This window comes from Nyctereutes procyonoides, unplaced genomic scaffold (genome assembly GCF_905146905.1).
Source record: "Nyctereutes procyonoides isolate TBG_1078 unplaced genomic scaffold, NYPRO_anot_genome, whole genome shotgun sequence".
Lineage (NCBI taxonomy): Eukaryota > Metazoa > Chordata > Mammalia > Carnivora > Canidae > Nyctereutes > Nyctereutes procyonoides.
Genome location: NW_026575135.1, coordinates 71950079 through 72008276, shown reverse-complemented (window position 1 = coordinate 72008276; position 58198 = coordinate 71950079). Strand labels below are relative to the sequence as shown.

At 42.9% G+C, this 58198-nt stretch overlaps 1 protein-coding gene across 7 annotated transcripts; it reads left to right on the top strand.

The window, feature by feature from the left end:
- The first annotated feature begins 813 nt into the window (after nt 1-813).
- MAPK9 (mitogen-activated protein kinase 9) lies at nt 814-51649 on the top strand. 7 transcript variants are annotated; one of them, XM_055301557.1, is made up of 13 exons: nt 820-845; nt 3282-3345; nt 15277-15448; nt 26650-26779; nt 29423-29481; nt 31712-31850; nt 38336-38501; nt 39402-39473; nt 43018-43200; nt 44617-44741; nt 45744-45807; nt 46827-46898; nt 48522-51649. In XM_055301557.1, the coding sequence occupies exons 3-13, from the start codon at nt 15327-15329 to the stop codon at nt 48662-48664; spliced, it is 1275 nt and encodes a 424-aa protein (XP_055157532.1). In that variant the 5' UTR covers nt 820-845; nt 3282-3345; nt 15277-15326; the 3' UTR covers nt 48665-51649. The 7 variants fall into 7 exon arrangements, with proteins under 7 accessions (XP_055157533.1, XP_055157532.1, XP_055157534.1 ...); XM_055301559.1 differs by lacking the exon at nt 39402-39473 and adding an exon at nt 39816-39887 and having other exon boundaries at nt 823-845; nt 48517-48661; XM_055301556.1 differs by lacking the exon at nt 39402-39473 and adding an exon at nt 39816-39887 and having other exon boundaries at nt 825-845.
- Nucleotides 51650-58198: the final 6549 nt, after the last annotated feature.

Below are 58198 nucleotides of genomic sequence, written 5' to 3'. Positions count from 1 at the left end.
TGCCCCCTCCTCCATTCTGTGAAGGACCCGCCGGGGACTGGTGCCCGCGGCCACCCGTACTCCTCGCACTGGGCTCCCCGAGTCCTGGGAGTTCACAGGAAGCCGCAGGGTGCAAGACCCCTGCCTCTCCTTCCCGCTCCCTCGCCGCCTGCGTCTCCACATCCTTCCGGGGCCACCCACACCGCCCCGATTCCTGGCCGCCCCACGCCAGGGCTCGGATCTCCCTGGCCCTGGGCTCCCCCTACAGGCCGCCTCTCCGCCGGCGCCGTGCACCTGCAGCGCGGAGGGCTCCACGTCCCGCCGCGGCGCCGCGGGCCCGGCCGGGGGATGGCAGACTCCGCACGCGTGCGGGGCACCCGCGTCCCCCCGCAGGCAGGCAGCGCTCCGCACCGGCGGGGGCAGCTGCGCGGCGGCGGGCGCCGAACCCCGCGGAACTGGGCTCCGAGTCCCCGGCTCCGCCCACCGCCCCTCCCGCGCCGCCCGTCACGACCCGCCCCCCGGCGCGATTGGCCGCGTCTCTCCGGCTTCCCGCGCGCTGATTGGCGAGAGCGCGAGTCCGTCAGGCCGGCGGCGGCGGCGGCGGCGGCGCGGCGGCGGCGGCGGCGGCGGCGGCGGCGGCGGCGGCGGCGGCGGCGGCGGCGGGGGAGGAGAAGGGAGCCGGACCGGAAGGGTCGGTAGCCCCGGCGCCCCTCACACCCACTGCGGCGGCGGCGGCGGCGGAGGCTGGGTGGAGCGGAGCGGGGCGGGGCGGCCGGCCGAGACCCCGGCAGCGGAGCCGCGAGGGCCGCAGCGCAGCGCCCGCCCGCCCGCCCGCCTCTCCCCCTGGCGCGGCGGCTGGAGGCGAGGTGAGCGGGGCTGGCGGGCGAGGCCTGGCGGGGGCTGCCGGAGCCGGGCCCCACCGGGGAGGGGCGGCAGGGGGCCGCGCGGCCAGGGGCTGCGGGGCGGGGGGCCGCCGGGCAGGGGGCTGCCGAGCGGGCCGGGCTCTGCGGGGGCGCAGGCGGCCCCGGCCGCCGCCCCTGCCCCCGAGGCTGCCGCAGTCCCCGCTCCCGCCGCTGTCCGCGTGCAGGGGCTGCGGGCCTGCTCCCGGGCCTGCTCCCGGGCCTCCCTCTGTGGGAGCCGCCCGTCCGATCGGAGGCGCGCACTTGCGTACCGCGGGGGATGCTCAGGATCCCGGTCTGGCTCCCGCGACCTTGGCTAAGGCACTGGCCCGCGCTCGTCCTCTGTTTCCCCCTGGGGAAGCGGGGAGCTGCCTACCCTTCTGGGCAGGGCTGTTGCCAGGCGGTATGAACGTGTGCGAAAGGATTATAGGTGGAAAATTGGGCGGGATCCTGCCCCTGGTGGCGTGAGTAGGGCAGGAACCCCCTCCCCGTCCGCCCAGAGACCCGGCCCCCGCGCCCTGCCAGTGCCTAGTCATTGCACATTCAAGTGCCTGGCGGTGCCCGAGCGGGCCCTGCCCACCTCCCCTACCGCGCCCACCGCCCAGAGTATGCTTTCCTGCCCCATCCATCGTCTCTCCTGCCTGGACCGTGCAGCCCCGTTTACCTCAGGACCTTTGCACTTTCGTTTCCAGTGCTTCGAGCTGTCTCTGGGATCATTGCACAACAGTCTCGTACTGGTCAGATGTCTCATTTTCCACGAGGCCTTCCTTGACCACTCTCTTTCTCCCCTTAGTCATTCTATCTCATTATTTTGTTTAATTTTCTTCCTAGCGTTCACTCTGCTTTGAAACTATTTGTTTATTTTGTTTCCCCTCCTAGGACGTAGCTTTATGAAAACAGGTAGTTGTTTCACTTGTCCACTGCGTTATTCCCAGTGCGTAGAAGGCACACAGTATTCAGTGATAGCAGTTCAGTGAACGAATGAATGACCCTGCCTGCTGTTGCTTTTGCTCTGTCCGCTTATTTAGTGACTTCTGACTAACTTGTGAAATATGTAAGCAGATGGAAGCCTGTTCTCATTTTGCAAAAACATTTTAACGTCCTTGACCCCTTTATTTGGTAACTGTCAGAACAAGCTGGGATATAAAATTTTACGTTTTTGTAGTATTTTAGCTCTAATTGCCTTCCACACATTCAGGAGGCGTTTACCAAATTCTGCTTTATCTAGGTCAGGCTTTCTGCTTGGCACTGGGGACACAAATGCAATAGCAACAGGGTCTCTTCCTCCAGAGAGCCCAGTAGAGGCAGCGGACATGTGGACAGGTTAGTGCCAGGACAGTGTGATGCTTGCTGTAGTGGGGGGTCCACGCTGTGGAAATATGGAGGAAGTAACAGGTGGTGCTAGAGTTGGGCCTTGAAGGGTGGTGAGAAGTTTGCCAGGCAGGGAAAGGCGAAGGAAGGACTGTAGGCCAGCGTGGAGTCAGGAATCAGCCTGCAGGGCCAAATGTAAAAGATCATGGACTGGTGGGGACCCTGGAAAACTAAACTTCAACTAGCAATTTTTAAAAGAAGTCAGAACTTTATGCTGTATTTCTATGCTCTTGTTTCTTAAATGTTGGCAATAGCGAATTTTTAAAAATTTTTAAATGCTCTGAGCCATGCAAAATTCACTTTGTGTGGTTGCAGGACTGTCAATCTCCAGGGCAGGTTATGTAGGAGGGAAGAACTGCAACGAGCTGGAAAGGTAGCCCAGGGCCAGGGGAGCTGGGCCCTGTTTGTCCAGGTACTCTCACTTAATTGTCCCTGGAGCCCTGTGTGCAGCAGTGAAACCCATTTCTGCAGAAGAGAACGTGATGGCTCACGTAGTTTCAACAGTCTGCTTCCTAGCAGGCAGCTTGGAAAGTGAAATTTGAACTGGGATCTCCCCCAGCTAACATCCTTTCCTGGGTGCCTCTGCTCTCACTGTTCTCTTTTGGCTTTTAATTTGTTCTGAAAGAACAACATCCAAGGTATTTTTCTTCATTAACCTTTTCTTTTTCTTTCAAAAGAATCCTGTAGAATTAAAAATAATCCTATTTTGGCATAGTCTTCTCTGAAGAGCTTTGATATTCCCGAGGATTTAATTTTTGGGATGCCAGGACAGATTAACATGTGTTTAAAATAAGTGTCAGAGGGCATATTCAATTTGTCTATTTAAAATAAAATGTTCTTAATTTTCTGGATAAAGAAAAGTGCCAGATGAAGGAATTAACAGTGAGTAAAGCAGTTGTTTTCGTGATGCATAAGGTAAAACAGAAACCACATTTTCTTAACATTTGATTTGGCAGTAGGGCAGCTATTTGTGGTTTAAATATGTAGCTATACTTTATCACTGATTAAGAAGATGACTTTTTTTTTTTACAGAATTTTCTTGAAGAATAATTAAATCTGTACTTCACCTTTTGTGATTGCATGAACTAGTTTCAAGGTCAGTCTTTATATTAACTGTTTATTATGAGAACTTTCAAACAGACAAAATTAAATTAGTATCCAGCTTCCAATGTTATCAACTTCTGCCCCATCTTATTTCACTCACAACTCATCTACTTATACCCTAACCCCCCTGTTCTTGTCAAGCAAAACTTAAATGTCATATGTCATGTCATTTCATTCATGAATATTTCAATCTCTAAGAGATAAGGACTCTTTTAAACTTAGAAATGCAGTAATTCCTTAATATAATAAAATAATCAGTCAACATTCAAATTTCCACTTGTCCCATAAATGTCATAGTTCTTTAACTGTTTGTTTATTTGAATCAGGATCTAGATCAGGTGCATATTGTGATTGGTTGATACATCTCTTAAGTTTCTTTTAATCTGTAGATTCCCCCTTTATTGCTTTTTGTTTGTTTTCCTTGTAGTTTATTTGTTGAATCAGTTGCTTGTTCTATACCATTTCCATGGTTGGTGTCTTACTGACTGCCTCTCTGCAATGTAATTTAACCTGTTTCTTTGTATTTCCTGAAAATTTATAGTTGAATCTAGATGTGGCTTGGTCAGATTCAGGATGCCCTAGGTGGGGTGCTCTCTTCCATCTAGAGGCAAGTAAGCTCACTCTGTGATGTTAGCAGGTATTGGTGCTCAGTGCTTAGACCCATTGATGCATTAGGGGTTGTATTATTTGGGAAGCAAGTTTATATATCTTTTGCACAACAGAAGCTCATTGTTTTGGATTTTATATTGCTTTTAAATTGCCAGTTAAAATGTTTTTAGTTGCTATCTCAAATCCTCTTTGGAAAACGTTAGGGTATAGATTAATAGGTATAAAAATGAGCAAAGAGTACTGTTTTAATATCAGACTTTCTTATTGCTAAAGAAGTTTACTAAACATTTGAAGGTAAAATTCAAGAAATTTGATTTTATTTCATGCATTTGGGTTTGTTTGTTGGGGTTTGGTTTGGTTTGGTCTGTAAAATATTCCACTCTTCCTCTCTGCCCCCAGCTAATTTTACTAATTTTTAGTATCTTTCTTAAGCAAAGACTACACACTCTAAAACCTTTCAGAAATAGTAAAATTGGACTCTAAGGATACATGGATAACAAATGAAATAATTACCTTTTTCTTAAAAAATGAGGCCTTAGTATTAACTACCTGTACATTAAATGGGTTCTTGCCTATTCTGAAGTTGTAATTTTTTTTGTTTTTTAAGATTCTGTTTGTTCATTCATGAGATACACATGGAGAGTGAGAGAGAGAGGCAGAGACAGAGGGAGAAACAGGCTCCCCACAAGGAGCCCAATGCAGGACTCGATCCCAGACTCCAGGATCAGGATGTGAGCCGAAGGCAGATGCTTAACCGCTGAGCCATCCAGGTGTCCCCTGAAGTTGTAATTTGAAGTATTTCTATAAGTGGATTTTGGGCTTTAGGAGAACAAACAGTGTGAACACCTTGTAGTGGTATGTTAAAAGTTTGTCTTTCCATAGGCCAGGATAGGAAAAACTTAGGGATTCGTTTAAAAAACAATTTGTCCTCCCGCCGCCACAACAATGCAAAGAATAATTGAGAAAGAATGACTGCTTTTTAAAAAACTTCCTTTAAAAACTATATATATGTATGTGTGTATATATGGATTTGTATAGATCTATGAGTGATTTAATGCGTTAGACTACTTAAGTGTTGTACATATCTCATCCAGTGCTGCTACTAGTTTGATTTTAGTGTATCAAGGGGTGAGGGTGCAGCCCAGGTAATGAATCCACCAGCTCTGATTCTGAAATCAAAATCTGTTTCACCGACTCTTAACTCTCCTCTCAGAAACATTGCACTTCTTATGAAGTAGATGTCTTCAACAAATGTCCTGAAATATCACCTGCTGGGCCCAGTCTAGAATGAAAAGTGAATTCTGTGCATTGCCTCCCGTGTGTTGTCTTTGTTTTTGTTTTGTTTTTAAAGATTTTGTTTATTCATGAAAGACAGAGAGAGAGAGAGAGAGAGGCAGAGACATAGGCAGACGAAGAAGCAGGCTCCATGTAGGAAGCCTGATGTGGGACTTGATGCCAGGACTCCAGGGTCACACCCTGAGCCAAAGGCAGATGCTCAATCACTGAGGCACTCAGGCATCCCCTGTCTGTTGTCTTTGACTGTGATGCTCGCCCAGTAATGGCCATGTCATCAGCTTTCCCTCTTACCTGATCTTAGTTCACATTTTCAGAATGCAATTGTTTGTTTGGGGGAGAAGTAAATAGAATGGGTATGGTAATATCTGTCCTAATGGCAGCTGACTTTGAGACCTTGCCCTCTGCGGGCACTGTGCTCACTGTCCCCTGAGTTTGATCCTGTGCTTTTTCTCTGTTATACTGATGATTGTGGTCCAAGATCATCTGGCTACGTGGCAGGCCCATTGCCCTCTGACCCCGGAGTCCTAATCTTTTTTTTTTATTTTTTAAAAGATTTTATTTATTTACTTGAGAGAGAGAAAGCACAAGCAGGGGAGGGCAATATTGTGTTTCCCTGATCAGCAAGGAGCCCGATGCGGAGCTTGATCCTAGGACCCTGGAATCGTGACCTGAGCTGAAGGCAGATGCTTAACCTACAGAGCTACCCAGACATCCCTAATCTGTTTTTTTTTTTTAAGTAGATATCTTTATTGTGCTATTATGTGTCACAAATATCTAAAGAGAAAATATAGAAATCCTAATTTAGACAGCTATTTTGATAATTCTTACAAGAAATACTCTAAATCTTAACTCTGTATACTGTATTCTAGAGGAGAGTAATACATGTTTTTTCTTTCTACTTTTTGGTCTCCTTCACCCATTTCTCCCACCCCCAACTGCACCCCTGGCAACCACCAATCTGTTCTCTGTATTTATAAGGTTGGTGGTTTTCATTTTGTTTTTTTAGATCTCACATATAAGAGAGATCATATAGTATTTGTCTTTTTTTTTTAGATTTTATTTATTTATTTATTTATTTATTTGAGAGAGTGTGAGCATGAGTGGGGGGAAGGGTAGAGGGAGAGGGACAAGCAGACTCCTCACTGAGCCTGATGATGTGGGGCCCAACGCAGGACTCAATCCCAGGACCCTGGGATCATGACCCAAGCCAAAGGCAGATGCTTCACCTACTGAGCCACCCAGATGCCCCAGATTGTCTAGGTTTTTGTTTTTTGTTTTTTGCCATTGAACTGTATGAGCTTCTTATGTATTTTGGATATTAGCACCTTATGAGAAATATGATTGACTGATATTTTTTCCCATTTTGTAGATTGCCTTTTATTTTGTTAATAGTTTCCTTTGCTGTGCAGAAGTTTCTAGTTTGTTGTAGTTCCATTTGTTTATTTTTGTTTTTTGTTGTTTTTGGTGCCAGATTAAAAAAATCATTATCAAGACCAGGAGCTTACCACGTATGTCTCCTTCTAGAAGTTTTATGATTTCAGGATTTATGCTCAAGTCTTTAATCCGTCTTAAGTTAATTTTTGTGTATAGTGAAAGAGTGGTTGAGTTTTATTTTCTTGCATTTTCCACCATTGTGTGGTGTCCCGTTTTCCCATGACCATTAATGGAAGAGACTGTCCTTTTCCTGTTATATATTATCAGCTCCTTTGTCATAAATTAATCAACTATATACATGTGGGTTTATTTCTGGGCTCTCTATTCTGTTCCACTGATCTGTGTGTCTGTTTCTTTGCCAGTACCATACTGTCTTAATTACTATAGCTTTGTAATACTTAATTACTATAGCTTTGAAATCAGGGAGCATGATGCCTCCAGCATTGTTCTTTCTTAAAATTGCTCTGGCTATTCAAAGTCTTCTATAGGATTATTCGTTCTATTTCTATGGAAAATGCCCCTGGAATTTTGATAGGAATTGTATTGAATCTTTAAATTGCCTCAGGTAGTATGGACATTTTAACAATATTGATTTTTTCCAATCCATGAACACAGAGTATCTTTTCCATTTATTTGTGTCTTTAATTTCTTTCATTAATGTCTTCTGGTTTGTTTTAAGTTATTCCTGGGTATTGTATTCTTTTTGATGCAGTTATGAAAGCATCATTTACTTTCTCTTTCTGATGGTTCACCAACATAGATAAACATGAAAGATTTTTGTGCATTGAAAATGTATCCTGCATCTTTATAGGATTCATTTATTCTACCAGTCTTTTGATAGAGTCTGCCCAGGAGCTTGCCCTCTGACTCCAGCGTCCTAATGCTAACCATGGCACCCCACCGCCCTACCACATTTATTCTCCTGCTTAGTTTTGCCTTTAACAGACATTTACTGGGCACCCACTATGTAATTAGTAAAGGATTAGAAGTGAATCAGACACATTTTTTGCTCTTAAGGAGCTCACAGAGTGAAGTGGAGATAGACTCGCCATGCAGTATAAAATGAATATAAGTTGTGCTGCCAAACACAGGGCCAGGGCCCCCACAGTGGGAAGGGAGAGGCTGTAGAAGAAACCTTGCAAGAGAAGCGGGTGCATGCACTAGATTTTGAAGGAGGATGAAGCTGGTCAGGAGAACAAAATGGGGAGGGAAGTCACTTCAGGCAGAGGGAAGAACTCAGGAAGAGGACCAAAGGTGGCCAGGAGCTGTGATGTCAGCCTGGGTCTCTGGTGATTTCATATTGCCTGAGAGTGGGCCAGAGGTCCTGCTATGTTAAAGGGTTAGAGCTTTACTCTCCAGGCAGTTGGTCACCATCAAAGGAATTTAAGCAAGAGAGTGGTATGATCCCTGTGCATGTTCAACAAATCTTTTAAAATTTCTTATTTTGAAAAAATTCTAGGTTCATAAGAAATTGTAAAAGTCGTACAGAGAGGTCCCATGCATCCTTCACCCAGTTTCCCCCATTGGTTGTATATTTACATAACTGCAGTATAATACCAAAGCCAGGAAAGTGTGTGCATACAGTTCTATGGCGTTTTATCACCTGCAGAGGTCGGCATAAACACCACCACCAAAGTCAAGATTCACAACTGTTTCATCATCCCAGAGATCTCCATTCATTGAATCTCCACCATTCATAACCCCTGGCAACCACTAATCTGATCCACAGCTCTATAATTTTGTCATTTCAAGAATGCTGTGTAAATGAAATTCTACTTTGCAGATGGGCTTTTTCACTTAAGGATAATGCCCTTAAAATCTACCAAGTTGTTTAGTGTAAGAGTCGTTGGTTTATTTCTGTTGCTGACTGGTAATGGTACGGATGTACAGCACTTTGCTTAACCATTCACCCACTGAAGGACACCTGAATTGTTTCCAGTTTTGAGCTGTTAAAAATGTAGCTGCTGTGAGCATCCGTGCATAGTTTTGTTTTATTTTTAAGATTTTATATATTTCTTTAAGAGAGAGAGAGAGAGAGAGAGAGAGAGATAGCATGGGGGACAGAGGGAGGGAGAGAAGCAAGCTTCCCACTGAGCAGGGAGCCCCAAGTGGGGCTTGATCCCAGGACCCTGGGATCATGACCTAAGCCTAAGGCAGGCACTTAACTAACTGAGCCACCCAGGCAGGTGCCCCATCCCACCCCACTCCTGTCATGTGCAGTGTTTTATGCGGGCAGATCTCCCTTTCTAAATGGCATGTGTACAGTGGTTTGGAGGTAGCAGGAATGGAGGCCTGGAGAGCACTTGGGCAGTTGCCATATCGAGGGAGCTATGAGAAAGCCATAACCAGAGCAGGGGAAGGCAGGGCTGAGGAGGGGAAATGGACAGGCCCAGCTATTTGCAAGGGACCTGTAGGGAGGAGTCCTCAATGGATCCTTCCTTTCCAGTCCAATCGTGGGGACTGTGATCACCAAACACTAGTGGTTGTCCTTTATCATAGTTTGTAATGTAGTTTAAGAACTGACATCCGGAAGGATGTCTCTGAGATGCTGTAAGTCTTTTGATGATCAAAAACAGAGTAAGTTGTTATGCTGTGCCATTTTTGATAACAAAGTAGAAAAAAATAAGCAATTGGATTAAAAACTTGAGCAGCAAGTACTGACATTAAGAAGGCAGTTGTGAAAACCTGCTTTTAATGGCAGTAGTCAGGTAATGTAGATATTGCATGTCCTGGGTATTCTGAACCATTCGTGTGGTTGAAGGTTGGCCTGAGTCTGTAGATGACTGACTCATCATCATCAAAGAAAAACAGTCTTGGTGGAGTGAAGCCAGCAGGATGAGATGTAAAGGCCTGTGTTTTTTCCTGGCCTGGTCCTGACCAGCCCTTGGACATATCTAAATACAGTGAGAGAGATGATTAGAATGGTCTATTGGGAAAGACATGAATATTGTCGTCAGACACACCTAAATTAAGACCCCAGGCCATGCCACTCTCCAGCTGAGGATTTGGGCAGCTCCCTCCTGTCTTCCGGCTCTTGTCTTCATCTGTAGAGTGGGAGCAGTCCTGCTCACCTGCCGGACTGTGTGGAGGGCATTTATAACCATGTAGCTTAGAGCCTGGCCCACTCCTGCCTCCAGTCCCAGCTGTACCAAACCTACCCTACATTTAGGTCTCAGCTCTTCATTTAAAAAGATTTAATTTGTTTGTTTGTTTTTTTAATGTGAAATATGTGCATGACTAAGAAAAAAGCAACAGAAAGTTATAGTGGGAAGAGTGAAAGTCTCATTTTCCACTGTGTCTCAGCACTTGCTAGCATAGTGTGTGTATGCACAGGTGTGTTTGTGCATGCACGCGTGCATGTGTGTGTGTGTGTGTGTGTGTGACCTTTCCCATAGATTGACATTTACTACGTGGACTCTTTAACTTGCTTTATTTCCTTTATATATCTTAGATATCCCTTTTCAGGACACAAACCCCTACATTATTTTTAATGGCTTTATTATGCTTTTTATGCCATAGTTTATTCACTCATTCCAAGTGTACATTTTAGGTTATTTCTCATTTTTTTGCCAGTTACAAGAAGTGCCATGAAACATTCTTGCACAAATATCTTTGAGTATTTGTACATATATGTTTATCAGATACATTTGAGGAATTGTACTTTCCAGGTTAGGAGTCACATGCATCTAAAATTTTCATTAGATATTACATATTCTCCTCCCCAAAAATGTTGTGCCAATTTACGGTGCTTACCAGCATGTATGAGAATGCCTGTTCTGTCACACCTGGGTTGATACTGTGAACAGACTTGTACTCAGGTCTTGACCCCTCTGGGAAACCTTCCTTTATATCCATTCTCACTCACATACTCCTGCTCATTCACTGGCTCCCCACCCCCACCACTCTGCTGGGTTCCTGCTCTTAGGCCCATATCTACCCCCAAGCCACTTCCTAGGTGGTGTGATAATTATGCTTTTGGCTGTTCATGGGAAGGGTCTATCTGGTTAGTGCTCTTTCAACAACCTTTGCCTTGTGCTTGGTGCACAAGATGCCCTCATGAAATGTTGGGAGGTCCCAGCAGATGATACCTGATGTCCCCGCAGGACTTGGACATTAACATTGTATTTATAGTAGTTGAATTGCTTATATTTAGAATGTCAGAGTTCGAGAATTTTTTAATTTTTTAAATTTTTTTGAGAATTTTTTTTTAAAGAAACATTTCTTATTCTAGGCTCTAAACAAGTAGGAATGTTCCTCCTACCCACTGCTTGTCTGTAGAGTGGGTAGATTTTACTCCAGAAGCCTGGAGAGGATTCTACAAGTCTTTAGTCTTTGACAAATAGGGATTTTAGATCAGAGTGCTTCATTCAACAAGAGTTCATTGAAGCAGCATGGTAAAGAGGGAAGGGTGTGGATGTGAGCCAGATGCCTTTAGCAAGGGCTGTGCTCACTCTGTCCCCAGAGGGGTTCGCCCACCATACTCAAGTCTGAAGAACCCAGGGAGCAGAGCGTGGCCCCCAGGGAGCTTCTTCAGTGGCTGATTGGTAGACATTGGACATTTCCTTACATTTCTCGATGGATGAGAGGGAAGACAGACCCTCCCTGCTTGTGAGGTGCTCCCGGCCTGGGGGAAGGAGACACAGGTTTATGGAAACTGACAGTCCAGAAGCAACTTGGGATGGGCAGGGACTGGGTCTCACTGCAGGGATCCCAGGGGAGGAACTAGTGCCCTGTACTGAGGGAAGTGAATGCACTGACTGCACCTTCAGTGTGGTGATAGTACAAAAATTCATACTCTTCCCGATTTGTAAACTGTCTTCTAAAACCTAGTTGACGTCCATTTTGTTGAAATATAATCTCAGCAGAGTTGATTTCATTATTGGCTAGATTACTGGCTTCCTTGGGTTGCCCTGAGGTGCTCACGAAGCCCAAGTTGGGCAGAGAAAGTGGCTTTGACAACTTCTCTCTTAGGTGAGTTTGGTTGGTTGATTGGTTGGTTGGTTGGGTTTTTGTTTTTTGTTTTGTTTTGTTTTGTTTTGTTTTGTTTTTTTGTTTGGTTGGTTTTTTTTGGCAACTAAGGGCAACATGCTTTAATTTAAAAATTATTTAAATCCTGAGATGAAAATACATCAATTCTCAAACCTAATGACATTATGTTCTCCCCATATTCACAAAAGCTAACCTATTGGTGTACCAGTGAGAATCTAGGCTACAGCAGCTGTGGCAGAGAGAGTTGCAGGGCTGCTCAACAAGGCTGACTTAGCTTGTCCCAGCTTCAGTGTGGGCAGGTGGACCAGAACAGGGGGCGGCTCTGTGCCACAAGATCATTCAGGACTCTGGCTGGTGGGTGGCTCTGCTGTCTTCAGCATGTGACTTCCAACTCTGGGATCTATGACAGCTATTCCCCCAGCCAGCAGCAAGGAAGAAAGGTAAGGTGGATGGCAAGCAGCTTTCTTAAAAAAAAAAAAAAGAAAGAAAAGAAAAATGATGTTGAAGTGGCATACATCATTCTGCTCGTATCTCATCAGCCAAAAGCTGGTCATCTGGCCATTCCTGGCTGCCAGGAACGCAGTCAGATGTCATCTGTGGTTGGGCAGCCATCCGTCCAGCCAGAGCACGGAGGCTTCTGTACTAAAACCAAAGATGGAGGCGTGGGTCCTGGAGCTCGTCAGCAGCCCAGGGTTATCATGCTGCTCATCTCTCAGGCACTGCACATGCTTCTGCCCCAAGCCAGACTCGCAGACTGCATGTGTGCCCTGCCTATCTCCACTTGCTTCACCTGATTTCTCCTCCTTTTCTCTGGTTCCTATACACCCTTCCTCCACACCATGCATTCCTTTCCTCTCCACACCCACCATGGCCCTGCTGTGTTTCTCCAGATCTGTCTTCTGTCCTGCCCACCCCAAGCCACCGTTCTCTCAGCTTCCCGAATGAGCACTCTGGAAAGCACATCAGAGCACTTGCTTCTCTGCCTTGATGGCTCTACAGCCCTCAGGCCCGGGCCCAGATGGCTCCCAGCAGCTTCCAGGGCCCATGGTGATCTGGCGTCCTTCTCCTTCTCCTGCTTCTTCCCCTACTGCCCAGCAGAACGAAATCCAATGACTTGTCATGCTCAGAAGGCACCTCCACCTCTCTGCACATGCTCTCTCTCTTGCCCAGAGCCTTGTCTGTCCTCTGGGTTTAGGGGTCTCCTTGTGTCGGGGCTCTTCCTGAGTACGCCCACAGTGTCAGCTCACCAAGGACAGACACACTGGCTGTTCCAGCATAGGACCTACCTTGTCCACAGTGGTGTCAGGAAGTGCTTTTTGAAGGCCAACAGTGCTGGTGTACTGCAGTAGGGCTAAGAAACAGCAGGTTGTAGTGGCCACCTGCCTTTCCTCTGAGTCTCCCTCTGATCCTTGGCACTTGCACGCCAATCCACCAACTTGAGCAGTTCAGGTCTGGGCACAGTCCGCTCAAGCTCTGTATCTCTGCTGTCTGTCTCTGGCAAAAGAGTCCAAGGCAGATGCCACCTCCTCCATGAAGTTGTCCTTGCCTTCTGCACCCCTACCAGTGCGTAGCACCTCTTTTGCCTTTTGAATTAGTTTACTTCTTGCTTATGCCCTTATGTTATTGTAACTTGTGTTATAATATGGATAGCAGCCTCAGTTCTCACATTTCTTCCCTCAACTAGTGAATTATGTGTGGTTTCCAGCCTAGCTGATTTGGGGGCACCTGGGTGGCTCAGTCAGTTAAGCATCCGACTCTGTTGTCCAGACCCCTGTTGGGCTCCACACTCAGCATGGAGTCTGCCTGAAGTATTCCCTCTTCCCCTGCCCTTCCCCCCGCTTGCTTGCCCTCTCCTTCTCTCTCTCTCTTTCAAAATAAATAAAATCTTTTTTTTTTTAAAAAGGACTAGCTGATCTTGCTATATTACCTATGTCACTTAATGCCTTTTTGTACAAAAGGACCCCATGAGTGTTGAGTTGAATTGTCTCAGCCTCATAAAAACTATTTAAAAAATCCTCTTAGAAATGGGTATTCCTTCAGATGTCAGTAAAATGAAGCAACATCATGAGAGATTCACTAGATACTGAATTATAGATCAAAGCAGCAAAAGTTTATTGAATGCTTATACTGTCATCCTGTCCCAGCAGTGTGAGATGCCTCAGTAAGCAAGACAGACCAGTTCCCGTACCCCTGGACCTTAGGCATGGCTTGGCCAGGCCATTTAGCTCACAGCCTACCAGGCACTGATAATCCTGCTGTGGGTTGTCACAAGCCCGTGAGTCCATTCATCTAGCGCAGTGCTGGCTTCCCAGAGGTACTCCCTGCCAGTGTGCAATGAGTCTGTCACAGCGGCTACTGGTAATCATGAAAATGGGTTAAAAAAAAAAAAAAAAGCTGGCAAGGGGCAGTGAAAGGAGTGGCCAGTTGGAGAAACTACTATTCATTCGATCCAGATTCTTTGTTTACACTTTTTATTAATCAACCTATTTCCACGTTTAATGGAAATTCTAGGCATCACTTTATTGAAATACAAATTATCACTCCAGAAAACTCAGCAGGTCGACATCGAATATTAGATGGTAGAACAAACAGGAATTTGCTGGAGCTGTGCAATAAAATTTAAATTTCCTGTTTTTAAGCCATACAGAATGTTATTGTTGGCTTGGTAATTTTTTTAAAAAGAGCAAAGTCAAAAGCTTGCTGACTTTTAAATAAATGTCTTCAGACAAGAGCCAGGGAACCAAATTAATGTAGCTGCCTGCTGATTTCTGTTTGCTTGTTTTCTGTATAAAATCACACAGGCTCCTGCATGGTAGGGATCTCAGCCTACTGCCTGAACCACCAAAAGGCCACTTTGGGACTGCCAGTTTTTACTAATTTATTGTAAATAAATGTCAGAGCATCCATGTCATTGCCCATAGGTTACAACAGTAATTACAACAGTAATCTCCATCTAGGGATTTTACTGAGCCTGCTGGATGTGGGGTTTGGGCAATGCAGGTCTGCTCCAGGATGTGCCCAGGTACATACCCATGTCATCAGGCCCTCCACCCCATTGTTCTGTAACTTTCTCCTTTTACAGTCACTTTGGCATAGGACTTGCTTTCTGCTTCATCACTTCACCTGAATTTGTGGACTTAGAAGAAGATAGGCCCTTTTGTAGTTTTTGCAGGAATCATAGAAGGATCCCTTTGAAACCTCTCCCAAATGCCGTCATCCCTGAGACAGCCCAGCATATGCCAGTTCCACAGGAAGCAAGCTGATAAGAGTCATACAGTGACATAATCTTGTCATGGCTAGCAAACTGTACAAGTGAAAGAAAGGCTGTTATTTCCTAGTCCATTCCCTGGAAACATGGTCATCCCTGGCCTGAGTGTTCCTTCCTTTCACGAGGGCCTCGTACCTCCGAAATGTTGCCTGTTTTTTTTTTTTTTTTTTTTTTTTTTTTTGCATGTTGCTGAAGTTCAGAACTTGGTGCAACCGAGTTTATCAACTTACAGCCCCATTGTCTTATGCCAGAAAATTTGCAGCACTCTTTTAAGTGAGCTACACATGTGTAATCTCAGAATGTATGTTCATTCTGTTTTTCTTTTAGGGAACCTGACGACTGTACCAACTCTTTGGAATATTCTATGATACTACATCATGAGTGACAGTAAATGTGACAGTCAGTTTTACAGTGTGCAAGTGGCAGACTCAACTTTCACTGTCTTAAAACGTTATCAGCAGTTGAAACCAATTGGCTCTGGAGCCCAAGGAATTGTTTGGTAAGTATGGTCTGTTTCAGTAGCGTGGACTGAGTTTTTTTCATCAAAAAACTAAATAAAACTAAATTGTCAGGACTTAGAAAACACCGATGATAAAAAAAAATACTCTTTTCTTTGCAATAGGTTTTTGAACTAAATTGAGTCAACCTCTTGCTCTAGTTATATGTAGTCATATTGTAGGATACAAACCTAAATTCTTAGAATGCTGCATAAATTTAAATAGGTAGCAGTTTTTCTCTTTTTTCTTTTTTCTTTTCCTTTCTTTTTCATTCCTCCTGTCATTAGATAACTAGAGTAATAGGTATGACAGTGAGTTGTAACAGAAATTTGGAGTTTTATTCATTTCTTCATCCTGGCCACCTCTCCCTCCCCCCCTTTTACCCCCAATCACTCCTATTCATTTCTAGGCGCCGTCACTGCAGTGCCTTGCCCTTCCTTGGCAGGACGAGGCCACTCAGTGTCATTATCACCCCATGGATTAACCAGGAAGGGATGCTGTGTGAGGGGTTGGGCTGGCCGTCTCTTCCTTGGTGTCTCACTTCAGCCATGTGTCCAGCCCGTCAGAACTGTTGGTCTGACCGTGAGCCTTAGTCTCTTGCATGGTAAGACAGTCAGCTGCCGCGACATCACTGCCCAGCTAAAGGTAAAGTCTTTCACGTGTTTTCTAGACTACAGTTTTCAGCACTTCCCCAACTTTTTATCCCATAGTTTTCCTGGGCAAGACTTTTTTTTTTTTTCCTTTTTTGGGTCAATAAAAACAAGATCATCTCTGCCTCTAAAAGAAACCCTGATAAAGCTAAATATCAAATGTTAACTGCTTGTAGGCAGAGGGGATTCCAGATAAGAGAGGACTCTTCTGGATGTTCTGGTAGGGGTGCTTGTTTTCATTAGAGTTTTGAGTTTAGAGACTCTGCACCAGTGGTTTGTAATGATCCTTGGTTATAGAGACCTGCAATCAGGAAGTCAGGTGCTTCCTTCAGCCTAGGTGGTTGGAGGCCCCAGGGGGTTAAGAGGAGATCACAGTTCAGAGCTTCTCAGTTCAGAGTTAATGCAGGAGAAGGGGCTGTGTGGAAGGAATGCAGGCATGTGTCTAAAATAACGGTAATCTCAATTTCCAAATGATAGCATGCTGTACTGGTACTAAAATCCAGTGTGCCAAGAGAAGTTTTAAAGTCACTGGATGGTCCAATTGAGGACACTTCAATTCATATAAAAAGGTCTAGACAACAAAACATTCTTTTGATTCATAATCCATCTCTTATTTGGAATCAGTTGGTCATTTGACACAGGTAATTTGGCAGGACTGTTATCAAGGGCATTTAATGTAGTAACCACAGTGAGAGCCTGACTAGATGTTTAAAAGTCATTGTAAAATGGAAGGTTTTATAAACGGCAGGCAGCTAAAATTAATGACTCAATACAGCATGGTGAATAACAGTAAAATCAGGTGCTACTTGATGAAATACTATTTTACAGAGATTGGTTTTGACTTCCAGGTTGCATAGGCCACTTTTCATCTTTATTTTTTAAAGATGTGTTTAATAATGAAATTACTCATTATGGATGTGTGGGGTTTTTTTAATTTTTTTTAAAAAATTTTTTAAAGATTTTATTTATTTATTCAGAGAGAGAGAGACAGGCAGAGGGAGAAGCAGGCTCCATGCAGGGAGCCCGATGTGGGACTCCATCCCAGGTCTCCAGGATCACACCCCAGGCTGCAGGCGGCGCTAAACCGCTGCACCACTAGAGCTGCCCTGGATGTGTGTTTTTCATTTAAAAATTTTAAGTTTCAAAACACAAGTTCCTAATATGCCATTATAAGCTAAACTTCCTCTGGAAAAGCAGTGGCAGAATTTTACAGGATGGAAAATTCTGAATTAAAAAAAAATTTAAAAACTCAGAGTCCAGAAATAAACCCATACATTTATGGCCCGTTGATTTTGGAAAAGCGTGCCAAGGTTATTCAGTGGGGAAAGAACAATCTCTTTAACAGTGCCAGGACAACTGTATATCCACATGCAGAGGGATGCAGTTAGATCCTTACTTCATGTCCTGTAAAAGTTAGCCCAGAGTGGATCATTGACCTACGTATAGAGAGCTAAAAGCATAAAACTCAGAAGAAAAAGTGGGAAGCTTCATGACTTTGGATTCTTAGAAATGACACCAAAAGCATGAGCAAATACAATTAAAAATTGGACTCCATCAAAATGGAAAACTTTGGTTCATCAAAGGACATGGTCAAGAGAGTGAAAAAACAACCCACAAAATGGAGAAATGTTCACAAATCACATATGCAGTAAGAGTCTAGCATCCATATGTATTAGGAACTCTTACAACTATAAAAAGACAATCCAATTTAAAAAACAAATAGGCAAAGGACTTTAACAGACATTTCCCCAAAGATCTGTAAATAGGTTAATAAGCACATGGAAAGGGTATCATCGTTAGTCATTAGGGAAATGAAAATCAAAACTGTAGTGAGATACCACTTCATACCCACTGGGATTGAAGAAATTAGAACCCATACACATTGCTGGTGAGAATGTAAGACAGTGCAGCAACTTGTGGAAAACAGTTTGACAGCTCCTCAACATGGAGTTACCTCGGGACCCAGTAAATACACCTAGAATAAAAGACATATTCAAACAAAGACTTGTACACACATGTTCCTAGTGGCAGTGTTCACAATAGTCAAAAGGTGGACACAGCCCAAATGTCCATCAGTGGATGAACAGATGCACAGGTTGTGTTATATGCATACATGGGATATTTATAAAAAGGAACAGACCACTGGCATCTGACAATATGGATGATCCTCAAGAACATGCTACACAGAAGAAGCCAGATGTTTATGAGAAACATCCGAAGTGGGTAAATCCATAGAGGCAGATACAAATTTGTGGTTAACAGAGGAAAGATAGTGGGTGTGGGGTTTCCCTTTGTAATGATGAAAATCTTTTGGAATGATCTGGATACGGAGGTGGTGACTACATGATAATGGAATGTACCAAATGACACTGAAATCATTCACTTTCAAATGGTGAATTTCATGTGTAAGTGAATCTCACCTTGGACTTTTTTTTTTTTTTAAAAAAAAAAGCAAACTGGAAGATGCCTTAAACAAAGGATCTTTGTCATTTATAGTGGATATTTAACTCCTGATACCATAGTATCATATATGATGACATTTTCATACTATATTATGTATAAAATATGTTGTCATTTTCCTCTAGTAGCTAAATTTATATATTCACAGAATCCTAACAGTAATTTCACAGTTAGTGAATTAAGAGTTACTTAATATTTTCCTTTACATGATTTAATGACAATTTTATTGATATTTATAGGAGCAGTTTTTATTTCACATGCAGAAAGGTAGGAAGAAAGAAGTATGTTGTCACTAAAAATTTTTTTAATGATTTTATTTGTTTGAGGCAGAGCACAAGCAGGGGGGGAGCTGAGAGAGAGGGAGAAGCAGGCTCCCCACTGAACAGGGAGCACAATGTGAGGCTTGATCCCAGGACCCTGAGATCATGACCTGAGCCAAAGGCAGACGCTTAGTCAACTGAACCATCCAGGTGCCCCTGTAGTGGCTAAAATTTTAACACCATTCTAAATCTCATCTCTTGCAAATCCCCATTCCCATAGCCTGAGTTTCGATTCAAAGGAAAGATCAAACACTGGGTTTCTGTTCTTTCTGCTCAAGAAAGAAGTCATTAGGGGCAGCCCTGGTGGCTCAGTGGTTTAGCGCCACCTTCAGCCCCGGGGTGTGGTCTTGGAGACCCGGGATCGAGTCCCGTGTCAGGCTCCCTGCGTGGAGCCTGCTTCTCCCTCTGCCTGTGTCTCTGCCTCTCTCTCTCTGTGTCTTTCATGAATAAATAAATAAAATGTTTAAAAAAAAAAGAAAGAAGTCGTTACTTGGAGCTGATTAAGCCTAATTAATTAATTAGTTAAAACTTAATGAGCCCAGGCACACCCTATAGTTTATTTCACAGTCTTGGATGTCACTATTCACTTACCTTTGTAACACAGCCAATTAATCATTACCAGATCAAAGCCTATTGGCTGGGGTTAACTTTACTGGATGCGTGCAAAGGGGGTTAATGTGACACAGATTATTGATGTCTTCTTTTAGAACTGTTGGTACAATTATGAAAATCATTCTTAAACTTCTGAGATGTTTCATCTTTTGGCCTTTAGATGAAGTGTCATCCTGGGATTTGGGCCTACATGGCTAGAGACCTGGTTTCTGTGATTACTACATTACTCCTCCCTCCCAGAGCTGGTGCTGCCTTGCTGTCAGCCAGGGTGGTGGGTGACTGCCCCTCACTTTCCTGCCAGGCTTGAGGCTTCGTGGTCCCGTTGAGCTGCAGCAGTGGTGGTCCTCAAATTGAGAGGAGAGTACTTTTCCCATGAGACTTTCCCCACATCTTCTGAGGACTTCTTGGCTCTATTTTGCATTAGCATCTTGGGTATTGGCATTTTGCTAAAAGTTCTTGGAAGAAAAGTGTTCTGTACGTGGTGCAAGGAGAGGCCTTACCCCTTGTTTGAATAGAGCAAGAAACTACTAATGGTGCCAGACAGACCCCTTTCTTTCCATCGGTGACAGAAAGACCTGAATGTTCCCACCATCAAGCCCTAACTTCTAGATAACCAGTTCTCTCCAGCGTTCCTTTCCCTGCAAACATGGCAGGTTCTTTCCCATGACCATCACTTTTGTTCCCACCACATGTTCAGGTTAGATTGTCCTCAGAAACCCACCAGTCTTTCAAGACAGTATCCCTGGTCTTTCAAGACTAATCTCGTGTATGAAATGTCCCCAGGTAATCACAGCATGTTTAGAATCCAGCCTCCGCTATGTTGAACCAAATGCTTGATCGATGTGCACATGTGCAAGTGCACGTGCGTGTACACATACACACACACTCTCTATCTCACTCTCACTCCAGAACCATAAAATAGTAAATCTGTTATTTAAACTAGGAAATTTGTGGTAATTTCTTATAATAGTAATAGGAAACTAACACAGGGGGCATGCATGTTCTTTTTTTTTTAAAGATTTTATTTATTTATGAAAGACAGAGAGAGAGAGGCAGAGACATAGGCAGAGGGAGAAGCAGGCTCCATGTGGGGAGCCCGATGTGGGACTCGTTCCGGAGACTCTAGTATCACGCCCTGAGCTGAAGGCAGACGCTTTAACTGCTGAGCCACCCAGGCATCCCATGTTCTTACATTTTTGAGAAATAAAATATCATAGTAGCAATAGTACATGGTTTACCAAACTTGTTCATTGTTCAAACTAGAGCTTTATAAAGACCTAGGGACTGGAGTGTGGGCAAGCCAAGGTACCAGTACTGGAATGGGATTACATGGAAGAGCTGTGATCAGAGTAAAAACAATTTTTAATTGTTTCTGCAATTGTCCCTGATTTGTTTCTATGTTTTTGTTGTTCATTAAAAATATTAGTAAAATAAATTAGGAAGTAAGTTTTAAAATGTTAATAACTTTGGATTATTCATAAGCATCAACTAAATTATTTAATAAAATTAAATCATTGGAAGATTTTGAAGTTGTAGTGGGGAAAATGTGTGTACATTTCTTTTATATCAATTCAGTTTTTTCTTTGTCCTTCTAAAATCTCAGGTTGTTCAACCAAATTAGGATTGTCTGGTTTTTTTTTTTTTTTGTTTTGTTTTTTTTAAATTTTTTTTAAATTTTTTTTTTATTTATTTATGATAGAGAGAGAGAGAGGGAGAAGCAGGCTCCATGCACCGGGAGCCCGATGTGGGATTCGATCCTGGGTCTCCAGGATCGCGCCCTGGGCCAAAGGCAGGCGCCAAACCGCTGCGCCACCCAGGGATCCCAGGATTATCTATTTTATGGACAGTTGTAGGAAGTGTATAGTTTTAAAAAAATGTTTAATATTGGATCCGGCAGTCCCTAGAAGGGACCATTAACCTGAACATGAAATGGTTAGTCTAGCTCTTACTCCTTTTCCTCTCTCTGGTTCTGTGTACCCATGAATGTTGCCCTGCTCTCACACCGTTTTATTTTCTTTCTAGTAGTGCAAGTAAATAAACACATAACTTTCTGCAACAACATTTCTATGATGAAGGTGTATAGCATAAAGTGCAGGAAGGGTGTGATTCGAGAGGACTGGGTTCCTAGGCCAGCTGTGATCCACATCGCAGGAGTCTTTTGTGACCTTGGGCAAATCCTTTTGTCTTTGTGGGTCTTAATAGTTTCATCTCTAAAATGAGTGGTTTAGAGCTTCTGGATCAGAAGCTAACAAGATGATCGGAGGAGAGTTAGTGCAGAAGAGCTTTTAACAAGTTTCTCAAATGTAAAAAGTAATTGGGAACTGGGTGCAGATAAACAGGGCAGAGGAAGTGAGAATAAGTAGACAAGACATTTGCACAAGGAAGAGGACCTATCTATAGTAAAACCCCAAAGAGGCTGTGGGTATAGAGATGACAAATACAGAAAATGAAGATGACACAAGTGGCTAGAAATAGGAGTGTTCATTATGAAACATTCATGCCAGTTGGCTCCCAGCATTCCCGTCCTCACCCTCGTGCTCAGCATTTGCACTTAGAGTGCAAGTAGGTGAATGAAGAATTACTAAGCCAGGATCCAGAGGAGGGCAGAAGCCTAGTGAGGGGAGCCCAGGATTTGGGGCTCTTTCCCCTGAGGACATTTGAAAATTCTAGAATGGGCAGCTGAGGTACTGAGTAATACTTGAGATTGCCTTGGGGGGCACTGGCAGACAGGCATTGGAGCCCAGGGCCCTGTAAGGGGCCTGGTGAACTTCTTCACTTTGAATGGAGTCCTCTAAAGGACTGCATCCAGGAAGTGAGAATGAACCAAAAAGAAACCGTTCCCTGCAGGCACTGCCACTCTGCTTCAGATCACCTCAGTTCACTGAACTTGAACTGAAATTGCTAGTGCCCTGCACCAGGTACCCAGAAGAAGTGAATTTAAATTCTCCCTAGAGGAAAACAGTGTCATACTGGATAGTAAATTATTTCTAGATAGCAACACATAATCACAGATAACTAGTCACTGAGGAGATTAGACAACATGCCCAACAGCACAAACAGAAAAGAAACAGATCCAGAGGGGAAATTGGTATTATTAGATCCAAACTTTTAAGTAGCTATGATATTATGTTCAGGATGGTAAAAGGGAAGATGAAAAATGAGAACTTAGAAAAAAAGAGAACTAAATAGAAACTCTAGGACTGTAAGATAAGAAATCAAATTATGAAATTAAGGGACCATAATTAAGGAAATAATTATTTCCATAATTAAGGAAATTAAGGCAGACCATATAACTGAAGAGAGATTTATCGATCTGAAAAATGGATCAAGAAAAAATTCCAGGATGAAGCCCAAAGAGACAAAAGTATAGAAAAATACAGAAGAGCAGATGTATTAGTTTTCTAGTGCTGCATAATAAATTACCACAAACTTGGTGTTTAAAGAAAAAAAACAGCCATTTATAATATCATAGTACTATAGGTCAGAAATCTGCATAGGCTTGCCCAAGTTTTTGCTCAATATCTCACCAAATTGACATCAAGATGTTGGCTGGGCTGCACTCTCATCTGGAGGCTCTGAGAAAGAATGTGCTTCCAAGCACAGTCACAGGACCCAGTTCCTTGCAGCTGTAAGTCTGAGGTCTCCATCTCTTGCTCTCTGTCAGCCAAGGGCCACCACACTTTTAGAGCCTCCCACATTCCTTCTTACAATACTCCCCCCCCCCCTCCATCCTCCAGGCTGCAGTGGTCCGTCTAACCCTTCTCACGATAAAAAATCTCAGACTTTCTCCTCTTTCCAGCAGCCAGAACAAACTCTGCTTCTAAAGGGCTCTTGTGATTAGATTAGCCCCAGCTCTTGTTTCTTAATTTAATGAGAGTATGCTTAGCCTTGTTGTAGGACATGGGTCAATATATGTAAAAATCAAATGTCTAGAAATTGGTAGAATGAACCACTTTGACAGTGGTTTGACATTATCTACTAAAATATATACAGTCCCACCCTTAGCTATGTACTTATCAGAAATGCATGCATAGGAGACTCAGAGCCCTGTGTGAGCACATTTATGACCATGTTTTTGTAATCGCTTGCAAACTGAAAACAACCAAAGTGTCTATCAACATTATGTCATATAGCCATGCAAAGGCATATTATAGCAATGACACAGAATAGCTACACACAACAACAGATGAGTCTCACAAATGTAATGTTGAGTGAAAGAAGTCAAATTTCAAAAATTAGGCAAAAATAAGCCATGGGAGGTGGGGAGAGGGAGCTTGAAAATTCATGTTTAGCTGGTTGAAGCAAGGAAGTGATTATCATAAAAGTCAGATGTAGTCAGAAGTATCCCTCCTGTCATCTTTGAGGGACAGGAGGGATAGTGATTAGTAGATGTTGTGGGGGTTATTGGAGTGATGCCAACAAAACATGGCTCTTTGTGATAAATCATTAAGCTGAGGAACAGGACAGGAAGCCGAGGAATGAATATCACCAGTACTCAACGTTGGAAATCTGTGGAGTTCTCAGAGAAAATTGAATGTGAAGTCAGAAGACAAACCATCAGTCAAGGCTGAGAGCAGAATAAGATCATTTATCTTCCATACACTTTTTCTGAGGAAATTCCTTGAGGATGTATTCTACCAAGAAAGAGAATATGAGAACATGTATGACCAGAAACATGGAGGCCAGTGAAAAAAAATTCCAGGGATGAAGCTGTGCAGCAGGTCTTGAAAGAAATTGCAAGAAAAAAAAATCTTCAAGAATGGAATAGACTCCAAACAATAATGTGAGTGAGAAGGTAGAAAGTACTGGGGATAGCCTTCAGAAAGGGGTATTTTTCTTCCTCCCGCCCCCCAACTTTTATTTGAGAGAGAGAGAGCAAGAGCAGGGAGGAGAGGGAGAAGCAGGTTCCCTGCTGAGCAGGGAGCCCGACACAGGGCTCAGTCCCAGGACCTTGGGATCCTCACCTGAGAGGAAGGCAGATGCTTAACCAACTGAGCTACCCAGGCTCCCTTTCTTTTAATAAGAACAATCCTTGGTTAGGAACTTGTGGTGGAAAAGCTAGAAAGTCATGGTCCACATGTCAAACAGCTTTAAAAGGACATGATGTTTGAACAACTGATGGAATATAAGAAAAGAAAATCCATTTGACTTTGATGCCAGAAGTCGTCTCATTCTCTTGAGTGGCAGTGAGGGTCATGTGATCCTTAGAAAATGAAATGTCATCTCAACTCTGCAATTAGGAACTTTGACATGTGCTTGCATACATAGTCTCTTTGTCTTGGTTTTCAACTTTTGGACACATCCAAAAGAAGCCCAGAGAACTTAGTTGTAGAGTAAGGAGATATGTTCTCTGGCTTGACTATTTGAGACAGAGTTTGGAGGAAGGGAAAGAGAGCAGAGCGTGCTGAAGGCCAAAGAGATGGACTGTGATGGCCTCATCTTACATACTGGAGGTCCTGAGGTTCCCTTGAAAGTTGATGGAACAAGAAGTTTAGGCACGTTGTTTGGAGTTATAAAGGTAACCAAGGGAAAAGTTTAAAATAACATGAGAGCAAAAAACTGGGAAGAGTTGGGGGTTTCAAGTAAAGTGACTAAATCTTTAGTTTTGGGGGAGTAGATAAACAATTTCTGAAACTGATAAATGAGAAAATAATGATAAAAGTATATTTGGAGATGAGTGAGCACAAGAATTCAAACCAGAAATAATTGAAGGTGGTTTTTCCAAGGATTGGCACTAGTAGTGGAAATAGGTGTCTGTACACGTCTTCCCATTTGGCTCATTTTGAACAAAAACTTTTGAGATCAAAAAAGGTGTAACTTGTCAAATTTTAAGACTGAGAAATATATGTAGGTACAAGTACACGTGTATATTAATTGTTGCACAAGTAGATTTATCATTAACATTTTATAAATTGTACGAATGGTGCATTTTCATATGAGCATGAAGATTTACATATGTGTATACATGTACACATAATGTGACCTGAATTAGAAATAATTACAAAGTAACATGATCTCTAGCCTTCGATTTAAAAAAGATTGACGTGAGGATTGTTGGCAGAAAAATACTAATAGAAATGAGTAAGTGAAAACAGTGTTACAAACTGAATAAAATAAATACATAGAAATAATATATTTTTTAAGATTTTATTTATTTGAGAGAGTCAGCATGAGGGAAGGTGCAAACGCGGGGAGGGGCAGAGGGAGAGGGAGAAGCAGACTCCCCCAACAGCGGGGAGCCCAACTCAGGGCTCGATTCCAGGACCCTGGGATCACAACCAGAGTGGAAGGCAGATGCTTAACTGACTGAACCACCCAGGCACCCCTAGAAACAATAGTTTAAATGATGCTTCGGTTCTTAGGTGGTCCTTAGCAGCTTTTGGCCTCTGATGAGTAGCTGAAGGGTAATAATAGCACCAGGAGTGCCATTAGTACTAGTTTGTACAGAATGTACAATCAGGCTACTCAATTTTTCCTATTTTCTGGAAGAAAAAGGAACCATGGCTTTCAGCTGGGAACTTGAGATGCCAGAAACACAGCCTCTGCAAGATTTTATTCATACTATAATGGTACAAGGAGTTATTTCTAGTAGGATTTTATATATAGTAATTGCTTACATTAGGGGTTTTGTATCTTAGGGATTTTACCACGAGCTGAGATGCTGGCTTCTGTTTTCTTTTAGATTCTTTTGTCTGGGGAAAAACACAAACAAAGCTTCTCATAATATTCTTCTCATGAGCTCAACCCTCTCCTCCACCGTGATATGCCAGAATATATTTATATTTTATTCTGTGATAACCAGTGACTGTTTCAATTTATTGGCATATTTAAACTGAAGACTTCATTTCTTGACTGGTCTTACATGCTTTGTATTGAATTACTTGTTTCCAAATACAATAATGTCAACCAATATAATGAGAAGTCAGTGTGCCTAACTGCAGCTGGCATGTTCGTGCTTCTGCAAAGGAGTCAGTCCATTCTACCCTCTTAGCCCCCTTGCCTTGCTCTTGGTGTGTAGAGGTACCCTAAGTGGAAACAAGCTGAAAGGTATTTCCTTATTTGTTACTTAGTCAAAAAGAGAATACATTGAATAAAGACCGTGCACTGCAGTCTTTTCCAGAATCATCCTAATAGATTCCTTATTATATTTCCTGATTACAGTGCTGCTTTTGATACAGTTCTTGGGATAAATGTTGCAGTCAAGAAACTGAGTCGTCCTTTTCAGAATCAGACTCATGCAAAGAGAGCTTACCGTGAACTCGTCCTCTTAAAATGTGTCAATCATAAAAATGTAAGTTATGTCTATGTTTTCCTCTGATAATATGGTCAACAATATGGTAATCTTGTGGGTCTTTGGAAATACCTTGAGTTCAGACCTCAAGTAAACTAGTAATAACAGTAACTATTTAAATGGTTCTATTTTATTGACAAAATTTTTTTTAATTTTATTTATTTGAGAGAGAGAGAGAGCATGAGTGAGGTGAGGGGCAGAGGCAGAAGCAGACTCCCCACTCAGCAGGGAGTCCGATGTAGGGCTCCATCCTGGGATCATGACCTGAGTCAAAGGTAGATAACTTAACCGCCTGAGCCACCCAGGTGCCCCTTATTGACATAATTCTTAATCAGCATTGGGGGAATTGAAGTCAGCCAGAAGCATCATGGTTCAGTCTAGGTCTGATAGCAATATCAATTAACCCTGCATCATTTGACTTTCACTATTTCTGTTCCTATAAAATGGCAACAATATTGACCTAACAAACTGAGAAACACCTAGATAATTTTTTAGAAAAACATTGTTCTACAAAGTGGCTTTTTACTTTGTATGATGGACGTTTCATTTTTAAATAAATGTGAGTAGATGGTGTGATATTCAAGATAGCTGTACTTGACATCTCCACAGAAATCAAAGCACTGTAAATTTCAAGGAGAAATTGTATGTCTTCAGAAAATGAGGTACTCAGGCACATTGTATGTCCACTACTGGTCTCAGAGCATGGTTCTGATAACCTTGCCATGTTATAAAAATCATAAAATGTAATGTCTGGAAGGGGCTTTGGAGATCACCCCTTGTGACCCCTTTTTTTGTTGTGGAGGATGAGTATTCAAGACTACATTCAATTCTGCGTGACTCCCTTTGTTTTAGCGTTTATGCTGGATCTTTATGGTACAGGAACATTATGTACAAAACTAAGATAGGTTTATTCTTTTGAGTCTGTGGTTTGAATTTGTTTTTAATTTCTCCAATGCATACTTTATTTTTATACATTAAAATTTTTTTTCAGGTTACATGAAACTATGGTTATTATTTTTTAAATTCAAATAAAATAAACAAGGCAAAAATCATTGAATCCCTCAGAACCCTACCATTAACGTTTTGGTGAGCATTCTTACACATGTATCATACATACATGAGCACAATCAGCTATGTTACTGTGCGTCCTGCCTTTTCCCTTAGGAATGTTTCTGGACCTCAAATACATTACATAGTGTACTATTATCAATACACAATAATTTATTTAGCCAGTCACCTGTTACTGGTTTTTAGATTGCTTCCAGTTTTTGCTATTATAACCAATGCTGCAATAAACATCCTTATACATGCATCTTTGCACACCTGTCCAGGTGAACTTCTTAGCCAGAGCATATACTGCACATTTCTAATTTTAATATATGCTGACAAATTGACCTCAAGGAAGACTGTCAGTGAAAAGTTTTTTTTTTTTTTGTCAGTGAAAAGTTAATGAAAGTTTTGCACTTTCATTAAGATTATCTGAGGGAAAAAAAAGAATATCAAAGAATGTGTTTTATTTCAGAATCCCCCCAGGACTATGTACATTTATACATTTTTTTGTTTTTGTACTTTACCAACCTGAGAAATGACAAATGATATTTTATTCTTATTTGTGAGGTTAATTTCTTTCCATACTTTTTAAGCCATTTATTGTTAAGGAACTTGTTTCCCGTGGCCTTTGGCAATTTTTCTCTTGGGCTGTTTTTCTCTTTCTTATGCATTTATAGAGGATCTTTGTATATTAAAGCTATCAACCCTCACTTCTTTTCCATTTCAACTCATTTAGGTTGCTTTTGCCATACTAATTTTTTTTTTTTTTTTTTTTTTTTGGTTTGTTGGTCTTGGTTTGGGTTTAGCACAACACATGTCCTTGGTTTCCTATCATGCTTAGAAAATGCTTTTCTTCACCAGGATTACATACATAAATGTTTATCCACAGTTTAATATTTTGTGGTTTCGTGGTTTACATTTAAATCTTTGTTCCATTTTGAGTTGACGTGAAGATCAAAGTATGGATTTGGTTTTATTTTGCACTCGGTCAGCCAGCCACCCCAATCCTATCTACTCAATCATTCATCTTTCCCTTGGTCATTTAAAATGATAGAGGATATGTGTGATTCTCAAGCAGTGGGACTCACTGTTTAACTGTTGGGGTACCAGGACCAATGTCTTGTGGTAAAGGTCTTTCTAGAACTCTCTAAGTAAATACATAATACTGTGAGGGATTCATCTTCATCATTCTAAAAATACAAGCTTCATATTTCAAAAGTTTAGAAATTTGTAGATAGTATTTCAGTTTTCAGAGTTAACATATTGCTTTCATATTTTTTCGCCTGTAATTTCTACTTTTTTATGTTCAGAGCCCGAATGACATTATGTGTTAAAATTCTGTCATAATAAGTTACTAGAGACACATAAAATGTGATGTGATTAAAAGCACATCTTATTTCCAGGATGAGAATCCTAATCATTTAACTTTTCTTATATACCATGTAACAGGATGTTTTGGTAAAACTAATAATAAATACTGAGCTCCGCTATGCTTTGTTTTTCAGTTTTAATACATTTTCATGTTAATTTTTATAATTATGTAGAGTTAGAGTTACCTGATGTGCTGAGGTATTATAAACCTTCTCTTTTCAGATAATTAGTTTGTTAAATGTGTTTACACCACAAAAGACTCTAGAAGAATTTCAAGATGTGTAAGTATCGTTTTTACTCAGTAATACACTATGTTTCAAAGACTAAATATTTAGAAAAGAAAGTAACTTTTTTTTTTACTTAGGAAATGTAGGTAGCAATATATTTTAGCCACTTTTTTCTGTGGAGGAGAAATAGTAAGGAAGATAAATAATAATACTCAACTGTTTGTACCTAGATATTATCATCTCCCTAACAGAGAAAGGATGATTGAAAATAATTCTTCAGAGCAAACAGTGACCATTAATGGTGCCCATTTGCTTTGCTGAAATATGAAATGTTTTTCTCCAGCCTCCCAAAAGCTAGGATTACAGGGTTTGAGGGTTTATAATTATTATTTGAAATCATTACATCATTAAATGTTATGTGTTTCCAAAATCTGAAACAGAATTATCTTACTAGCAATAAAATATTAATTTATCGTATTGAGGTATAATGCACAACTAATGCTAAACTTACTGGTGTGTTCATTCAACAAATATTTGATTGCCACTCGTGCTAGGCACTCTCTTGGACTTACTTGAGGGAACAAAACAGGCAAAAATCCCTTTTATTATTAAAAATTGCATGTAGTCATACTCACTTTTAGAGCTCTGAGAGAAGAAAAATAACCAACAAAAGTCAGGAAATGATGCTCATAAGGACTTAGCACATACTCTGGAAGAAGCAGAACTGGGTTTAGGGAATCAGAAGTGCTGGGAGTTGGAAGTCAGGTTGAGATTGTAAGCAGGGTGGTTGGAGAAAGACCTCACTGTATTGGTGACATCTGAAGAAAGCCTTGAAGGAAGTGAGGGGTTAGTCCTATAGATATTTGAGGGAAGGTAGGTTCAAATAAAAGGAACAGGTAGTACAAAGGAGTGGAAGTGGAGCCATACCTGGTGTGCTTTAAGAGCTGCGAGTAGCCAGTGTGGCTGGAGCAAGGGGACCAGAGGAGAGAAGAGGGTGGGCTCAGGGAAGTGATGGGGCCACACACTGCTGGGCCTCTAAGCCATTGGAAAGACTTCCTTTTACTCCAAGGCAAGGCAGAGTGAGCTTCCCTGACTTACATGTTCAAAGAATAGCTTTAGTTTCTGTGTTGGGAACTCACCACAAAGGGTGGTGACACAGAAGCCCAGTTAGGAGGCTGTTGCAGCAACATAGGGGAAAGGTTATGGTGGTTGCATTTAGACCAGAGGGTAATAGGTAAAGGGGAGAGACTGGAGGCTGAAATGTCCTGAAGGGGGAGCTATGGTGGAGGACTGCAGTATGAGGAGGGAGAGGCTAAGGATGACACCTGGTGCTTGCCTGAGCTCCTTGCAGCCTGACGGTGCTCCCACCTGAGCCGAGGAGGGCTAAGGCAGCACAGACTGGAAAGTGAGGTGGAATCAAGGGCTCAGTTTTAGACATGGGCCTCACAGTGCCTCTTGGATACCCAAGTAGGCCTAGGATGTGGGCAGGTGGATACATGAGCCTGGGGTTCAGGAGAGAGGTCTGGGTGCAAGATATGAACTTGAGAGCTGACAGTTTGTGGATGGTGTTTAAGGTATTGAGACCAGAGATCAGTAAGACTGGGATAGTCAGAGAAGAGAAGGAGGCCAAGGACCAAGCATCATCACCCCCCAACAGTAAGGTGTTGGGGAGAGGAGCAGGGCACAGTCAGCAAGACTGTAGGACAGGCCGTTGGGTTTAGCAACATACAAGGAAGTGCCCAGGGACCTAGGCGAGGACAGGTTCAGCAGTGTGTGGGGCACAAGGCCCATCAGAGTAAGATGGAGAAAAAAATGGGAGAAGAATTGGTGATGCCAAGTATCGATACCTCTTTGGGGAGTTTTGCTTACAAAGAGAGGGAGAATATGGGGCATAGCTGGTGGGGAAAGACGGTCAAAAGTTTTCTTAACGTAAGAAAAGTAGCAGCATGATTTCTATACTAGTGAGTATGATCCAATAGCAAATAAATAAAGATATGTGAGATTTTGAATGTTTGAGATTCTGTTAACTATTACATAAAAATTGTTTTAATTTGAAATGTATCATTTTTTTTGAAAACTTCTCAGTTCCATTACATGTTTAACTTTTTTACAAGACACCTTATAAATATTTAGAGAAAATAAGTTATCTTTTTTTTTTTAACTTTAGCCAGTGTAATAACTAGGTAGTAAATTATTACTGTTTCATAGAAATATAGTTCAGTAACCATAAAGGAATTTAGGGTGATTTTTATATGTACATGGCTGATCTTTTTTTCTTTCCCAGGTATTTGGTTATGGAGCTAATGGATGCTAACTTATGTCAGGTTATTCACATGGAATTAGACCATGAAAGAATGTCCTACCTTCTTTACCAGATGCTCTGTGGTATTAAACATCTGCATTCAGCTGGTATAATTCATAGAGTAAGTACTGACACCATGTCAGTTTTATTTTTAAAATCACAATCATTTTGTTATCATGATTCTCTAGGTACAAAAGAACTATTTTTTTTAAAAGTCATCAGTGTCAAGCATCCAAAAACCTATGGAATCGTGTTAAAGTCCCCAAATACCATTGAGATTAGAAGACATTTGTGGAGCACTTCATTCGCAGGAGCCACTCTGGATGCAGGCTTGAGCTGCTCTGTTTGATGCTGTGGAAGAAAGCTTATTTTTTTAATCTTTAATTTTGAAGTATTGTAAAATTTTAAAGTTATAAGAATGGAACAGAGAACTCCCAAGTATTATTAAGCCAGAATCATCTATTGTTAATACATTTGCCATATTTGAAATCCCATTTTTAATGAGGCAGGAATTTAGGTTCGGGATGGGGAAAAGTTAGAGGCTAAGTAGTAAATGATACCGTTGCTTGAGAAATCATACATAAATTATGGGTCAAATATCCATGTCTCATATTGTAAAACTTTGCCACTCCAGCGTTCTGGCCCCACTGATGGGAACTTTTAGAATGGCCCTGGGTGGGCGTCTTCACTGGGCTAATCTGGGATTTGATGACAGAGTTGCCATTAAGGTCAGGAAGTAACCATGAAAAACCAGCGGGATACAGTGTAACTCTCTAAGCTGATTTTATTAGTTTTTGTTTCTTTTTTGATTCTATCCCTGTGTAAGCAGAACATCTTGATAGAATCTTCTTTAAGTACTAGAATGTTGAGTGAGACTCCCTGCAGAGATAATAGAATTTTGTTGGAAACATTCTTGGCGTTCCCTAAGTTATTACCATACTAATTTTGTCGACGGACTATCTTTAGATATTTTATTCCAACATCAAGAAGTTGTCACTTCTCTGAACCAAAATCTGTGTGGGGAGAAAGATAGTGAGACCAGAACAATGAAGCCTATTCATATAGAAAAGAATAGAGAGATTTTCAATGATGCAGTAGATTTGTTAGGTGCCAGGAAAATGTTGGCCACAGTGGCACAGCTTGCCAGTCCGGAGAGAACCAAGCTGCCCTTGCCTCACACCATGAGCCTCAGGTCTGTGACTTCAAAGCCAGTAAGCCTGGGCATCATACCTGGTCCTCCTCCCAGGGCCTGTCTGGGGCCTAACACGCTTGTAAAGCACCTAGCTCCTGACACTGCTATTTCTGAAAAATACAGCCTTTGCTGCCACCAGGTGTTCAGTTAAAATAATATAAATTCTGTTGACAAATTTGCTTTTAAAATAGTACTATTCAAAAAAAAAAAATAGTACTATTCATTTTTTTCTTTAGTTTTTATTTAAATTCCAGTTGGTTAACATACAGTGTAATATTAGTTTCAGGCACATAACAGTGATTCAGTACTCCTTACATCACCAGATGCTCATCATGCGTGCCCTCCTTACTCCCATCGCCTGTTTCCCCCATCCACCTTCTTTTCTCCCCTCTGGTTGTCTTTTGGTTTGTCTCGCTCTTTTTTTCTGTTTGCTTACTTGTTTCTTAAATTCCACACATGAGTGAAATCACACAGCATTTGTCTTTCTCTCACTTCTTTCACCTAGCATAATAGTACCCATTTTTTAAAATTAAAAACAAAGATTTCCCAATACACCATTCTGTTTCTCTGCCTAAAATTTTACAGGCCATTACATAAATTAAGACACTCTTAGCAGCTCTTAAACACATTTTGCTTTAAATTCACACTTTAGAATAAGTTTCCAGACTTATTATTATTAGGCTTTATTATATTAAGCCTTATCGGTTTTGTAAATGAACACAGTTTGCCTGACTTGTGTCTTTCTTCTCAGGCCCAGAGATGTGTGGGGAAACAATATCCTCCCGTTCCTGGGGACCTATTCAGGGCTGCAGGACACATGCCCATGTTAGGGAATATTCAGTCTCTGGAGTTTGGTCCCACTCCCGCTAACCACAATGTCAAAGGGAGTCCAAAGAGGTGTCTGCTTTGCCCAGCACAGTGTTTAGAAACCTGAGAATACCCGAGCAAATGATCCCATGGACCACTTCTCCATCCTGTCCACCACCCCACCGGGCCTTGCCACTGCCCCTTCTCACCTTGTACCTGCGCACACATTCATAGGTCTACCAAGCTTTGTGTTTGCTCATGAAAGTACCACATGCTCCTTACGGGAAAGGGAGATAGAACAAATAGTGAGAGGCCCGAGTTGGCCCAGCCCACCCACCCAGCCAGGACAAGAGAGGTGATGAGTTGCAAGAGCCTTTTAATGAGTTAATGGTTGTCCATGAGCCATTCTAGTCCTTTTTCCTCTATACAACACCATACTCAAGGTGTGCACTTTCAGTTTTGCTTATTAAAATGCTTCTGTATTAAAAGCAAAATTTAATTATTTGAAAAATAAAACACCAATAGTTCCACGACTTTTTATCTTTACAATTCAAAAACCAAAAGACAGGAAAGTCCCCCAGCTCTCCACTGTTGCCTGGAGGTGGCCAGTGACAGCAATTGGTTGTGTTTCCTCCCAAACTTGACAGTGATGCTCTCTTCTTACCTATGCTAATACCAACATATCTGTGTATACTTATGTCCTTTCCAATTTATCCTTTTAAAACAAGATCCTCTTGTATGTAATTGTTCTGAAACTCACTAAACAACTTGGTTGGTATGTTCCTTATTTTAATCAAGGATCAAATAGTTCTACAAATATATATTAAAAAAAACAAAGTCCCCATGTCCTCCGAATTTCTCACTCCCCAGAAGCAAACTCATTTCTTTCAGCTGTTATTTTGGTGTTTATCCCCGTACCTTGAAATAATATTATATCTTTATTCATTAGCCTTTTTTTTCAGTTTCGGGCATAAAGTACCAATTTAGCTCCCTTTCATCAACACAGACCTCCCTACTCTGCCACCTTTCCTGTTCCCTGACCTCCCAGGTATTTACAGCATCATCGGATTTGGACCATGATACCTAACCGCTCTCTGATGCACACTCCTCTGTTTATACTGTGATTGGATTTCTTTTCCTTTCAGCTTTTTGTCTGTGGAGTTAACAACACCTTTTATTGGGTGTTTTATTAATAAAACTTTTATTAATAAAAGTTTTTTATTAATAAGACTTTTAGTTTGCATTTTGGCCTTTGTTGTTTTGTTTTTCAAGGAGCGAGCAGTATGTTATATACCCACAGTGCACTCAGCCAGCTTATTTCCTGCCTCTCTGCTGCTTTTTGTCCCTATAGAGCATGTGGGGACTTTCATGCACAACATTGGCATGCCAGGATAGGATTAGACACACAAGACATGTTCTGGAAGAAAGCCTGTGAGGAGGAACCAGGGAGTGGGCTGGAGGGGGTGAAGAGGCAGACAGAAGACAGCTCAGGTCTGACCCCTTGGAAGAGCCACAACTGTGGTACAGCTGTCAGACAGCTTTGCCTACCCCAGGATCCATGGGCCACCTGTCAGGGGAGTCTGCTGTCTCACAGGAATGGGCTTCTGCCCCACACAGTCACTGGCCAAGAGCCACACAGGTCAGGAGAAGCTCCCCGTTTCTCCCCATGGACCTCTCTTCCTGAGGGGAAATTGAGAAGAGGGCAGCCACAGGAGGACACTTTAGCTCCTGTCACTGCAGTTGTTTTCTGGGCCCTAGCAGGTGCTCTTTCTCTATGCTCTCAGCCATAGAGATGGGGAAGGCCAAGTGGAAACATGAAGTTCCTCACAAGATAAATCAAAAGTATTATTGATCTCAGGGAGCAGGAGGGATAGAGATTAGTGCCACCATTGAAATTCCAGGAATGCAAGGACAGCAGTCCATGTCATATCTCAGTTTGACTCCCTAGTCCGGCCCTGGAGGAAACTAGATGATCCTAGAGAATGTGGACTGCCAAGGCATAACCAGCTCGCAGTCCTGGCTGCAGCTGCAGTGGTGGCCACAGTAGAGTTGTTAGAACAGATCAGTAAGGCCTCAGGTACAGCGTGAAGCCACTGTGGGGGAAGAACTGGGGAAGTCAAAGCAGCAGACACTTTTCCCCATGTGCAGGGTCCTCCTTCCTAGGACACTGCTTTGGTCAGTGGGTTGTGATCTGAGAACTGACTGGGGTGGTACTCCATAGGGAGATGCCTTCAGGCCCCTGTTCCTCTGCTCTTCCCCTGCTTTGGTTACAGATGTTTTATGCAGTCTGGTTGTCTGTCCCAGGGACACTGCTCTCTTAACCATCCCCACACCCTGTGGTCAAGCCCCAAGTTCAAATGTCCTTTGTATGTTAACACGTGTTTCTTGTTTTCCTTGTTTGGAGTGGTTTTCAAGATTTGAAGGGGCAAAACTGTCTTTGCCACCTTGAAGCTCTAAGTCCACTTTGTTCAGGAAAACTGCTGCTGGCTGTATGTGGAGGCTGATGAGAGCGCTGTGGAAGTGGGGGAGGCAACCAGATGCCTTTCACAGGCATCCGGTTGCCAGCTGCCTCTCCCAAGCCTGCCAGGACTGCTGGCCACATCCTCAAGCAGCTTGATTTGCATTTTGTTACCATAGTTTTCCAGCAAATGGCAGGAAAGTGTGTTGTTCACCCAAATCTGTGCAAAAGGAGAATCTTCCAAGGGTAGAAGTGGCTGGAGACGGGCACGTTTGCTGGGCATGTTTTCTAACTCACTCTGCGGTTCATTGAGTGGGTGGGCGGCGAGCTGTTCCACTGACCCTTATCACTGTGGTTGCACTTTATATCAAGGCTGGGCTGGATTTCAGGGGCTGCTAGGTGGCAAAGTAGAGACATTTCAAATTTTTAAAAAATCCGCTTCCTAAAAAGAAAGCACCTGTTGACATCCCAGCCAACAGTGTAAGGCTCTATGTTAGCTTCTCTTACCAGCCCTGGTGGTTGTCATTCTTTTGCTCATTGCCACACGGGAGACTATAGTTCCTTGTCATTTGGACATTTAAAAAACATTTTTTTTTTCACGAAGTTGAGCATTATTTCGCCTTTTGGCAAGCTGTATTCTAAAATTCCTATTCTTGCCACAGGCTTGGTTTTAAAAAAAGAAACTAGAAGCAAATTGGTTCTTTGCCTTAGCTGCATGGTTGCCTCCTCAGGGGAAAGGTTTGCTGGTGTGTGTGAGGGGCCGACTAGCAGTTGCAGGTACAGGATGGGGGTACCCCCTGGGTCTCCCCTACATCAGGACACACATATGAGAAGGTAGTGTTCACGCAGTGCTCTGGGGCCAACGAGGCCAGAGCATCTGCTTGGGAATTGGTGGGGAATTTTCATTGCATTTTTCAAACATATTTATACTGAATCCAGGAAGTTTAGAACATTTAATAGTCATGAAACATAATTTTAGCTGATGTAATTTTTAACTCTCTTGCACACCTGTCTGTACCCAAATGTGCAGGAAAGTGTTAGAGGCTTGACACCTCACATGGAGTCCTCCCAGGTCCTCCTGTGTGGCATGACTTGTGAAGAGAATAGATGAGCATAGCTTAGAAGGCAGTTTCTGGGGTGAGTTTGCAGGCTGCTGTCCCAGGCAGAAGTCAGATCCCTGTGGCCTGAGGAAGGGTCTGGGGACAGAGAGGGCTTCACCATGAAGGAAGGCACAGGACTTCCTGTGGGAAGAGACTCTGGAAATTTGTTCATATGTTCAGGGTGTGGGGTAGAGGGGAGTGTGATGTGTGTGTTCACACAGCAAGTATTTCCTGAGCGTCTGCTGTATGCGGCTGGGCTCTGATTACTGAAAGTACAGCCAGAGTCTCCTGTCACAGACCTGGTACTGGCAGGGGAAGATGGGGCTGCCTCACAGGTGGTGTGTGCAGTGGGGTGGGCTTGCTGATCATGGGATTCTTTTTTCTGGGAGAAGAAGGAGCTGTTCAAAGATTGCAGAGTCAGAGAATTGTAGCCCCATGCCATGTAGTATGGCAGCCACAAACTACATAGGGCTGTTGAGACTCAGAATGTGGCTCTAATTGTAAATATACAGTGGATTTCATAGACAGTACCAAAACAAAGAATGTGAAATATCTCATTAATAATTTCTATACATTGCTTAATGTTTTAAAATAACGTTATGGATATGTTGGGTTAAATAAGATATACTATTAAAATCTACTTGTTTATATTCATTCTTCTTAAGATGGCTACAAGCAAATGTATGTAAATTATGTGTGTGGCTTACATTAGATTTCTGTGGGACAGCTGGGAACTGAAGGATGAACAGGTGGGAGGAGGGATAAGTGGGTTCTGTGGCAGCTCCGAGGAAATTTTAAGGAAAGAGATGTCATGAAGTTTCTCACACAAGGATGAGGGCAGCCATCTGACTTCTGCAGGCTGATTTGTATTCATTTTAATTTGAGAGAGTAGGCTTTTCCCAAATCACAGGGTTCATTGCTAACCCTCCTCGGTGTCCCAGGACTCAGGTACCTCCATAGACCCCGGCCTCACAAATCCCCACCAACACAAGCTTGTCTCTTTAGCATGCTCTGGTTTGTTGCACTCATTTAAACCATTTCTGCCCTAGGATTTGAAACCTAGCAACATCGTAGTAAAATCAGACTGCACGCTTAAGATCCTTGACTTTGGCCTGGCCCGGACAGCATGCACCAACTTCATGATGACACCGTACGTGGTGACGCGCTATTACCGGGCACCCGAAGTCATCCTGGGCATGGGCTACAAAGAGAATGGTGAGTGTGGGCAGCACCGGCAGAGGCCGTGGCGCTCCTGTGCGGCTGCAGCTCACCACTAGCCAGGTCCCCTGAGCCAGAGGAAACACCACGTGGGGGCTGCGTTATACGCAGGTTGTCATGGCCCACAGACTCGAAGTCATTCATCTCCTGTTTCCACTGGCAGAAGTCACCCACATCTACAAATATACTTTCAAAATGAATATTTTCTCAAAGTATAACGTATTTAGTATAGAGAAGTGTGTGGACCCATACCACCAGCAGTACCCGGAACCTCCCCAGACCTTCTCCAGGTCTCAAACCCTAAAGGGAGCCATTATCCTGGTTTGTGGGGCCAGAACTTGGTTTTATTTATTTTTGAACTTGGTACAAATGGAATAATACATGTTCTCTTTTGTGTAAGACTGGCTCTTTAACATTAAAATTTACCCTACTGATACCAGAGCCCTTTGTAACTGAGCTCTTGACAAATTTGTCAAAAGGAGCTCAATCCCAGTTATTTGCTGAGTCTGAAAGTTTGCACAGGTCATCTGGACTGAGCCATGCTTTAAGATATACGTGCTTTGTAACCGGTGCTCCCACCCTGACAGACACGGTTCTGTGGCTACGTGTTGGTCCTGTTGGCTCCTCCCACCAGTGCCAAGGAGAGGTACTAAATAGCCCTCTGGCCGACCATCTGAGGCCTGGGGTTCTTATGGTCCCCAAGGAAGCCTAGATGAGCAAGCCCACCCCTGTGAGGACCTGCCAACATGGCAGTTTAGCAGAGGATTACTTAGGAAGCATTGTGTCCATATTTTACAAAAGCTCCCATTGACAAGCTGGGTTTGTCTTTGTTGGGAGGGGGTTTGAGAAAGATGCATGGGGGTCTCTGGCTGGTTTTAATCACCTGGTGTTTGGTAGTGGACATCTGGTCTGTCGGGTGCATCATGGCAGAAATGGTCCTCCATAAAGTCCTGTTTCCAGGAAGAGACTGTATCCTTCACAGGGAGAGCCCCCGCAGTGGCCACGGGGGTGGGCATGGGGGGAGGGCATGTGGCCTACAGATAGCTTTGTGGGGACAGGCACCTCTTTTTTCTGGGGTTTTGTTTGTCTTTTCAGCCATAAAGTACTGGAATCTTTGGCACTAAAGCCCAGATTGCTGCAAGCTGAAGGCCAAAGTAGCAGCCAGCAATCATTCACACTGTGTAAAAAGTTCACCTTTAGCTAGAAATTTTTTTCCATTTTTGTGTGTTTAGTACACTGTTAGAATTCCTTTTCCTCACCTTTGTTTTGTTCATGGCACTTCATAATTTTGTCATTTCATTTTATTTTCAGTTGATATCTGGTCAGTGGGTTGCATCATGGGAGAGCTGGTGAAAGGTTGTGTGATATTCCAAGGCACTGATCGTATCCTTCCCGGGACGCTCCCGGCCATGCTTTCCATAAATGCGAAAGGCAGCAGGAGCTCAAATGGAAAATGTTGTAATTCTAGACTGTGTCCTAAGGGGGTCTTTATTATGTTTGTTAAATTAGTGTCACAAACCAAATGGTTCAGGTTTCTGTTTTCTTTTTCACTTGACTACCTGTAATGACTTTATTAAGGCTTAGAATTAAGTTAAACTGATGATATTCTTAATTTTATTAAAAACAGCTTAGAAATTTATTTACTCTTTGACAAATGTATTCTGATATTTGAATGAAAATACTGCTTATTTAGTTCACTCAGTTAATTTAACAAGGGAAGTTGCTGTCTAAATTTAATAGACCAGTATTGTGTCATTTACTTACTATACCATTTTGTTAATTATCAGTATGGATTGAAATATCTTCCCCCAAAGTAAGAACTGAAGCGTGCTACATAAGACTGAGGCAAAAGAGACCAAAAGGAAAAGTTTGTGAGGAACAGTATATGTTAATTTTCTTGCCTGTTGACATTTTATATAAATTTTTAAAAGGTCCATCTAGGTTATTTTGTGACACACTTGGGGAAGTCTAAACAAACATGATGCAGAAGATTAACTTATACTGTGGTCAGCAAATCACATCAATGACATAGAGCATAAAGCAAAAGAGACAATAGAACAGTTATAAGAGCCTTCTTTCCTCGTGGTCCTCATATTCTTCCATCTTTAACATTTTTTACTCTGACATATTCCCTTTTTCATTTGTGTTCTAACCACTTACGATTTTCATTAGTCTTTGATTTTGTTTTTTCATTATCAAAGCCTAAAGTGGTCTCTGTTGCAGATTGATGGTTATTTTTAAAGGAACTCAAGCTGTGTAGTCAGTGTTTTATATGTATTTTATTGAAATTATTTTAGTTTTTTATAATTTTATGAGGGTGATTTTCTTGTAGTATAAATTCTTTACAACACAAACATGGAATGAAAAGATTTTGTTCCTATCATTTTATTTGCCTTCCTTGATGTTTTTCATATCACAAATTTTATGTGAAGTTGAATACAGCATTTTATTGTGTTCTAATAAATTTCCTAGCAGTTTTCCATAATCTTTGCTTTGATTCGCTTGTTCTAAACTGTAAATAAGGAGGTCTTTCTTTGGAAACAGACTCAGCTTAAAAGGAAGAAGTTGATATATTCTAAAGAGAAATAATTTAGAAATATCTACCTAATGTTCAGTCTCAATTCGTAGTCATTTTGTGTCTTTTTTTTTTGAATTAATTAAGAAATGTTTTCTTCAGAAAGTACAAAAACTGAATACTTTTTGGTGGATTTTTAAGCAATTTAAAATCCTACCTTACATATTAGCATCTTGCAGTATTGGTAATTGATAGTTTTATATATAAGGCCATCTAATGTCATTCTCAAAATACACACAGAGATTAACATCATTTTGCAAAGGCAATTTTGCCCACTCTTTCAAACAGTAGATTAAAAACTGCTAGGATGGAAAAAGATTCTGGCACCAAGATTGCAGTTCTCTGAGATTTGCTTCAGATGTATGACCTGGGATAGAGGGGGACCTCCTGTGGCCACAGTAGCCCAGCAGAGACAGGGAGCTGCAGCCAGCCCTCCTCCAGCACATGGGGCGCCATGCAACCTTCGTGAGTCCGGGCCTCCCCAAGCCTTGCTCCCGCTCAGTATAACCAGAGGGCCATAGCCACCAAGGGACAATAATGCATGCACACAGCCGGAAGACCAGCCAGCCTTGTTGGGTTTGACTTTTCCTTTCCCACCTGCCCTGAGTCAGTCTACAGAAATGACCCTTTATCATGAACACACTAGACATTGAGCGCCCACCCACTTCTAGGCTCCCATCTGACTCAGTTTGGAAGAGGTCATGGCAACTGCTGCATGGAAGTCAGGTCGACTGTCCCAGCAAGAATAGAAGCAGGAGATGAGGGACTGTTTTGGATAACCCCAGGGAAGGGAGGGTGGCGAGAAGGGCTAGAGGGCTGCAGGAGTCTGCTACAGCTGCACACAGGAAATGAGGGAGTGAGACAGGAGAACATGCTAGTTACTCCAGAGGCCAGGACCCATCTCGTGAGCCTGTTCAGTGAGGCAGGAGAACATGCGTTACTCCAGAGGCCAGAACCCATCTTGAGAGCCTGTTCTCGCCCTGTGTTCCTTCACAGTGATGTGACTGTTTTTCTGAGACAGACCTCAATCAGATTTTCTTTTTTAACTTTTGAAAACTGCTTTTTAAACATTGCTATTTCCATGATTTCTTTTTCCTACATCCTCTTGTATAATTGTTTACAGTCTCAGAATTCCTTTCCAGTTCATGATGCCAGTTATTATTCCAAGCCCCACCTCTGGAAAATAGGCCACGCTCGTATTCTCATATTTTATGAACAATTCAGATGAAGAGCCAGGGAAGACTGGGGGCCTGGCACCTGCTGTGCGGCAAGTGTGGTGGAGTCTGAAACCCAGGGCATATATTTTGAAAGGAAGTCAGATGCGCTCTGGGTCCTGCAATGACAGTCAGAGTCAGTGCCAAGTAAGAGAATGACCTGCAATGTTGTCCATCTAAGTGCAGCTCCAGGGTGGCCCATGGCCCTGTTGGAGAGGACAAGGCTTGGGCTCCAAGAGCCCCAAGCCCTAGCTCATGCACTGCACCGCACTGGGCCTTTGCTTCTCCAGGTGTGAACTCAGGACTCTACTCTGTCTACTTCAGGGAGCTTTCAAATTTAAGACACCTTGCTGTGAAAATTGATTTTGGTTTGCCTAAGTCATCTTTACCTAATTTCACCTTTAATCACTTCTGTCACAGGTAGTCTTTAGTAATAAGAATAACTATGTTGATCTAGAAGGGCATGGCATACATCCCTCGAGGTGTTGGTCTAATAAACTGTGATCAGAGTTTAGAAAGGTGCAAAGGTTTTAAAAGTAGTCTCAGAAACTCACACTGTATTTCAATATTATTTCAGAATATCTGTGCTGCCCCAGTGGGGTAGCCTCGTTAATCACCTGTTGGTAGGTAGAAAGAGGATTTTAGCATTTTTTTTGAATGATGCTACTCTGTGTAATGCAACCGTAAGGTCCTTCAGTTATATTTTCCTCAAGAGACTTCTTAGATATTGATCAGTGGAATAAAGTCATTGAGCAGCTGGGAACGCCGTCTGCGGATTTTATGAAGAAACTCCAGCCAACCGTGAGGAATTATGTAGAAAACAGACCGAAATACCCTGGAATCAAATTTGAAGAGCTCTTCCCAGATTGGATATTCCCATCAGAATCCGAACGAGACAAAATTAAAAGTAAGATGCCCTTCATTTTCCCTCATACCTGTTTCTGCAGCCTGACACCCCTGGACGTGGGGAGATAAAATAGTGGAAGCCCTCAAATTGAGTGAGGTACAGGTGAGCCTGAAGGCTTCTAGACCTAAAAGTTCTGTCCTCAACAGAATGCCTCATGGAAGCCTTTGGTCAAAACAAAAAGGTTCACGTCAGTCTGAAAAACTCATGTTAATTATAGCAATTGGAATTCACACAGTTTTCGGGTCCATGGAACACTTGAATTAAGATTCTAGCCCATAATTGATTAAAAAAAAAAAAAGTGGGTGCCTCAGTGGCTCAGTGGTTGACCATCTGCCTTTGGTCAGGTCGTGATCCTGGGGTCAAGTCCCACATTGGCCTCCCCACAGGGAGCCTGCTTCTCCCTCTACCTACTTCTCTGCCTCTTTCTCTGTGTCTTTCATGAATAAATAAATAAAATCTTTAAAAAAAAAAAAAAAAGCTTATCCTCCATTTCTCCTGTGCCCATCACCAAAAACATGATTTAAAAGAATAAATTTCTATCCACATCAGGGTAAACTGTGCCTCGGTCAGAAAAGCTCCGTCTCTCCTTTGCCTACCCATGTGAACTTTAATTGCCTAAACCTATGTGAGCCTTATATTTGACTAAGTAACTGAGCTTGTTGGTTTTTTTCTAGCAACTAACCTCTAGATTTTTTTTTTAAGTGTCTGTTTCCAACATTATATATAGCTGTGGTCATAGCAGAGGCATCTGTAAAGTATTCTATGGTGTGCAAATGTGAGATTGTTTTATGGCTTAAAAAGCCTGTTCTAATTTTGTTTTGATGGGCCATCAAGAGAAAAGCCTTGCTCATGCTCTGTGCCTGCACTCCAGGCAGCGCCATCCTTATCTCAGCTCCCCTGCCTGCTCTGGTGGCAGCATTCCCCGGGCACCATGTCAGCCTCTGGCTGGCCTGTGTCCACCTGGTACCCCTTTCCCAGGCCCTGCCACTCCTCCCCTCCCAGTTCCAGAGGCAAGAAACCTGAGTTGGAAGACCAGATTTGTAGTGAAAGTGCCTCCTTGGCTTATTCTTTTTTTTTTTTTTTTTTTAATTTATGATAGTCACAGAGAGAGAGAGAGAGGCAGAGACACAGGTAGAGGGAGAAGCAGGCTCCATGCACCAGGAGCCCGATGTGGGATTCGATCCCGGGTCTCCAGGATCGCGCCCTGGGCCAAAGGCAGGTGCCAAACCGCTGCGCCACCCAGGGATCCCCCTCCTTGGCTTATTCTTAAAGAAAAAGCCTCAACTGATCCAGAACCTATCAAAAATGTCAAGTTTTAATACATCTTTGTTCTATCTGTACTGTCACATTTTCTCTGTGATTTTCTATGTTTCAGCATTAATTTATTAATTAATCTGATATTTGTTTTTATCCTAGCAAGTCAAGCCAGAGATTTGTTGTCAAAAATGTTAGTGATAGATCCTGACAAGCGGATCTCTGTAGATGAAGCTTTACGTCACCCTTACATTACTGTTTGGTATGACCCTGCTGAAGCTGAAGCGGTAAGTATCTGTTTCGGAAAGACTTGTGTGTAAAGGCAGGGAGTCCACTTCCTTGGATCTTCTGTCATTCTGGAATGGCCTCAGTAAGGATAGCAAGTTCTAGATTTCAGAGGACTCCCGAATACAAAGAGGCCAGGGGTTGTCCAAGACCTGGCCCGCTTCTGGGACCTTTGCTCCTGGGGCTGTCGCTCAGTGTACTTTAGGGGTGGACATGCTTCTGCTGTGGTGATAGCATTGTCTTCCTTTACGCAGATGCTGTTATATGAGTGTAATAACACGGTTTACTAAGCCTCCATCATGTACCTCGCAAGGCGCCATGTGCTTTGCCTATAACACCTTGGTTAAGCCACCCCCTCAGAGAGGCTTAAGAAACTTGCTGAAAAGCACAAGTTTATTTATCCTTCCCCAGAGGTACCTGCTGGGCGAGTTCCACTTCCGAGCTCAGTGTTCAGGCGCATTTTCCCTTAGCAGCACCAGCATGGGTGATCTCTGGCTGTAAGCGAGATAATTGGCATAGGGGTGGGCTCATTTTAGGGCTGGCCTGTAGATTTAACCACCACAGAAACATAATGTTTCATATGAAAGTCCCATTTATAAGCATGTGATTTTTAAGGAAATTTTTGGGATGGCCCAATGTGAGCTGCGGATTGGGTACAGGGGCTCTAACATGAACTGTAAACCTGAGCTGGCATGTCCTTATCCAGGACAGGTCTCTAGGAAGTGGCTCAAATTACTGATTTTATAGTTACATTTGGACAGATGCCTTTAGGGTGTCTTGAGGTCATGTTATAATTAAGAGGACCATAATAGCTCCATTTGGGGGGGGCTAATTTCTCTCTAATTATTTTGATTCTGAAAATGATGTAATATCACACTTATAAAGAAATCTTTAAAAAGCTACATATGAAATGATACATAGATTAGACTCCCCCTGGTGATTTTACTGTCTTCATGCTTCGTTATGGTTTTAACTGTTGACTTCATGTGTAATTTAATTTTCAGCCACCACCTCAGATTTACGACGCCCAGTTGGAAGAAAGAGAGCATGCAATTGAAGAGTGGAAAGGTAAAGAACAGAGCTGATTTTGCCGCTCGCTTGTGGCACTTTACTCTCAGCAGTAGCCTTCCTAGGGTAGCGGCTAGGGACCATGCAGCCCCTCTCACCCCATCTCTTCACAATCCCTAGCACAGAAGAAACTTGCAGATAACAATTAGTGAAGAGCAGGTATGGATTGCATATTGTTTGCTTCTGAAGACTGTAAGGTAAACCAAACAACCCACAATAAACTAAACCCATAATCAGGAGGTCAAATAACAATTTTCCATTAAGAAGCAGAATCAGTAGTAGTTGAGAACCATGGTCAGTGCAGGTCAAAGGTGGCAATGTGCCCTGCCCAAGCAGATCATGTCTCCTTGCTCCGGGGCGTCCAGAGTGCCATGACCTGCATGAACACATGCTCAGCAGGCCGACACACGCAGCCACAGCCTATGGCCAACGGTTGGCTCATAGGCCTGCAGAAAGCTTGCAGTGTTCTCATCTTGATTCACAAAGGCCAAAATTTTAAGAACCCCTAATGCTTCCTTAGTATGTTGTTAGCTTTTCTCACAAATCAGAATCAAGGAAATGGAGGTTGAAGCCAAGAAATGACTGTGGAACTTGGATTAATTTCTGGCCAGTCTGGAGGGGCTTCTCACCCATAGATAGATATCAGTTCCTTTTGGAGAATCCCAAGTAACAATGGAGAGAAACATGTGCAAACAGTGTGAAAGCATCCAGTACTCTGAAATGCTCTGTGAGAGCCATTTTGCTGGTCTCCAGCCCCTTATAAAACCCCCTGTGGGTTCAGAACTGCCTACGTTTTTGGCTGCCCTAACAGTTGAGTTAAAGGCGTAATGGATGTGGGTGTTTTGGTTTTCGTAGGTGATACTATTGAGTTAACCAGATGATATTATTGAATTAACCGTATACCATAATTAAAAATAAGGCATCACAGTGCCCTTGGAGTGGTTCTGATTGATTAGAAAGCAGGGTTCAGAGACACAAAGAAACTGATGAAGCCTTTTAACTTGCATTTCCATTTGAAGAACTGATTTATAAAGAAGTGCTGGATTGGGAAGAAAGAAGCAAGAATGGTGTTGTGAAAGATCAGCCTTCAGGTTAGTGATTGCTTTAATAGTTTGATCTTAGCACCCCCTCAACCCCATTTCCAAACTGGCAGCAGTGCGCTAAATGCTGGCTTGACCAGCACTGGGCCTGAAAGCTCCCCGAAGTAGACGGTCTTCCTGTCTCAGTGTGTCGTGGTAGCAGCAGCTAACGGGCTACTGATGTACCAGGCACTAAACTGTGTTACAGACATCCCTGCTCTGCACTTGTCCCTGCTGCTGTCAGCTCAGTTTTACAGATGAGGGAGCTGATTTAAAATGTTACCAATTTGTGTGGCCCTCTTTGTACCACCCCACACATACACACACTCAGTGACTAAAGAAAATTAGCATGAATCTAAGCAAAATGGAATTTGGTTTTCTTTTGAGAAAATCATTCGTGTGATTCTCCTGTATTTGTACTTGGTCTGCCTGGGAATCTGTTCACACCATGTGACTGTAGGAGACCTAACACATGTGATGTTAACTTAGGTCAGTAGGATCCCACCTGCTTCCTAAGTGAACTCCTTTGAGTTGTATTTATCTTCTCACTTCACATCCTCTGCCACCCCCCACCTCCACCCCCACAGGAGCACACGCACACAGAAGTGCAGATTGCACCGTGTACTCATTCTTGAATTTTATATTCAGCATGACATATGTGTCAAGCATCTAGAGATTATGTAACTTTAGCACAGATTAGGTACTGTGGTTAATCAGGCACAAATTTAAGAATGCGAGCACTGACCTCCAAGAGCTCAACTGTTTTATTTTTGCTCAAACCAGCCTAAAATATGGACAGTTGGAAACGGCATGGTTTTGTGTACTTCAGAAATCAAAACATCAGTATTGGGGATGTAGAAAACAAAAATAAAATGAACAAGAGGCCACTAAATTTTTTCCTTTTTTTTTTTTGGTTTGTATACAGTCTTTAACAGTTTTTTTTTATTTAAATTCAGTCAGCCAACATATAGTACATCATTAGTTTCAGATGTAGAGTTAATAATTCATCAGTTGCATACAACACCCAGTGCTTCATCACATCACGTGCCCTCCTTAATGCCTATCACCCAGTTACCCCATCCCCTCACCCACCTCCCCTCCAGCAACCCTCAGTTTTGTTTCCTAGAGTTAAGAGCCTCTTACGGTTTGTCTCCCTCTCTGATTTCTTTCCACTCCATTTATATTACAAAAGAATTCTTCAAAGGTTCCTGTTTTTTCCCTTGGACAAAGTGTTGATGATTATAGCTGAAATGTCTGATGACCGTTGAACCCTATTTGGGCTTCAGCCTTTTGTGACACCTATAGTTGTAGGATAGATGCAGCAATTTTCTATTAATATCTTTTTTAAAGAAGCATATTTTTCAAACATTATACACATGCACAGATGTGATGTTTAGCCACTAGGAAGAAAAGGAGAATGTTGTAGGGACAGACAAGAAATTTTTGGAATACTGGGCCCAAAGAGAGACTCCAGAAAAAGTTGGGCACGTGTAGCAGGCTCATGGCTTGTTAGTACGAGCAGTTAAGCTGGGGGGCCACAGAAGCACGGAGCTGAGAAAGGCCTCATGTCTCACTGCCCGAACCTGCAGCAGTGTCGTGCCTCAGATTTTATTATATTTGGTTTTCTTAGCACAGATGCAGCAGTAAGTAGCAATGCCACTCCTTCCCGGTCATCATCCATCAATGACATCTCATCCATGTCCACGGAGCAGACGCTGGCCTCAGACACAGACAGCAGCCTTGATGCCTCGACGGGACCCCTCGAAGGCTGCCGATGATAAGTCACAAGTAGCAAGCTCGTCAACAGTGAAGGAGCTCTCGCTTCCATGGGCCTGAAATGCTTGGGGGTTGATGGAACCAAACAGAAAACTCCATGTTCTGCATGTAAGAAACACGATGCCTTGCCCCTACTCAGTTCTAATAGGATTGCCTGCCTAGATTCTACAATGAAGCAGATTATGTCTGGAGAAAACACGTGCAAGCCACACTCTTAGAGATTTTGTTCAAGGTCATTTCAGGTGAGCAATTAGAATAGACAATTTTTTTTTTAAGTTGTGCGGTCATAGTGACAATTTCTCATCCTCATAACTGTTGGGACTTATATGCATGTGACCACATGTGCTTGCTCAGACTTGCCATCTAGCACTTTGGAAATCAGTATTTAAATGCCAAATAATCTTCCAGGTAGTGCTGCTTCTAGAATGATCTCTTAATCCTCTCAAGTAATTTGGTGTCTGTCCAGAAAAAATAGATTTATGTGTTAATTGGCCACCATCATATTATCACGTCTTACCGTTTATGATACAATTTATTCTATCTTTTGTATTTCAGAAGGAATATAATTAAATCTATTTAATAAAAAAATACAACTTTTTTTTAAATTTTCATGTTTTGGGCTGAGAATTATCACTGCTGAAATCTAGACATTTATATGGGCACTTTGTTTCCTCTAAATTGTCTGAATTTGGGATGAGTGTACATTCATCTTTATTGCATGATAAAATTTTAAGTTTTGTGCTGCTTAAGACAGATATACCTTTAAAATCCTAATCTACCCTCACTCATTTTTCCTGGTCTTCTGGACTTATTAATTTAAAATTCCACCTAAAACTTCGCCTTCTTGATCAGGCACCTAACACTTCATGTCAACAACACAATGGCAGAAGCTCAAGTCCATTAGCAGTGAGAGTAGAATTTGACAAGACGGTCACTGAAGCTGACTGTGGTGACTTCCTGAGCGCTTGCTTCCCCCAAGCCTGGTCAGGGTCATTCCCTCATTCCTGGGGAGGTGCACCATCTCCCAGGACAGCGTTTCCAATTTCCAACCTAACGTTCTTATTTGGCTTTTCTTTCTTTGCTGAAAGAAGCCACATAACCCCATCCATCCACCCCCAACCTCCCCACACTTGGATCTGTTTGAGGAAGCAAAGCGATTCCAAACGCCTGTGTGGTGGTGGTGGTGGTTTTTTCCACTTCGTGGAGCATCCCCTTTTCCTAAGGGAAACCCATGAATTTTCTGGGAAACCTCCTCATGGGGTTTTTTTGGAGGAAGTGCCCTCAAGAGTGGTGATTAACCATCGAGTACTTTCTGATTTAAAACTGCTCACCTGAAATTGATGCTTTCAGACTTTCTGATGTGGAAATTATTCAGAGTTCACTAAGCTACTGAGTACTGAAGTGTCACTGCAGAAATGGAGTTACAATGATCACATTTTTTTGGTTACCTGTGCTCCTAATGCTTGCCCCATGAGCTTATTCTGTTAAAAATTCATATCTTGTGTTTTACTGTTTTTGGAAGCTATTGGGTCAGCATTCTATAAGAATGTGTTCTGAGGAGGAACTTTGATAAGAAATTTTATAAATATTATCAAAAAGATACAATTCTCTCGCACCAGTTGTATCTTATTGGTGGGTCTGATCACTGGAAACTGGAACCCTTGATGAACAAAATTATTATTGAAGGTAATAGTTTTATATTGTGAGGTTTAGACACATTCAGGTACAAGATGGAAATTCTGACTTGGATTAAAGGAGAAATACCTATTATGATATGGCTCAGGATGGTTTTGGCTTTGGAGGCCTGATGGTATAGTGAAGAAAGTTATCATTATCTATATATAAACATCTTAAAATGGCCTTTTCTCTAATACATATTCTTTAAAAAGACTTCACTAAATCTATCTTTAAATAGAAAAAGAGAGAGGAGAATTTTTTAAATGTATGAACTGCCCTAGGCTTCTGTGAACGTGGCCTGGGGATGCTGAGGGCTTGTGAAGCTCCTGTATCCATCCAAGGTCTGGATCCTGAGAGGAGCTTGGGTGCCCCTGCAGACTGGCTTTTTACTTAGTTATCATTCCTCCTGCATATTCTTGGATGGAGCTTGTCTGGGCGTGGGTGGGCTTCCTGCCATGCCCACCACCCATCAGACAGCAGGAGTGCACCGGGGTGGGACAGGCCACTGGCCGCAGAGAGCAGAGCTCCCATAGAAATACCTCAGCCCCCATCATGGTCCTCCGACCTGAGCCAAAATGTGCCAGGGTCCTGGTACATTGCAGACAGTTTCAAACTGCTGTCTATGGATGAATGCTGATGTTGGGAAAAGAACTAAAACGTGCTCAACTTTTTCATCTTTTCTATTTTATTTTTGTAATTTATATTGTACACAACCCTGGAAGTAACTATTTTGGACACATATTTTTATAAACCAGGTAATTTATTATTAGCCTGGAATTGGGACTAGGTTTATTTTATTTGTTGGCTTAGTTTTCAGTCAAAAAGGAAACGACTGCCTCCCCTATGTCAGGTCTTGACCTCAGGTGCAGGTTTCAGAGAGCAGAGAGGGTCTATCAGAGCAGGAGAACATTGTGGAAACACGGACTGCTCAGTGCTGATCAGTCGTGGTCGCAGAAATGGAAGTGGGGCTCTGTTCTTCTCTTGGGGACACGAAACTCAGAGCCTCAATGCTGGAAGGAGAAAACCCTTGGCAGGGCCCCCTGCTGACACCCAGAGTCCCTGGTTGAACCTCTGGATGGGATAATCCAGCAGTTTAATCCAGATTCAATACTGTGTAAGTCATGGTGACCATGTATGAGTCTGTCTGGTTGATTTCTAATGTCCTCCTCTGGTGTTTCATGCTGGTAGTAAATACAGGTGTGACCTTCAGATCGCAGATCTCAAAAGTAACATTGCCTAATGTTTTATAATAAAATATATTATGTGTGTTTTGATTAGTGAAAATAATACAGATACATTTTAAAAGAGAAGTATATAGCATGTCCAGTTCTTGTGTGTTTCTAAGTGACACTTGGCTATATTTCTACATCACCATCTCTGATTACAGACTTAACGTGAACACGGGTGGATGTTGGAGTGTCGTCATTTCCTTCCAATATTAGCAAATATTTTTAATCAAAAGGCAAAATGTTTCTTATTCGTCTGTTACTGAAAACGTCCTGCAAATTTCTGAATCTCAAGTTTTCAAAAATATGCAAGTATACAAATCAAATATTCCCGAGTATTGGTATAAGTGTTTTTCTCACAAGGTGTGGCCAGGAGGATACACCGAGGGGTCTTTCCTTGTCTTACTTAGAATCCTTAATGGTGCCTATGTGCTTCTAGTTTTGTGAACAGGATGAGCCACTTTGATTTCACTCCTAGTTTTGAGGTACTTGAAGATATTTACTACTCGGGCAACCAGGTAGCTGGGTTGGTCAGGTGTCCAACTCGATCTCTGCTCAGGTCTTGATCTCAGGGTCATGAGTTCAAGCCCTGCTTTGGGCTCCATGCTGGGCATGAAGCCTACTTAAAAAAGATGTTCACTATTTAAAATCACAGGACTACAAGGGTCCTCAGTGCCTCGCTTTCTCTTCTTTGCTTAAAAGAGCTAGAATCGTTCCAGATAGATGAGTGTTAGTCTTATTTTTTTAATAAATTTATTTTTTATTGGTGTTCAATTTACCAACATACAGAATAACACCCAGTGCTCATTCCGTCAAGTGCCCCCCTCAGTGCCCGTCACCCAGTCACCCCCACCCCCCGCCCTCCTCTCCTTCCACCACCCCTAGTTAGTTTCCCAGAGTTAGCCTTATTTTTTTTAAAAGATTTTATTTATTCATGAGAGACACAGAAAGAGAGAGAGAGAGAGGCAGAGACACAGACAGAGGGAGAAGCAGGCTCCATGCAGGAAGCTTAACGTGGGACTCAATCCCGGGTTCTCCAGGACTATGCCCTGGGCTGAAGGCAGCGCTAAACTGCTGAGCCATCCGGGCTGCCCTAGTTTATTTTTAAAGTTCTCTAGAAGGAAAATATTTCTCTTGATACAGATCTGGGTCCCATTTTTTTCTACACCCTTCAGACTTTCAGTGCAGACAGTACTAAAATACTTTTTTATTTATGGACTGAAAGGGTAAATGGAGTGGAGCAAGAGCTTTTTGGCAGGGGGAGGGTAATCTTTCAAAAGTTCCTGAGGCTCCTCTGGCTATTGTATGAATTTAAGCATAAGGTTACCTTTGGCAATAAGGCAGTTATTCAATATTTTGTTTCCAGTAAGGAAAACTGGTAACAGACTGACAGAGTGGTCGATCACATCTTGTTGCGAGTGGCCATTGGGAACTTGTTCACTGTGTCCTCAAGGCCCGTGGCCACAGACTCCTTTCACACTTTGAAAGAGCAAGGCTTTGAGGGCCTGGTGTCCTTGTGAGCAAGGGTGTTTGCTTCTGCCCTTTCTCTGCTGGTGCTTTAAAGATGAGAGGGAATTTCAGAGTGAGTTCTCTAACACAGCCCCAGCCCCGCACAACCCGGAGCCTGAGTGAGGAGGGAGCATGGGCATGCCTCCGAGCACACCTGGTGTTCGTGCAGGTGTAGAACCAACTCATCTTTTAGTTATAAGTCCCATTGGAGGAGAGGGGGGGCTGAGGCAAATGGTACTCCCTCCCAAGAAAATGCCATGAGCACAAAGTTCTGCCATACTTTTCGAGGAGTCTTGGCCCCTGGTGGCTTCTGTGTGAAGAGCCCCATTCTAGAAGCAGCTTCTAGATGCTTTGTGTGTGGAAAGGGAAGCAGAGCTTGCACAAGAAGCCTGTTCCACTCTTACCAACTGTGACACTTGCACACGGATGTCAGACATCATCAGGGACGTCTTCACTCTGAGCCCCAGCACTAGTCAGTAGTTTCAAAAAAAGAACATAGGGGTTCAAGTCCCATGAAATGGATCATTTCTATTATTCCTTCCATGTGGAATTTAAGTGCAAGATTGAAAGGAGCTCTAGGATTATAATACAGACTTCATGGATAAACGGATAAGATTAAGTCTCATCTCTTCATTTTAAAGAAGTAGTTCGTGGAGCACCTGAGTAGTTCAGCAGTTGAGCATCTGCCTTTGGCTCAGGACATGATCCTGGGGTCCTGGGGTTGAGTCCCACGTTGGGCTTCCTGCAGGGAGCCTGCTCCCCCCTCTGCCTATGTCTCCGCCTCTCTTTGTGTCTCTCATGAATAAATAAATAAAATCTAAAAATTTTTAAAGCGTGAGGATGGATGGACAGACCCTCCAGTCAACACCTGGCTCAAGGGCAGGAAATCAACTGAGGGGGCTGCCCATCCTCCACTTAGATGGCTTTAATGAAAGGAAGGCCCTCCACACATGTGCGCGGAGTCTTGTGTAGTTTTGACTGTCAGAAAGTTCTTCCTTAAACAAAACTGAATCCTGGCTCCCACAGCTTCCATGACGGCGCCCCAGGCGCCCTTGTGTGAAACAGAAGAAATTGATCCATCTCAGGAGACAGGCTTCCCTCCATTTGTTGAGGAGCTAAGCTCTAAATCTTCATCTCTCTAGCTTCAACTCAGAGTTTGTCCAGCCCTCTCCCACATGACCCCACCCCACCCCAGAACCTCACCATCTTGGTGCCCCTACAAATGTGGGTTCCAAGGTGAATGTAATGTTCCAGATAGAGCCTGAGCAGTGTAACAGTCTGCAACTGACAGTCTTGGGGGGCCTTAGCTTGACCAGCATGGCACACATGATGCCTGAGTCCATTGGGGTCACTGGATTTTGTGCTCTTGCAGTTAATCCTGACTCTGTCATCCTTCACAAGCATTCTCTCCGTCAGCTTGTGACCTCTGTCAGTTTTTAAGAATATGAATACGCCTCGTGAAAATTCATCCAAGTGTTAACAGCCTTGAGTGGCAAAACAGAGCCTCGAGGCTGACCCCATCTGTCACAGAGAAGCACCCAGGTGGCCAGTGCTTTGTCGCCTCCTTGGTGACAGCCCCTCCGCTCAACAGCGACGTCATCCAGCTCATGCAGTGTGTCATCTTGCCACCAGGTCAGGAAGCAGGACCTTGATGGACGCCACACAGAAATCATGAAGGCACTTTGGCAGCATCCTGCGAGCTACTTCCTGGTCACATCTCAGGAGGAGAAAGGCATCTGTCACTGTGCACTGGTGCTCAGAGTTCATGCTTTTGTTTTCCCTTGGGCGGAGCAGGTGCAGAGCGCCAGCTTCCTCTTCTATATCTATGTTCCTGATAGCCCATGGCCAGTTGTCTTAGTATCAGCAGGTCAGTGGGTAGGGGCCAGGGTAGAAGCACATGGTGGCCTTACCCTGTCTCCGTGTCCGGCCCCGACACTGAGACGCTCTCATGTGGCCCATCCACGACAGAAGCAATGTGTCAGGCAGAGCCTGGCCCTGGCCTCGGATGAGTGCAGAGGCTTAGCGCCTTGAGCACGCGCACCGTTTCGGGAGGCCTCCTTGGTTTTCTCTTCAAGGAATAACCATCACACTACTGTCAAGAATCTGTAAGAAGTATTTGAGCAGCAGCAATCAGCTGTATGAGTTTATTTTCACATCCCATCAGAGGTGGTCCCTCCACGGATGTGCAGTAGAGTCTCCTGCCCCATTCCCCACCTCCAGTCACGCATGTTAGAGGGAGTGAGCTCCTAACCTGACATCCCCCTTGACTCGCTCCCCTTTGCAACACAAATCAAGAGCACTCTATATTCACTTTCTCCACCTCATCACCTCTCATCAGCTCCCTGTTTTGAAAAATGCGAAATATATATGTTCTCTCCCCATATATATATTTTAGAAAGTATAATCAAAGATGAGAAACTAAACATGCTCTATTCCCCCATTCAGAAATGACCACTGTTAATAACCTTGTTCTGTATCTTTCAGATGGTGATCTATGGACATATGCACATCCAGACGGGGTTTTTTTTTGTTTGGGGTTTTTTTGTTTGTTTTTGCTCAAATGAGGTCCTACTGTATGTGCTTTTTATAACCTGCATTCTTCATTTACTGATCTCCAACTGTCTGTGCCTGCAAGTTCTTATCCAGCCTAGTACCTAGGGATTGGGATTTCCCTAGTGTCCCCAAAGTCTTTTAATGGTATATCCGGCCCTCACATTCCTGGTGCCATTTGTTCTTTTCCTTTCTTTCTTCTTTTCCTTTTTTTTCTTTTCTTTTTTTTTCAAGATTTTATTTATTTGACAGGGAGCAAAAGAAGAGAGCAAGCACAAGCAGGGAAACCAGTAGAGGGAGAGGGAGAAATAGGCTCTCCACTAAGCAGAGAGCCCAATGTGGGGCTCGATCCCAGGATCCCAGGATCATGAGCTGAAGGCAGGTGTATAACCAACTGAGCCACCCAGGTGCCCCCCCCCCCCAAGCCGTTTCTGCTTGTTGTGTCCCTAAAAAACTTCTAATCTCCCAGGACAGTGGCCTGTGGGACGAAGCAGACTGTCCTGAGAATGTGGGCGCCCTCTAGCGCCATGTGGCTGCTTCCACAGTGGTGCATTGACCCTGTTCCTCATCTCCAGCATTTGCTGGATTAGCAGGCTTTATCTAAAGGTTTGATAGATACATGTATGTCTTTAGTTATAATTCATTTGAGTGATATTGTGTCCTTTGCATGAACTCCCATCAGAAGATCTTTTCATTCTTTTTAACCCACTGTGGGGGATGCTAAGATTGCCCTCTGAGTTTGGGTGTCTCCAGCCCATTCCTGTATCCTACAGCCATATAAAGTCACAATCTTTCTCCCCCTGACCAGAAAGCATCCATGTGGGCTTACTTTGGGGGTGCCATGTGCTGCCAACCCCAGGTGGTCATCCTTGCCACAAGCAGGAATCTCATGAGAGCTAAAGGAAGATGGAGGCCCATGATTCTGCGCTCCCCCACCTCTTGACACCATTTCCGGGGTTCTGCTTTCAGGGAGAGCCTCATGGCATCAGCTGGGGCTGCTTGGTGGCCCCCAAGGGCAGCCTGGCTGAAGGGTGGACTCCACACCTGTCCCTTCTCTCCAGCCACCAGTTTTTAGAGTAGGATGTGGGTTTAATCGCTGCCTCAAGTGGTATCACAGGGGGGCTTGTTTTCTCTTCTCGTTGAGTATTCAAACCATTTTTAAAATATTTATTCATGAGAGACACAGAGAAGGCAGAGACATAGGCAGAGCGAGAAGCAGGCTCCCTGTGAGAAGCCTGATGTAGGACTCGATCCCAGGACCCCAGGATCACAACCTGAGCTGAAGGCAGATGTTCAACCACTGAGCCACCCAGGTGCCCTTCAAACCATTCTTTTTGAGACTTAAATTGCCATAACTGTGGCCAGGGAAGCTCCTCAATTCCTGATTCCCACCAGTCCTCTGACTGCATTCAGCTTTTAACTTTTTGTTTTGAAGTAGTTTCAGAGTGGGAACCCTAGCTGGCTCAGTTGCTAGAGCTTGCAACTCTTGATCTCAGAGTGGTGAGTTCAATCCCCATGTTGGGCCTGGAGCCTACTGAAAATTTTAAAAATAGTGATAATGAAGTAGTTTCAGAGTGACAAAAAAGTTGCAAAAATATTCAAAGGATTCCCTGTATACCTTTCTTCACCCAGGTTCCCAGGATACAAACACTTTACCACATGCACTTTAGCCTTCTCTGTATCTGCGCAGGGTATGTACCTGTGTAGGTAATACATGCAGTTATGCTGATATATCTATAGTCACAAATCTCCCCCTACTGATTTTTACATACGGGCAACCAGACTTTTTAAAATCTATAATCTCATGCATACCTGAGGTGCATGCTTGCACTTTGCAGACAAAAATGTAAGTACACAGAGACACATGCACATAAACACCTATATATCAAAAGTGGATGTGTTCATAGGGTTTATAATAAGCAGCGTTCTTGTGGGTAAATGTGTCCACATGACTTGAGAAAATCTGCTGAAGAATCTCTGTGTGTGTGTGTGTGTGTGTGTGTGTGTGTGTGTGTGTGTGTGTAAAATGACTGATGGTACCACAGAGAGAAAAAAAAGTATAGTTGGAATCCATTCCTCTCAGAAACTAACGGGTCAAGCAGGTGAAAAATGAGCAAAGATATAGAAGATTGGAATGCCAGTTATTTAACTTGGGCTCATACACAGTGTTATACCCAATAGGCAAATTCCCTTTCATCACACATAGAACTTAAAGGAAAGCAGACTATGTGCCAGGCCACAGAGGGCATCTCAGTAAATCCCAAAGTCAAGCAATATACAACTGATTTTCTTTTATAAAAGATTTTATTTATTTGAGAGAGGGCATAGCAGGAGAAGAGCAGAGGGAGAAGCAGACTCCCCACTGATCAGGGAGCCCAATGTGGGGCTCGATCCTGGGACCCCAGGATCATGACCTGAGCTGAAGGCAAATGCTTCACTCACTGAACCTCCCAGGTGCCCCACAACTGCTTTTCTATGATAATGCAGTAAAATTCAAAATAATTAGAAAAGATCTCCCGCATTTGGGGACTAAGCAGTGCACTATAAGCAATCTACGTGAAAGAGCTGAAATCA

Excerpts from the sequence above, each read along its gene's own strand:
- MAPK9 (XM_055301558.1), top strand. The coding sequence starts at position 15,327 with ATGAGTGACAGTAAATGTGACAGTCAGTTTTACAGTGTGCAAGTGGCA. Across the intron at positions 29,482-31,711 it reads CTAGAAGAATTTCAAGATGT|GTATTTGGTTATGGAGCTAA; the intron begins GTAAGTATCGTT and ends TTTCTTTCCCAG. Across the intron at positions 39,888-43,017 it reads GATATTCCAAGGCACTGATC|ATATTGATCAGTGGAATAAA; the intron begins GTATCCTTCCCG and ends GAGACTTCTTAG.